This window comes from Camellia sinensis, unplaced genomic scaffold (genome assembly GCF_055761805.1).
Source record: "Camellia sinensis isolate YWXY unplaced genomic scaffold, ASM5576180v1 Unanchor13, whole genome shotgun sequence".
Classification (NCBI taxonomy): domain Eukaryota; kingdom Viridiplantae; phylum Streptophyta; class Magnoliopsida; order Ericales; family Theaceae; genus Camellia; species Camellia sinensis.
This window is the reverse complement of record NW_028129009.1, coordinates 1,965,560-2,026,507: the sequence shown is the minus strand read 5'-3', so window position 1 is coordinate 2,026,507 and position 60,948 is coordinate 1,965,560. Positions and strand designations below refer to the sequence as shown.

Genomic DNA, 60,948 nt, shown 5'->3' with positions numbered 1-60,948 from the left:
GTGGTGCTTTGAGACTTTGTATAGATTACCGGAAATTGAATCGGGCTACAGTTAAGAATAAGTACCCTATGCCCCGTATAGATGATCTGTTCGATCAGTTGAAAGGTTCCCGTTGTTTCTCGAAGATAGACTTGAGATCAGGTTATCATCAGTTGAGAGTCAGGGAGGAGGATATTCCAAAGACGGCATTCCGTACGCGGTATGGCCACTATGAGTTTTTGGTGATGCCATTTGGGCTCACCAATGCACCGGCAGTATTTATGGATTTGATGAACCGGATATTCTGGGAATTTCTAGATCGTTTTGTAGTCGTCTTCGTGGACGACATCCTTATCTATTCACCTTCAGAGGAAGAGCACGAGGAACACTTGAGGGTGGTGCTTGATTTACTTAGAGCCCATCAGCTTTATGCTAAGTTTGGGAAGTGTGAGTTCTGGCTAGAGGAGGTGAAGTTCTTAGGCCATGTAGTTTCTAGGGAAGGGGTGTCTGTTGATACATCCAAGACAGAGGCAGTGCAAGATTGGGTACAGCCTAAGAGTGTGTTTGAGATCCGCAGTTTTCTGGGATTAGCTGGGTATTATCGCCGGTTTGTAAGAGATTTCTCCAGATTAGCTTCGCCTTTGACCAGATTGACTCGGAAGGGAGTCAAATTTGCTTGGAGTGAGACTTGTGAAAAGTCGTTCCAGGAGTTGAAAGTTAGACTGACCACTGCTCCAGTCTTGATTATTCCGGAGAGAGGGTTGGGTTATGCAGTCTATTGTGACGCCTCACGAGAGGGTCTTGGTTGTGTGTTGATGCAAGAGGGGAAAGTGGTTGCCTATGGCTCACGTCAGTTGAAAGTTCACGAGAAGAATTACCCTACGCATGATTTAGAGTTAGCAGCTGTGATATTTGCCTTGAAGATTTGGAGACATTATCTTTACGGTGAGAGGTTCGAGGTATTCTCGGATCATAAGAGTCTGAAATATCTGTTCACACAGAAAGACTTGAACCTGAGGCAGAGGAGGTGGATGGAATTTATTGAGGATTATGACTTTGAATTGCATTATCATCCGGGAAAGGCCAATGTGGTGGCCAACGCCCTTAGCAGGAAACCTGTTGGTGACATAGCTGGTATAGCCATCCGAGAGTGGGAGATGTTAGGTGCACTTGGAGAGTTTGATTTGCTTCTGGGCGAATCCGTTGAGGCTGCGGCCTTGTTTTCTGTTGTTGCGCAACCTACACTTGTGACTCGAGTGTTAGAGGCTCAGAGGGGCGACCTTGAGGTAGAATCCCTCCGTGAGAAGATTTCGGGTGGGAAGGTTGAGAAAGGTTTGACGGTGTATCCCGACCTGAGTGTGAGATACCGAGACCGTCTGTTTGTGCCGGAGTCTCATCGAGAGGAGGTACTCCGAGAGTTTCATCATTCACGCCTTGCGGTGCATCCGGGAGGTACTAAGATGTATCGGGATTTGGGTCGCCAGTTTTGGTGGCGGGGTATGAAGAGAGATGTGGCAGCTTTCGTATCGAAGTGCCTTACTTGTCAGCAAGTGAAGGCCGAACATCAGAGGCCAGCGGGTTTGTTGCAACCCTTGCCTATTGCCGAGTGGAAGTGGGAGCATGTCACTATGGACTTCGTTGTAGGTCTTCCGAGGACTCAGCGGGGCAGTGATGCTATTTGGGTGGTTGTAGACCGGTTGACTAAGTCGGCGCACTTCATTCCTATGCGCGTTAGAGATTCAGTAGATCATCTTGCCGACTTGTATATTCGGGACATAGTGAGGTTGCACGGGGTTCCAGTGACGATCGTCTCCGATAGGGACCCTCGTTTTACTGCCAGATTATGGCAGAGCTTGCAGAGTGCCTTAGGCACTAAGTTGACCTTTAGCACAGCTTATCATCCTCAGACTGACGGGCAGTCCGAGCGTACTATTCAGATACTTGAGGATATGCTTCGGGGTTGTGTTCTTGACTTTGGTGGGTCGTGGGAGAGGCACTTGCCTTTGGTGGAGTTTGCCTATAACAACAGCTTCCAGTCTAGTATCGGTATGGCACCATTTGAGGCCTTATACGGCCGACCGTGTAGGTCTCCTGTTTGTTGGGCCGAGGTAGGTGATGCACCTCTGTTGGGTCCGGAGTTAGTGAGGGAAACGACGGAGAAGGTTGAGCTTATCCGTAAGAGGCTTGTTACAGCCCAGAGTCGTCAGAAATCTTATACCGACCGTAGGAGGAGACCTTTAGTGTTTGAGGTGAGTGATCATGTCTTTTTGAAGATATCACCAAGACGGGGATTGATGAGGTTTGGGAAGAGCGGGAAGTTGTCCCCTCGATTCATTGGTCCTTTTGAGATCCTTGAGAGGATTAGCGAGACTGCTTATCGTTTAGCTTTGCCGCCGCAGTTGTCCGGAGTACATGACGTGTTTCATGTGAGTATGCTTCGGAAGTATGAGCCGGATCCATCACATGTATTGGATTGGACCGATTTAGTAGTTGATGAGGATGTCTCGTATGAGGAGAGACCGGTTCGGGTCTTGGATAAACGGGATCAAGTCTTGCGAGGCAAGACCATTCCTTTGGTGAAAGTTTTGTGGAAACATCACGGGGTGGAGGAAGCCACATGGGAACGTGAGTTGGAAGTCCGCGAGAAATATCCGGACATGTTTATTGATTTGTAATCTTGTAGTTAGATTTTGTAATATTATCAAACTTTAAAGCTTTTTATATATGTCTTAAGCTGTAAAACATTTAAAATGTTTTGGTTAATGGAAATATTTTGGAACTTGCCTCGAAATGGAAGTTTAATGGAACATTGTATATATTGAATATATTGAAAATTGTTGAAATTGAAAGAAAATTGCATAGTGTTAATGCAGGTTGAAATATATGGTTGTTGTGCATATTGTGGCATGCCTCTTAGTTAAGAGATGGAATGGCCGGTGTTGGGTCAAGTTGTTTATTATTGAGTTAACATATTGTTGGAATTTGAGAAAACTTGTTTTTAAAACCTTGTGCTTAATTTCGGGGACGAAATTCTTTTAAGGGGGGGAGGTTATAGCGACCCCGGTCTTTTCTCTTTAGATTATTGTATCCGGACTTAGGCTCCGTAGATCCTGTCATTATTTCTTGGTTGTTGTTATCCTTTAATCTCTTTGTATTTGAAGTATAGGTTGTGTTGGACGGGTCTGGTACAGGTTGGTTGAATTTTGATGCCAATTGGTGATGCCCAGATTTTGGCCTTCACGCTCGAGCGGAGGTTTTAACGCTCGAGCGGGCCCTTCGTTGTTGCTTCTCCGCTCGAGCGGGAGTTTTGACGCTCGAGCGGGATTTTCCATCTCCCAGTATTTTGCTCTGCAGTTCTTCCGCTCGAGCGGTAGTTTTTACGCTCGAGCGTGATCCCTTGTTTTTGCTCCTCCGCTCGAGCGGGGAGTTTGACGCTCGAGCGGGTGCAGCGCCTGCAAAACTTCTGAAAGGGTGCAATCGACGCTCGAGCGGCTTTCTTCACGCTCGAGCATGATTCTGTGTCTTACGCTCGAGCGGGGCTTTCTACGCTCGAGCGTAGAGTCGACTACATCAGTCCGTGATTTCACTTTTCTGATCACTTTTTGACCTACTTTTCATCTCTTAACTTTTAAAAACCGCCCCTTGAGAGTTTCTCTCTCTACTCTTACCTTCTCTCCAAGATTTGATCTATTTCCGGTGGTCTTCTACCCTAGTTCCTTTGGAAGAAAGGTAGAGCTTCGCGAGATCTTTCTTTTAATCTGAAAAAGAGAGGATTTGGAGCACTTTGGATTTTGGGTCATCATCTCCATCTTCTCTACTTTAGTTGTGATCTTCAAGGTAGGGATTTCCTACTCCATTCTATAAGTTTTGTTCTAAGTTTTGGTATTTTGATATGTTGGGGATACTTTGATAGTTTTGGGAGAAACCCTAGTTGTGTTAATTAATTAATTTGTATAATTAATTTAAGGGAATTGGGGAATTTGGTTAAATTCATGAAATTGGGAAAGTTATTGGTTAAATGGTGTAGTTGGATAATGTAAATCATCCGCCTATTGAATTGATGGTATATTTATTTCCAAATCTAGAAATAACTGTTGTGGGCTATCGGTGGAGGATAGTCATGCTTGTTGTAGACACTGCATGTGGATTAGGGATAACTGAAATTAATCATTGATTAAGTCATCAATATTGACTGCTGAAATAATACAGACATTATGTGTATTGATTGTGTGTTGTATATGTTATGTGTATGCATACATTGTTTTGTGTGGGAGGAGATAGGGGATGTACTCCACGGTTTGGGGGAAGATAGGGGATGGACCTCTAAACCGGATTTTTGTTTGGGAGGAGATAGGGGATGGACTCCATTAGCACCATTTTTATGTGTGCTTATTATATTGAAGTGTTTTTACATGATTATTGATACAGCACTAAAATGTGTATCAAATGGGAAGTATGAAGTGTTTTGATATGAGCATGAGTCTCGTTTGTTTTGTTGATATTGGAAATAATGTGAATATGATATACAATTCACTGTTGTAAGTTGGCCAGATTCTGAGCCATGTTGATAATAATGGAAAGTGAAATGTGTCTTAGACATTAGTGTCATGAGACTGTTTAATGATAAAATTGATTATCTTAGTTAACCATCTATTGAATGCTATAGCTTTATTCAATGCTTATATTTGGTTTAGCATTTTTCTACTGGGCTGTGGCTCACCCTTTATGGGAACATCATTTTCAGGTTCAGGTGATAAGCAACCTCCCCGGACTTAACCTGGAAGGATTTGATGTTTGGGATTTTGAAGACTTGTCTTTAGTTATATGTTTTATTTTGTTATTTTTGAGATTTCATGTAAACATTCAAGCCTAGGGCTTAACTTGTAAATGAGTTAGTACTCATCTTTTTTGTGTCCAAGTGTTAGCTTGGAAAGATGTAAGCCCTTAGGGCATTTATTTTGATGTTGCAGGATGTTACATGTGATGTCTTTCAATAAGAATACTCTGATGAATAACTCAAATGATTCATTTTCTTTTATAAATGCATGTTAATGTTATGGTTATTATGGGTTTATTTTGAGGGCGTTACATAGCTTATCACCTGAACCTGAAAATGATGTTCCCATAAAGGGTGAGCCACAGCCCAGTAGAAAAATACTAAACCAAATATAAGCATTGAATAAAGCTGTAGCATTCAATAGATGGTTAACCAAGATAATCAATTTTATCATTAAACAGTCTCATGACACTAATGTCTAAGACACATTTCACTTTCCATTATTATCAACATGGCTCAGAACCTGGCCAAACTTACAACAGTGAATTATATATCATATTCACATTACTTCCAATATCAACAAAACAAATGAGACTCATGCTCATATCAAAACACTTCATACTTCCCATTTGATACACATTTTAGTGCTGTATCAATAATCATGTAAAAACACTTCAATTTAATAAGCACACATAAAAATGGTGCTAATGGAGTCCATCCCCTATCTCCTCCCAAACAAAATCCGGTTTAGAGGTCCATCCCCTATCTTCCCCTAAACCGTGGAGTACATCCACTATCTCCTCCCACACAAAACAATATATATGCAAATGCAATGCTCAATCAATACACGTATTTTCTGTATTAATGCAATAGTCAAAATTAATGACTTAACCAATGTGATTAGTTTCAGTTATTCCTAATCCACATGCAATGTCTACAACAAACACGACTATCCTCCACCGATAGCCCAAAACAGTTATTTCTAGACTGGAAATAAATATATCAACAATTCAATAGGCGAGTGATTTTAATTATCCAACTACACCATTTAATCAATGAATTCCTCAATTTCATGCATTTAACCAATTTTCCCAATTTCCTTAAATTAATTATACAAATTAATTTATTAATACATCTAGGGTTTTTCCCAAAATTACTAAAGTACTCCCAACATATCAAAATGCCAAAACTTTGGACAAAACTTATAGGATGGAGTAGGAAATCCCTACCTTGAAGCGAAGAACTCGAATAGAGAAGATGACGAAAACCAAAGTGCTCCAAATCCAAGATTGTTCAGATTAAACGGAAGCCCTCGACCCACTCTATCTTTTTAACAAAGGGCTTAGGGTAGAAATACACTCTAAGTAGATCAAACCTAAGAGAGAAGGTGTGTAGGGAGAGGGAGAAGACGGTTCTAGGGTTTTAAAAACAAAAAGGAGATGAAAAATGATCCTGAAAGTCGGATCTCGGATTTTTATACCAGTCGCCCCGCTCGAGCGTGGAAACCCCCGCTCGAGCGCCACTCACAGACTCCCGCTCGAGCGGCGAATGCACTCTCCCAGAAGTTTTTGCAGACAGGTCCCCGCTCGAGCGCCCAACTCCCCGCTCGAGCGTCACTTACGACTTCCCGCCCGAGCGTCCAATCCTCCGCTCGAGCGTCCAACACTACACAGGACATACTGGATGGGTGTATTCTCCGCTCGAGCGTCCAAACCCCCGCTCGAGCGGACAAGCCAAAATCTGGGCAACTAGACTTGGTTCCTAAGCTCAACCAACCTGCTCCAAATCTTCCCAACACAACCCAAGACTCAAAATAAGAAAATAATGAATGACAACAACAATTATACAATGACGGAATCTACAGAACCTAAGTCCGGATACAAAAATCAAATGGGAAAAGACCGGGGTCGCTATACGCCTTCTCTCTGAAGTAAGTAATTAGGGTTTAAAGAAAATGGAGTGGAATTTGGAGACATGTTTTCAGACATGTTTTCTTTGCAGACATGTTTTCTTTGATTTTGGTTTTGAATAGAAATTTCGCCTTCTCTCTGTGTTGTCATTAGGTGAATCTTTTTGATTTTGGTTTTGAATAGAAATTTCCTTTGGTTCTGTCATGAAAGCAAAGAAAGAGTTGATTTGATCAAAATCTTTTATTTTATCCAAAAAAAAGTTGATTCGGATCAATGATCACTGGGAAGGTCTCAAATTTTGGAATTTCAGACAAATTGGACCAGGGCAATGATTGTGGATTGAGGAGGGGAAGTTTAGTTTATTTTAGGGTTTAGTTAGATTGACTCTCTAATTGTAGGTAACACAGTTTTGGGTTTTTGCTGTTATTGAGTGTTTGATCTTCATTGGGGAATGTTCTAAGGTAATAGTTTATTAAGTTATTTATGTTTTTGAATGATGTGGATAATACACAAGTCTAAAAAAGATTACGTAAAGAATAAAAATTAACAAAGAACTCAATTTTCAAATTTGCTCATAATATATAGCTTAGAATTGTTTATGTTCGTTTTTTTATGGCCCAAAAGAATATTTAGAAAATGGGGAGAAAGGCTCAAAAATAAATTTTGTAAGGAAAAAGTGCAATCCGCAAACTGCTCGCGAACTGTAACGCCCTCAAAATTAACCCATTATATATCATTGACATGCATTATTTAAAGAAGACAATTTATTAATTCATTCATCAGAGTATTACTAAATAAAGCATTACATGTAACATCGAATAAAATGCCCTACAGGCTTACATCTTTCCAAGCCAACACTTGGATTCAAAAATATGAGTTCTAATCTCAATACAAGAAAAGCCCTAGGCTTGAATGTTTACATGTACTAATAAATAACAACTATTAACTAAAGGTAGTCTTCTTCAATCCAGATGCCAAACCCTCCCAAGCTAAGTCCTTGGAGGTAGTTTATCGCCTGAACCTGAAAATGATGTTCCCATAAAGGGTGAGCCACAGCCCAGTAGAAATATACTAAACCACATATAAGCAATGAATAAAGCAATAGCATTCAACAGATGGTCAACCAAAATAATCAATTACTTCATTTTACAGTCTCATGACACTATTGCCAAAGATACGTTTTACTTTCCAATTTTATCAACATGGCTCAGAACCTGGCCAAACTTACAACAGTGAATCACATATATCATATTCACATCCTTCCAATATCAACAACAAATGAGACTCAAGCTCAAATCAAACACTTCATACTTCCAGATTGATACACATTTTAGTGCTGTATCAATAAAACACTTCTATATAAATAAGTACACATAAAAGTGATGCTAATGGAGTCCATCCCCTATCTCCTCCCAAACAAAATCCGGTTTAGAGGTCCATCCCCTATCTTCCCCTAAACCGTGGAGTACATCCCCTATCTCCTCCCACACACAAAACAATGTATGCAAATGCAATGCTCAATCAATACACGTATTTTCTGTATCAATGCAATAGTCAAATTTAATGACTTAACCAATGTGATTAGTTTCAGTTATTCCTAACCCACATGCAATGTCTACAACAATCACGACTATCCTCCACCGATACCCCAAAACAGTTATTTCTAGAGTAGAAATAAATATTTCAACATTTCAATAGGCGAGTGGTTTAAATTATCCAACTACACCATTTAATCAATAATTTCCCCAATTTCATGAATTTAACCAAATTCCCCAATACCTTAAATTAATTATACAAATTAATTAATTAACACAACTAGGGTTTTTCCCAAAATTATCAAAGTAACCCCAACTTATCAAAATACCAAAACTTAGAACAAAACTTATAAAGTGGAGTAGGAAATCCCTACCTCAAAGACAACAACTCAAATGGTGAAGACAGAGATGAGTGCCCAAATACCAATGTGCTCCAAATCGCCAAATGTTCAGATTAAATGAAAGCCCTCAACTCACTCTATCTTTTTAATGAAGGATCTAGGGTAGAAACACACCCTAAGTGGATCAAATCTAAGAGAGAAGGTGAATAGGGAGAGAGAGAAGTCGGACCTAGGGTTTGGAATCAAAAAGAATATGAAAAAGACTGATCAAAACCCGCTGTTGCGTATATAAACTGGACAGGCTCGCTCGAGCGAAGACTTGGTCGCTCGAGCGACCAGACACAGAGAAACTACGCTCGAGCCAAGGAAGCCTTGCTCGAGCCAACAACCCAAAAGCTCGCTCGAGCGAAAGAAAGCTCGATCGAGCGAAGAACTCAAACCCTCAGGTCTGTAACCAGACACACGCTCGAGCGAAGGAACTATTGCTCGAGCGAAGAACGAACTAACTCGCTCGAGCCAAGAATGCAAAGCTACAGGTCCAAACCAGACGCAAACTCTCACTCGAGCTACCAAACCCCGGCTCGAGCGAAGAACCAAAAACAACAGCTCGCTCGAGCGACAAACTCCTCGCTCGAGCGAAGATCCAAAATACTGGACAGCAACACTTGATTTCTAAACCCAACCAACCTGAAACAAACCTGCCCAACACATCCTATAATTCCAAATGAGAAAATAAGGGACAACAACAACCATTATACAATGACAGAATCTACGGAACCTATGTCCGGACACAATAGTCAAATGGGAAAAGACCGGGGTCGCTATACGAACCGTACTTGCACAAACCGTAAACTATACTATGAGCGATTGTAGGTTCACTTTTCCCAAACCGCAGGCCATTGGACTCATGGGTCCAACCAGCAGTTCGAACCGCTCAAAACCAATCCGTGAGCACCCAGTGTTTTATGAGAAAATTTGATGGTATCATATATTTGATAATTTTTGATGGTATCATAATTTATATTTCACATTTCACATTTCACATTTCACTTTTGATGGTATCATAAATTTGATAATTTCACATTCCAGTATTTCACTTCCGAAACACTCTGAACTATCAGCAGCAGCAGGAGAATGGTGGTTTTTCTTAGAGGTGTGGGAGTGACTGTTTAGAGAGATGGGAAATTGGGTTTAAAGATTCATTACATCTCCTTTCCCTTTATCCATTAAAAAATAACACCTTTTTATACCCACCTTCAAATTCAAATACCCACCTTCAAAACCCACCTTCAAATTCAAACCTTCGATTCCCTCTCCCTTCAGATCCGTAGCATTCCACTCCAATCCCACCCCAAATTCTGAATTCTTGCCGAAGAAAACCCCTGTTTCGCCTCTCTCTCTCTCTCTCTCTCTCGCATTCGGTGTTTCTCTGCTTCTGTTACTTTCTCGGAGTCGTGTGAACAGGCATGTTCTGTTTCTCTGCTTCTGTTTCGCGACCTTTTCTTGAATTTCTAAATTCTAGGGCTTATTTGGTTTCTGTTTTAGTCAACCAACACTCACCCCCTCAAGAATTCAAGTTTCTTTTTCAGTATGTGTACTTTTCTGATAATTGAAAGGTAAATTGGGTTTTTTTAGGATAACGAGTATGATTTTATTTTATTTTATTTTTTAGTTTGTAAAACTTTTCTTTTTTTTTCTTTTTTTTTTAATTTGCTGCTCATTTATTGCTGTCAAAATTTTGAACTTTGTGGCTCATCGCATTCAACATTCCCTTCAAAATTTTGTGTCAGACCCCTTGAAGAATCAACATTAATACAGAACTCTCTCTCTTTCTCTCTCTCTCTCTCTCTCATACCCTCAATCTTTATTGTTTTCATCTTCAGTAATATCATAGCTTCATTCAATTGAAATGTGTGAAGAGAATAGTCCAAGTACAAATTAGAACAAGAGACACTCTAGGTTATACAACATTTTTGCTTCTGGGTACTGAATAGTGAAGACCGAATTTGCTTTGATGGGTGTTCTTCTAATGAATTTGTTTTTTTTTTTTTTTTTTTTTTTTTTTTTTTTTTAATATCAGCTGCTTATGACAAGGAAGGTTTCGACTAAATTTAGACGTTTTAGGCATTTTAATCGGATGTGTTTTGCTTATTTTTGAAGTAACTGGGTTTGATTTCTATTTGTTGCTCGAAATTGTGAAGTGGGAAATTTAGGGGAAATTTATGTTCTTCTCGGATTCTCTTACCTTTTCGGGAAGAAAGCGGGGATGAAGAGCTTTCTGTTCTTCCTAGGCACACCAAAGTTATTGTAACAGGAAACAACAGAACAACAGAACAAGGTGTCGTCAAGAAGGCTGTTGGTCTTGGTGGTTGGCATTGGCTGGTAATTTTCTTTTTTACCTTTACACCACTTTATCCTCTACTCATTTGACTTTAATCATATCATTGCTATTTTAAATTCTTTTGCCAAGTCACATTATTGTTATCTTTCTAGCTTTTTCAATTTCTAAGGCCTGTGGTGCTCTCTTGCCAGGTGCGATTCCTGAGTTTGAGCTCCTATTTCCCTTCTATTGAATGTAAAGAAATAGAAGTGAAAATCATCCAAATTTAAAATTTTGTTTTCTCACTAAACATCTGTATTGTCAAACATATATCTATATAATAAGGGAATAGGGTTTTTGGTGTTCTGTTTGTGCATTCTTATCCCAATTTTTATTTATTTATTTTTTTATGTAGCTTATGGGTTTGGATTTAATTTTAAAAAACATTTTGGGTCTGAAATGTATCATGATTGGCAATGAGCTTTTACTTTGTTCACTTATTCTTTATTTTTATTTTTATTTTTCCACAAATTTAATATCCCAATACAACATCAAGGAACCGGCAAGGACTGCTAAATATGTAGCTGAAGTGTTATTTGGGGTTAGACCCAAATGTTTCTCTGCTAAATGGAACCATTAAGAGCACTACAATTTATATATAGAAAAATTAATGTGGTTTAAATTCATTATGGTTGTAGTCTTCACATTACCTAGAATCAATTTGCATATTGATTTTGTATGCATGTTTTTCTGATTTTTATGCGTACATGGAATTACTGTCGTATTTAATTTAGTCTTGGGATCTTTCCAATTATATAACTCTCCATAAGAAAATGATGTTTTATTTTAGATATTTAAATTTATTATTAGCAACACATTTAATTATCTATTTCTTGGCGAATTTTAATTGAAAGAACAAGAATTTTGTTTACGAAAGATAGAGGGTAACTCTTCTAGATTAATGTTAAAGACTTGCACTTTGGAATTTACAATTCATTTGCAATGACATCGCAATGGAGTTGAGTTACATGATTGAATTTGTAATAAATCAAAAGTTAACATGTAATTTGTCATATCATTACATATAAAATTAGAAGAGATTGTTTTTTATTGGTGTGAATTCTTTTTCCAATTATTATTTTGTTTGTTTGTTTGTTTTTTTTTTTTTTTTTTTTTGGGACGTATACATTGACCACTTCCCATCATTTCTCCCCTTATTTTATTAAGGGTAGCTCTAATTTAATGGATAAATAAAAAATATTGGAAATAGCATATTAGTTGCTTTTTAAGAACAATAATTAAGAAATTGAGGTGATTCACTTACAAAGTGGTTTATCAAATAATGTCAGCTACTTCATACGTTAAAAAATACTAAGAAAAATAATATATAGATCAAGAATTCAAACACAAAACAAATGTTAATAAAGTAATGTATGTTTTAAATTCACTTCACATGTGAATTCGACTGTAACCGAGTTAAACCACACACTATTTTTTTTTAATTTTTTAATTTAATATTCTAATTTTTTTAAATTCACTTCACGGGTACACGACTGTAACTGAGTTAAATTCACTCCCCTTATTTTATTTTATTTTTTTTTGATATACTATTTAAGGCTATATTTGTTTGGGTATACTACATAATTTCTCTTAAGTAGTTTTATGAAAAATCATCTAACCTTTGTAGGTCGATTGATTGATCCTGAACATTTTTGGCTATTTGATCACAACTTTGAGACACTTTTCATAAAACATTTTTATGATCGTTAACATTTTTGCAACACATAGACTGTAATATAAGAATTTTATTAGATTGTGCCTTCAGGCACGGGCAATCTCTGTTATTTTTTAAAAAGGTGTTATTTTTAAAATGAAACTGGTATTTGATGAATCTTTTTTCTCTTTGTTTCACTTTTTCAGGTTGGTGATGATATACGGATGATGATCCAAGTTAGGTTTTTTTTCCAATCAATTTGTTTCGTATGAATAAAAATTTCAGCATCGACAACCACCCTCCATTCGAACTCACACTCGCAAGGTTCGATTTCTGCCTCTCCCCTTTCATAGATCAGTTTATTACTTCTTTTAATTAATTTCAATAAATTTCTTGATTTCTAATTTCGTAGATCAGTTTATTGCATTCCAGTAGATCAATTTATGGCTATGTCTGGTTTGTCTATATGGTTGCAACACCACCACCGCTGCTCATCATCACCACTGCCGCTGTTGATGCAAAACCCACTTCATGCTCAAACAGAATGTGTTCAAGGAAAGCTTCAAGTAAAATTCTTCAATACTTTGAAATAGACCACAGCTCTATTCATACTTTTTTTTATTTTTTTATTTCTCAATCAATAAGTAACTAATTATAAATACGAAAAATATTTATATTATCAAACAAATCACTAACTCATACTTTTGTACAGTATTATTACTATTTTTTTAAATAAGTTTTAAACATCCAATACAGACTCAACACAATGTATGCTACAACACTATGGATTGGGAATCAGATCACAGTGAACATTTTGAGTTGTGTATTGTATGTGTCTGTTTGAACCTACATGGAAGGAAGCACATGCGAATTTGGGACAGTGACTGCATACCCTTTCTCTTTCTTTTGATTTTTTAAGTATCTACTGTATTGTTCTGCATGCTAATTTTGTAATTAAGTTCTGATGTCAAACTTAAACATTTCAATTGACTTAAACCCACTTCATATTGTATTGTTTTGCATGCTACATCCTTTCAATTTTCTCCCACAAAAGCACCCTGTCACAATTTTATATATATATTTTAATCTTAATATATGTATTCCTTGCCTTCTATAGCTCCTACAGTATTACCTACACTTCCTTCACTGGGACAAACTTCATATATTATACCAAGGGATTGTTGATAGTGTATTATTTGCTTCTTTTGAAGTGGCATATATTCTTCAACCTTGAATAGATTTAATTTTTTGAATTGGATATTTTGATGGCTATACTAGAAATGTATCAATGTGCTCTATCTTCATTTATTTATTTTTTTTGAATTAATGATTGAAGACTGAATAGTGATCTTTGAAACATAAACTTGATACGGAGACCTGGCCATAATGCAAATGAAGATGTTCACTCAGTGAGGAAATCTACAGCAGGTCCGCATTTGAATATGAGAAATATGGGATTTGTTACGCTACACTAGATGTAAATTATAGTATTTATGGTGCATATATGGTGGTGAAAATCCATTAGAAAAGGAGATTGTAAACTTAAGACTAGGGAAAGCTTCGAGTAACTCACTTAGAGATCAATTAAAATTTGTTATTTAAAATATTAACATATAGTTCTGGGAAAGCTACTGAAGATTAAAGTTGGTTTTGTTGGTTGTTGTTTATGTTGGTTGTTGATTTACTTGATAGATAGTATAAATTTGTTTTGTTTTTTTGTTTTTGTTTTGTGGCATAAATTTATGTTTGGACTTTCTAAATAATAAATGGTGAACTTCAAAATACTTATGATTATAACGAATTTTGATTTTGGTTTTAATTTGAATTGGATACTTTGATGATGGTTATACTAGAAATGTATCAATGTGCTCAATCTTCGTTTATTTATTTTTCTTAATTAATGATTGAAGACTGGATAGTCATCTTTTAAACATAAACTTGACATGCAGATCTGGCCATAGAGCAAATGAAGATGTTCACTTGATAGTGAGGAAATCTCCAGTCCTCGATTTCTGCCTCTCGAACTCGGCTCGCAAGGTAGTCCTCGGTTTCTACTTATCCCCTTCTCTCTCTGTTGGGCTGTGTGTTTTTTTTATTATTGCGATTTCTGATACTGTTTGGTTAATTTGAGGTTTTTTTTTTTTTGAGTTCATCGTGTCCTGCCTCTCTCTCTCTCTTTCTGATGGGCTGTGTCTATTTTTTAATTGTATCTACATATGAATAATTGCGATTTCTGATGTTGTTTGGTTAATTTTAGTGGTTTTTTTGAGTTCATTGTGAAATTCGATTATATTTGATTTGATGTTATTGTTGTTGTTTATATTCATGTTATTGTGTGTACAAATTTTTCCCCGGAAAAAAGTACCCATAAAGTGCCTTCAATTTATAAATGTGGTTTCACACAATCACAGCACCTTCGATCTTCCTTACCATTGCCAGACTTGGCTTGGAGAATGAGATTCAATTATTATGGTGTTACCCTCCCTCTGAAATTTCGACAATTTTTATTTTATTTTTAACAGGAAATTTCAACATTGTCGAGGAAGCATCATTGTATCAGTGAAGTTTCGGTTCAGTTCTTATCCTCGAGACAGTAAGTCTTCGCTCTCAGTTTTCGGATTTGATACATTGATTTCAGTAAATTTCTTGATTTCTAATTTATCTTATTTGAAATATTGCATTCCAGTATAAAAATTGTTAATTTCTGTGTTTGATATTAAAGATTTAGATTTTGTAACAATTTTATCTGATGTAAAAATGTGGAACAGCACAATTTCATTAAGGAAACAAGTCACCAATTCCTTTGTTGTTTTTCAGCTATGTTAACTCACAATTTCATTATTCTTTTTTGTTTTCCTCAAAGATGTTTGGTTCATAGAATTGTTCAGCATTTGAGGATAGCAGAGTATTTAACAATTCTTCCAAATTTGAGTTTGAATTCCCAAACGAGGCACAACTCTTGATAAAACAATGTAACCAAGAACAATAAAATGGCTGCATCATCCACAAAATAAAAATTCAATGATATGATCAATTTTTTTTAATATGATATCACCGTGATATTAATTTTTTTTTTTTAACGTCCAATGCCCATTTACAAATGAGTAATAGTGTGATAAGTAAATTTGTTTATCTTATCATCATCCTTACATTAGTGGAATGGATCCCAATCATTAATTCAATTTGTTTTTATGGGATGATTGATAGTGGTATCATGGCTCAACACAATCCATATGTTGCACATATTGTTTTATAGTTTGGCAACTTAATTTCAATAGGACTTCTAATATAATATATCCTTTTAGTCATGGGGGAACCAAAATTTAAAGCTTAAATAAAAAAATAAAAAAAAAACTATCCATGCATTCTTCTTTAATTGAATTGTCATTTGTGCTTCTATTTTATTGCACTTTTCATCAGGTTTATTTAAGAAAATTAATTCCATGATTGTATCCATAAATCCTATATCACATCTCTCTTGCTTGCTTTGTATCACATCTCTCTTGCTTGCTTTGTATTTTAAAGTGCGTAGGTTTCTTGATTTCAAATTTAAAACTCTCTCTCTCTCTTTTCTCTCTCTCAGCTTTTGTTGTTTCCTTCTTTCCCCCATCAGAGCTCACTCCGGTAAGTTATTTCTCTCAGACTTTGTTGTTTCACTCCTCTCCTTCTTTCTCTTTCAGCTTTTGTTGCCCTCCGTGAAATTTATAATTTTAAAGTTGCCCTTTTGTTCTCTATTCTGTTTAAAATTAAAGTTGCCCTTTTGTTCAAACATGTCTACAACTCCAGATATTGATTATTCTTTGTTTTTCCTTTTTCCCTCCCGTTTCTGCCTCTGCTACATTAATTTTGTTTCCTACCTCTTTGATTTACACATTATGATGAGAAGGTAGACCAATGTAGCTCTTTTTTATTTTTTAGATAACTAAATGAAGAATTATGTTCGAAATCAAAATTACAGCGCTGATAGGAAGTTGACTGACTGGAATACAGGGAGAAACTAAGCCTGGGCGCAAAACACTTCTCCTGATGATGGTTTATCAGACAGACTTATGCCACTGGGACACCCAAGTATGTGTTCCATCAGTGCAATGGTGTTTTAAAGTGCGTAAGTTTCTTCATTTTTCATTCAAAAATTTTAAATATGATTCAAACTCCAAGGTTTATTTGGTAGCACATTGTTGTTCATTGTTGGTTTTCAAATAATTTCTTCTTCCATGTGTTTGTTTTTTTTATTTTTTATTTTTATTTATTGAGTTGGCCTTCCATGTGTTTTGTATTAGCCACAACTGGTTGCATATGTAATGCTTGATAAAAAGGTTCAGTTAGAAGGATCATTTGCTTACATATGTATTAGCATGTGCAACGTCTCCTATTTGGAACTCTAGAACCTTTGTACACTTGAGAAAAGTCTAATATCTATATTCAAACATATTATTGTGATTTGTGAATAAGGTACTGCAAGTCCAAGGAAAAATCAAACACTGAATTTTCATTATTGATGAGTTCGTTTTTTTAACTTTTACATTTGATTCATTGTTTCCAGATTTATTAATGTTCATTTAGGTAATTTTTTGTGTAGTTAGTTCAGTTTATAGTTGTAGCAAATTTTGAAAATATTTCTCTTATATTTGGTTAGAATGGTTTAGATAATTCCAACTAAAAAGTGAAGCGTTGAGATTTTTTTCACTCTCTCACTATTTCCATTTCTCTCTTCTTTCTCACCATACCTCTTCTATCTTCTATTGACTCTTTCTCTTCTTTCCCTACACCTACAACACTGCTGTTCACCCCTAAGCCATCACCGACTCTGTTCGCCTCACATGTGCCTCCTCCGCATCCCCTTCATTCCCTGCTAATGATGTCGCCACCAGTGGCAATGGATGCCTCCCAAACCTTCTTTTTTTTTTTTTTTTAATCTTTTTCCCATTTGTATCCTTTTTCCCATTTGTTTTCTTTACACCATGCTTTTAGGTACGGGCATACACTAAATTTTCTTTACACCGTGCCTCCCAAACAATGTATGATGCTAAATTTTCTTTAGGGAATTGACCCACAATGCCTAAAATATTGTTCTGTTGCTATACATGGTGTAATTGGTATTGTTTATGCATTTGTATTTGTTGTATAGGTACTTTAACTCATTGCAGAGTGAATGCTTTTCTGCCTGTTTCCAATCTGATGTAAATATGGTCATTTCAGCACCAACGGGAAGTGGAAAAACAATATTTTTTGAGCTTTGCATTTTGAGATTGCTCTCAAGGTTCATCTCTACAGAGGGCAGATTTATTCACTTAAAGCGAATGCTTAAAACAGTAGGCTTTCTACAATTTTGTATATGAAAATTTTTTAAATGTTTATTTAAACACTGAAAAGTGTAGAAGATTATTGATTTCACACCTACAGATGTTCTTTATTTCATTAACTTTGTATTGTTGGTTGGTTTTGGGAATAAACTCTTCATGTTGTGGAAGGAATTTTGTTATTATTTGATTTATATACAGATATATAATATATTTTTGGGGTCTATTATACCTTATTGTCTGACTGATGAGGTCTATTATAATTGTTAAATCCATAATTGCTTCAACAGTTGAAATCTTTTCCTGTATGCGTTCACATTTATCAGTGATTAGAAAAGGGATGTACCTTACAAAACATTTACAGTAGTATTTAGTCCTTACATAGGTGTTTCCATGATTTTATATATCTGTTGTGTTACATAAGGTTTGAACAAAATATATATGGTCTCTCTGCACCATTAGTAAGTTGTTGTACTTGATTTTTTCTTATTTCCATGTGGCGTAGATTGTGCTGAGAATACATTTTTTAAAATCTCATGTGACCATGTTGGCAAGTTAAATTTTTTTTTTCCCCCTATATTTTTTCTCATGTAGTTTTGGGTTTATAATTTGCAAAGAACTATTACAATGTTAAGTTGTGGCAATAGCACTAGCAAGTGTGCATTGCTTGGTGTTTAAAATTAATTTTTTTTAAATTACAAAGTATTGGTTGGTGTGTTTCAATTTTAATTTTTTTATAGATTATAGAGCACTGGCTGGCATGCATTGTTTGATATTCAATTTTAATTTGATTTTTTTTTTTTTTGTAATTGTCAAGCATTGGTTGTGCATTGTTTGGTGTAATTTTTTTTGGATTATTGTGTTAACAAATGTACAATATCTTTGGTTTGTGCGTTTCATTTTGTATCTATAAATTTTTTTTTTTTTTTTTTGACTTGCTTGGTAAGGATGCTTTTATTTTTAATTTTTGTGTTGATATGAAGTTTATGCTTTAGAGTCATAAAGTTTGTTAATAAAATCAAAATGTTTATGATTGAATTACTTGCCGTACTTTAAATAGTTGATTAGGAAATGTTTATTTTCAAGTTTTTTTTTAAAAAAAAGAACTTTTCAAAATTAACCAGACCTTGATTTATATTTTGACTTCAATTTTTTAGCAACAAATAGAATAAATTATATTTTAACCCAACAATTTTATATTCAATTACATTTTGATTTTATCATTATTTGCACCGTGCCTTTAGGCACGGGCATACACTAGTATATATATAAATTATAAATGCGTTTGTTTTTAATAAAATATTTTTAAAAAATTAAAAACATAAATTAAAATATATATTCGTTCAGGACTAAAATATTTATATTTATTTTTTATTATTTATGATAATAGGATGATACACATTATAATTGAAAAAAAAAACAAAAAAAAAAATTTATTAGTCAAATTTTTAAATTTCTGTTTAAAAATCAACGTAAACTCATTTTTTAATTTTACGTTTTTTCTTTAAATTTATAAACTAAGACAACTAAAACCAAAAAAAAATATCAAATAAGTTTTTGTGACAGTTTTTAAAATTTTTGTAAATATAAACTAAAAACGAAATTGTTATCAAACAAGCCCTAAGCGTCCGTGCATTTTTTTTTAATTAAATTTAAGTAAAAATTTGAGCGTTAAAGGTTTTTAAAGTTTTATCAAATTATCAGTCGATTGGGCGAACAATTGGGCGGATGTCTAATCGGTCGATCAGTCAGTGTAATTTTTTTTATAAATTTTTGCCCCAAGGAACATTCGGTAATAAAAATACAACGGCAATTAACATTAATTTAATAAAAGGTACATCCGCCCTCAATTTGATGAAAGATTTGAAAAATCTTGAATTTGATGAAAGGTTTGGTGTCGGGTTGGAGCAACAAAAAAATATGTTTTTTCATTAAATTTAAAATTAAACGACCCATTTGATGAATTATTAGAGATGGCCTAATACTATAAACTCGTAAAATTATTATATCTTTTTCTAATTATTAAGGCATTTCTAATCGTGCATCTTTTTTTTTCACTATATTTGAATAAAAATTTGAGTAAAAGCTCCATTTGATATCCAGTACTCCAACAGAAGTTTTTAAAGATTCATCAAACCATCAATCAACCAGACGAATGTCCGTTCGATCGACCGGCCAGTATAAATTTTTCACAAATTTTTACCTTGAGGTGGTCATCTGGGAGACATTCCGGTAGTGAAAATCCAACGACAATGAATAGTGATTTGATGAAAGGTACATCTATTCTCAATTTAATAAAAGATTTAAGAAATACTGAATTTGATGAAAAGTTTGGTGTTGGATTAAAGTAACAGAAGTAAATTATTTTACCAAATTTAAATTTGATGATCTATTTAATGAACAGTTTGAAATGGTATCACCTTGCTTGGTTTCTAGTTTTCCAAAACACTTTTCAGAAAATTCTACTTTCTTATTTTTCGTGTTTTTTTATTTTTACTGATTTTTTTAATATTTTAAGCAATTTTTTTACTTTTTAGACACACCTAACATAAATACACTTAAAAAGTAAAAAAATTGTAAAAAAAATCTTTTAAAAATTTACTACATACCAAAAATATAAAAAAATACAAGAATTCAGTACATTTTTTATATTTTTATGTATTTATTAATTTTTTAAAATATTTTTTCACAAATTTTTTACTTTTTAGATACATCTAAGTAAGATGCATCTAAAAATGTTTAAAATTTTAAAAATATTCACTAAAAACACAAAAATCAAAAAAGTCAATTTTCAAAAAATTTAATCTAGAAAACTCAAAGCAAACACAGTGATTAGTCCTTAGTCTAGTCTATAAACTAGATTGAAAAAACAATAAACATATATATTATTTTCTTTATTCAAATATATTTAATGACTAGTGTATGCCCGTGCCTAAAGGCACGGTGCAAATAATGATAAAATCAAAATGTAATTGAATATAAAATTGTTGGGTTAAAATATAATTTATTCTATTTGTTGCTAAAAAATTGAAGTCAAAATATAAATCAAGGTCTGGTTAATTTTGAAAAGTTCTTTTTTTTTAAAAAAAACTTGAAAATAAACATTTCCTAATCAACTATTTAAAGTACGGCAAGTAATTCAATCATAAACATTTTGATTTTATTAACAAACTTTATGACTCTAAAGCATAAACTTCATATCAACACAAAAATTAAAAATAAAAGCATCCTTACCAAGCAAGTCAAAAAAAAAAAAAAAATTTATAGATACAAAATGAAACGCACAAACCAAAGATATTGTACATTTGTTAACACAATAATCCAAAAAAAATTACACCAAACAATGCACAACCAATGCTTGACAATTACAAAAAAAAAAAAATCAAATTAAAATTGAATATCAAACAATGCATGCCAGCCAGTGCTCTATAATCTATAAAAAAATTAAAATTGAAACACACCAACCAATACTTTGTAATTTAAAAAAAATTAATTTTAAACACCAAGCAATGCACACTTGCTAGTGCTATTGCCACAACTTAACATTGTAATAGTTCTTTGCAAATTATAAACCCAAAACTACATGAGAAAAAATATAGGGGGAAAAAAAAAATTTAACTTGCCTACATGGTCACATGAGATTTTAAAAAATGTATTCTCAGCACAATCTACGCCACATGGAAATAAGAAAAAATCAAGTACAACAACTTACTAATGGTGCAGAGAGACCATATATATTTTGTTCAAACCTTATGTAACACAACAGATATATAAAATCATGGAAACACCTATGTAAGGACTAAATACTACTGTAAATGTTTTGTAAGGTACATCCCTTTTCTAATCACTGATAAATGTGAACGCATACAGGAAAAGATTTCAACTGTTGAAGCAATTATGGATTTAACAATTATAATAGACCTCATCAGTCAGACAATAAGGTATAATAGACCCTAAAAATATATTATATATCTGTATATAAATCAAATAATAACAAAATTCCTTCCACAACATGAAGAGTTTATTCCCAAAACCAACCAACAATACAAAGTTAATGAAATAAAGAACATCTGTAGGTGTGAAATCAATAATCTTCTACACTTTTCAGTGTTTAAATAAACATTTAAAAAATTTTCATATACAAAATTGTAGAAAGCCTACTGTTTTAAGCATTCGCTTTAAGTGAATAAATCTTCCCTCTGTAGAGATGAACCTTGAGAGCAATCTCAAAATGCAAAGCTCAAAAAATATTGTTTTTCCACTTCCCGTTGGTGCTGAAATGACCATATTTACATCAGATTGGAAACAGGCAGAAAAGCATTCACTCTGCAATGAGTTAAAGTACCTATACAACAAATACAAATGCATAAACAATACCAATTACACCATGTATAGCAACAGAACAATATTTTAGGCATTGTGGGTCAATTCCCTAAAGAAAATTTAGCATCATACATTGTTTGGGAGGCACGGTGTAAAGAAAATTTAGTGTATGCCCGTACCTAAAAGCATGGTGTAAAGAAAACAAATGGGAAAAAGGATACAAATGGGAAAAAGATTAAAAAAAGAAGAAGAAGGTTTGGGAGGCATCCATTGCCACTGGTGGCGACATCATTAGCAGGGAATGAAGGGGATGCGGAGGAGGCACATGTGAGGCGAACAGAGTCGGTGATGGCTCAGGGGTGAACAGCAGTGTTGTAGGTGTAGGGAAAGAAGAGAAAGAGTCAATAGAAGATAGAAGAGGTATGGTGAGAAAGAAGAGAGAAATGGAAATAGTGAGAGAGTGAAAAAAATCTCAACGCTTCACTTTTTAGTTGGAATTATCTAAACCATTCTAACCAAATATAAGAGAAATATTTTCAAAATTTGCTACAACTATAAACTGAACTAACTACACAAAAAATTACCTAAATGAACATCAATAAATCTGGAAACAATGAATCAAATGTAAAAGTTAAAAAAACGAACTCATCAATAATGAAAATTCAGTGTTTGATTTTTCCTTGGACTTGTAGTACCTTATTCACAAATCACAATAATATGTTTGAATATAGATATTAGACTTTTCTCAAGTGTACAAAGGTTCTAGAGTTCCAAATAGGAGACGTTGCACATGCTAATACATATGTAAGCAAATGATCCTTCTAACTGAACCTTTTTATCAAGCATTACATATGCAACCAGTTGTGGCTAATACAAAACACATGGAAGGCCAACTCAATAAATAAAAATAAAAAATAAAAAAAACAAACACATGGAAGAAGAAATTATTTGAAAACCAACAATGAACAACAATGTGCTACCAAATAAACCTTGGAGTTTGAATCATATTTAAAATTTTTGAATGAAAAATGAAGAAACTTACGCACTTTAAAACACCATTGCACTGATGGAACACATACTTGGGTGTCCCAGTGGCATAAGTCTGTCTGATAAACCATCATCAGGAGAAGTGTTTTGCGCCCAGGCTTAGTTTCTCCCTGTATTCCAGTCAGTCAACTTCCTATCAGCGCTGTAATTTTGATTTTGAACATAATTCTTCATTTAGTTATCTAAAAAATAAAAAAGAGCTACATTGGTCTACCTTCTCATCATAATGTGTAAATCAAAGAGGTAGGAAACAAAATTAATGTAGCAGAGGCAGAAACGGGAGGGAAAAAGGAAAAACAAAGAATAATCAATATCTGGAGTTGTAGACATGTTTGAACAAAAGGGCAACTTTAATTTTAAACAGAATAGAGAACAAAAGGGCAACTTTAAAATTATAAATTTCACGGAGGGCAACAAAAGCTGAAAGAGAAAGAAGGAGAGGAGTGAAACAACAAAGTCTGAGAGAAATAACTTACCGGAGTGAGCTCTGATGGGGGAAAGAAGGAAACAACAAAAGCTGAGAGAGAGAAAAGAGAGAGAGAGAGTTTTAAATTTGAAATCAAGAAACCTACGCACTTTAAAATACAAAGCAAGCAAGAGAGATGTGATACAAAGCAAGCAAGAGAGATGTGATATAGGATTTATGGATACAATCATGGAATTAATTTTCTTAAATAAACCTGATGAAAAGTGCAATAAAATAGAAGCACAAATGACAATTCAATTAAAGAAGAATGCATGGATAGTTTTTTTTTTATTTTTTTATTTAAGCTTTAAATTTTGGTTCCCCCATGACTAAAAGGATATATTATATTAGAAGTCCTATTGAAATTAAGTTGCCAAACTATAAAACAATATGTGCAACATATGGATTGTGTTGAGCCATGATACCACTATCAATCATCCCATAAAAACAAATTGAATTAATGATTGGGATCCATTCCACTAATGTAAGGATGATGATAAGATAAACAAATTTACTTATCACACTATTACTCGTTTGTAAATGGGCATTGGACGTTAAAAAAAAAAAAATTAATATCACGGTGATATCATATTAAAAAAAATTGATCATATCATTGAATTTTTATTTTGTGGATGATGCAGCCATTTTATTGTTCTTGGTTACATTGTTTTATCAAGAGTTGTGCCTCGTTTGGGAATTCAAACTCAAATTTGGAAGAATTGTTAAATACTCTGCTATCCTCAAATGCTGAACAATTCTATGAACCAAACATCTTTGAGGAAAACAAAAAAGAATAATGAAATTGTGAGTTAACATAGCTGAAAAACAACAAAGGAATTGGTGACTTGTTTCCTTAATGAAATTGTGCTGTTCCACATTTTTACATCAGACAAAATTGTTACAAAATCTAAATCTTTAATATCAAACACAGAAATTAACAATTTTTATACTGGAATGCAATATTTCAAATAAGATAAATTAGAAATCAAGAAATTTACTGAAATCAATGTATCAAATCCGAAAACTGAGAGCGAAGACTTACTGTCTCGAGGATAAGAACTGAACCGAAACTTCACTGATACAATGATGCTTCCTCGACAATGTTGAAATTTCCTGTTAAAAATAAAATAAAAATTGTCGAAATTTCAGAGGGAGGGTAACACCATAATAATTGAATCTCATTCTCCAAGCCAAGTCTGGCAATGGTAAGGAAGATCGAAGGTGCTGTGATTGTGTGAAACCACATTTATAAATTGAAGGCACTTTATGGGTACTTTTTTCCGGGGAAAAATTTGTACACACAATAACATGAATATAAACAACAACAATAACATCAAATCAAATATAATCGAATTTCACAATGAACTCAAAAAAACCACTAAAATTAACCAAACAACATCAGAAATCGCAATTATTCATATGTAGATACAATTAAAAAATAGACACAGCCCGTCAGAAAGAGAGAGAGAGAGGCAGGACACGATGAACTCAAAAAAAAAAAAACCTCAAATTAACCAAACAGTATCAGAAATCGCAATAATAAAAAAAACACACAGCCCAACAGAGAGAGAAGGGGATAAGTAGAAACCGAGGACTACCTTGCGAGCCGAGTTCGAGAGGCAGAAATCGAGGACTGGAGATTTCCTCACTATCAAGTGAACATCTTCATTTGCTCTATGGCCAGATCTGCATGTCAAGTTTATGTTTAAAAGATGACTATCCAGTCTTCAATCATTAATTAAGAAAAATAAATAAACGAAGATTGAGCACATTGATACATTTCTAGTATAACCATCATCAAAGTATCCAATTCAAATTAAAACCAAAATCAAAATTCGTTATAATCATAAGTATTTTGAAGTTCACCATTTATTATTTAGAAAGTCCAAACATAAATTTATGCCACAAAACAAAAACAAAAAAACAAAACAAATTTATACTATCTATCAAGTAAATCAACAACCAACATAAACAACAACCAACAAAACCAACTTTAATCTTCAGTAGCTTTCCCAGAACTATATGTTAATATTTTAAATAACAAATTTTAATTGATCTCTAAGTGAGTTACTCGAAGCTTTCCCTAGTCTTAAGTTTACAATCTCCTTTTCTAATGGATTTTCACCACCATATATGCACCATAAATACTATAATTTACATCTAGTGTAGCGTAACAAATCCCATATTTCTCATATTCAAATGCGGACCTGCTGTAGATTTCCTCACTGAGTGAACATCTTCATTTGCATTATGGCCAGGTCTCCGTATCAAGTTTATGTTTCAAAGATCACTATTCAGTCTTCAATCATTAATTCAAAAAAAATAAATAAATGAAGATAGAGCACATTGATACATTTCTAGTATAGCCATCAAAATATCCAATTCAAAAAATTAAATCTATTCAAGGTTGAAGAATATATGCCACTTCAAAAGAAGCAAATAATACACTATCAACAATCCCTTGGTATAATATATGAAGTTTGTCCCAGTGAAGGAAGTGTAGGTAATACTGTAGGAGCTATAGAAGGCAAGGAATACATATATTAAGATTAAAATATATATATAAAATTGTGACAGGGTGCTTTTGTGGGAGAAAATTGAAAGGATGTAGCATGCAAAACAATACAATATGAAGTGGGTTTAAGTCAATTGAAATGTTTAAGTTTGACATCAGAACTTAATTACAAAATTAGCATGCAGAACAATACAGTAGATACTTAAAAAATCAAAAGAAAGAGAAAGGGTATGCAGTCACTGTCCCAAATTCGCATGTGCTTCCTTCCATGTTGGTTCAAACAGACACATACAATACACAACTCAAAATGTTCACTGTGATCTGATTCCCAATCCATAGTGTTGTAGCATACATTGTGTTGAGTCTGTATTGGATGTTTAAAACTTATTTAAAAAAATAGTAATAATACTGTACAAAAGTATGAGTTAGTGATTTGTTTGATAATATAAATATTTTTCGTATTTATAATTAGTTACTTATTGATTGAGAAATAAAAAAATAAAAAAAGTATGAATAGAGCTGTGGTCTATTTCAAAGTATTGAAGAATTTTACTTGAAGCTTTCCTTGAACACATTCTGTTTGAGCATGAAGTGGGTTTTGCATCAACAGCGGCAGTGGTGATGATGAGCAGCGGTGGTGGTGTTGCAACCATATAGACAAACCAGACATAGCCATAAATTGATCTACTGGAATGCAATAAACTGATCTACGAAATTAGAAATCAAGAAATTTATTGAAATTAATTAAAAGAAGTAATAAACTGATCTATGAAAGGGGAGAGGCAGAAATCGAACCTTGCGAGTGTGAGTTCGAAGGGAGGGTGGTTGTCGATGCTGAAATTTTTATTCATACGAAACAAATTGATTGGAAAAAAAACCTAACTTGGATCATCATCCGTATATCATCACCAACCTGAAAAAGTGAAACAAAGAGAAAAAAGATTCATCAAATACCAGTTTCATTTTAAAAATAACACCTTTTTAAAAAATAACAGAGATTGCCCGTGCCTGAAGGCACAATCTAATAAAATTCTTATATTACAGTCTATGTGTTGCAAAAATGTTAACGATCATAAAAATGTTTTATGAAAAGTGTCTCAAAGTTGTGATCAAATAGCCAAAAATGTTCAGGATCAATCAATCGACCTACAAAGGTTAGATGATTTTTCATAAAACTACTTAAGAGAAATTATGTAGTATACCCAAACAAATATAGCCTTAAATAGTATATCAAAAAAAAATAAAATAAAATAAGGGGAGTGAATTTAACTCGGTTACAGTCGTGTACCCGTGAAGTGAATTTAAAAAAATTAGAATATTAAATTAAAAAATTAAAAAAAAATAGTGTGTGGTTTAACTCGGTTACAGTCGAATTCACATGTGAAGTGAATTTAAAACATACATTACTTTATTAACATTTGTTTTGTGTTTGAATTCTTGATCTATATATTATTTTTCTTAGTATTTTTTAACGTATGAAGTAGCTGACATTATTTGATGAACCACTTTGTAAGTGAATCACCTCAATTTCTTAATTATTGTTCTTAAAAAGCAACTAATATGCTATTTCCAATATTTTTTATTTATCCATTAAATTAGAGCTACCCTTAATAAAATAAGGGGAGAAATGATGGGAAGTGGTCAATGTATACGTCCCAAAAAAAAAAAAAAAAAAAAAACAAACAAACAAACAAAATAATAATTGGAAAAAGAATTCACACCAATAAAAAACAATCTCTTCTAATTTTATATGTAATGATATGACAAATTACATATTAACTTTTGATTTATTACAAATTCAATCATGTAACTCAACTCCATTGCGATGTCATTGCAAATGAATTGTAAATTCCAAAGTGCAAGTCTTTAACATTAATCTAGAAGAGTTACCCTCTATCTTTCGTAAACAAAATTCTTGTTCTTTCAATTAAAATTCGCCAAGAAATAGATAATTAAATGTGTTGCTAATAATAAATTTAAATATCTAAAATAAAACATCATTTTCTTATGGAGAGTTATATAATTGGAAAGATCCCAAGACTAAATTAAATACGACAGTAATTCCATGTACGCATAAAAATCAGAAAAACATGCATACAAAATCAATATGCAAATTGATTCTAGGTAATGTGAAGACTACAACCATAATGAATTTAAACCACATTAATTTTTCTATATATAAATTGTAGTGCTCTTAATGGTTCCATTTAGCAGAGAAACATTTGGGTCTAACCCCAAATAACACTTCAGCTACATATTTAGCAGTCCTTGCCGGTTCCTTGATGTTGTATTGGGATATTAAATTTGTGGAAAAATAAAAATAAAAATAAAGAATAAGTGAACAAAGTAAAAGCTCATTGCCAATCATGATACATTTCAGACCCAAAATGTTTTTTAAAATTAAATCCAAACCCATAAGCTACATAAAAAAATAAATAAATAAAAATTGGGATAAGAATGCACAAACAGAACACCAAAAACCCTATTCCCTTATTATATAGATATATGTTTGACAATACAGATGTTTAGTGAGAAAACAAAATTTTAAATTTGGATGATTTTCACTTCTATTTCTTTACATTCAATAGAAGGGAAATAGGAGCTCAAACTCAGGAATCGCACCTGGCAAGAGAGCACCACAGGCCTTAGAAATTGAAAAAGCTAGAAAGATAACAATAATGTGACTTGGCAAAAGAATTTAAAATAGCAATGATATGATTAAAGTCAAATGAGTAGAGGATAAAGTGGTGTAAAGGTAAAAAAGAAAATTACCAGCCAATGCCAACCACCAAGACCAACAGCCTTCTTGACGACACCTTATTCTGTTGTTCTGTTGTTTCCTGTTACAATAACTTTGGTGTGCCTAGGAAGAACAGAAAGCTCTTCATCCCCGCTTTCTTCCCGAAAAGGTAAGAGAATCCGAGAAGAACATAAATTTCCCCTAAATTTCCCACTTCACAATTTCGAGCAACAAATAGAAATCAAACCCAGTTACTTCAAAAATAAGCAAAACACATCCGATTAAAATGCCTAAAACGTCTAAATTTAGTCGAAACCTTCCTTGTCATAAGCAGCTGATATTAAAAAAAAAAAAAAAAAAAAAAAAAAAAAACAAATTCATTAGAAGAACACCCATCAAAGCAAATTCGGTCTTCACTATTCAGTACCCAGAAGCAAAAATGTTGTATAACCTAGAGTGTCTCTTGTTCTAATTTGTACTTGGACTATTCTCTTCACACATTTCAATTGAATGAAGCTATGATATTACTGAAGATGAAAACAATAAAGATTGAGGGTATGAGAGAGAGAGAGAGAGAGAGAGAGAGAGAGAGAGAGAGAGTTCTGTATTAATGTTGATTCTTCAAGGGGTCTGACACAAAATTTTGAAGGGAATGTTGAGTGCGATGAGCCACAAAGTTCAAAATTTTGACAGCAATAAATGAGCAGCAAATTAAAAAAAAAAGAAAAAAAAGAAAAGTTTTACAAACTAAAAAATAAAATAAAATAAAATCATACTCGCTATCCTAAAAAAACCCAATTTACCTTTCAATTATCAGAAAAGTACACATACTGAAAAAGAAACTTGAATTCTTGAGGGGGTGAGTGTTGGTTGACTAAAACAGAAACCAAATAAGCCCTAGAATTTAGAAATTCAAGAAAAGGTCGCGAAACAGAAGCAGAGAAACAGAACATACCTGTTCACACGACTCCGAGAAAGTAACAGAAGCAGAGAAACACCGAATGCGAGAGAGAGAGAGAGAGAGGCGAAACAGGGGTTTTCTTCGGCAAGAATTCGGAATTTGGGGTGGGATTGGAGTGGAATGCTACGGATCTGAAGGGAGAGGGAATCGAAGGTTTGAATTTGAAGGTGGGTTTTGAAGGTGGGTATTTGAATTTGAAGGTGGGTATAAAAAGGTGTTATTTTTTAATGGATAAAGGGAAAGGAGATGTAATGAATCTTTAAACCCAATTTCCCATCTCTCTAAACACTTACACCCACACCCCTAAGAAAAACCACCATTCTCCTGCTGCTACTGATAGTTCAGAGTGTTTCGGAAGTGAAATACTGGAATGTGAAATTATCAAATTTATGATACCATCAAAAGTGAAATGTGAAATATGAAATATAAATTATGATACCATCAAAAATTATCAAATATATGATACCATCAAATTTTCTCATAAAACACTGGGTGCTCACGGATTGGTTTTGAGCGGTTCGAACTGCTGGTTGGACCCATGAGTCCAATGGCATGCGGTTTGGGAAAAGTGAACCTACAATCGCTCATAGTATAGTTTACGGTTTGTGCAAGTACGGTTCGCGAGCAGTTTGCGGATTGCACTTTTTCCTTACAAAATTTATTTTTGAGCCTTTCCCCCCATTTTCTAAATATTCTTTTGGGCCATAAAAAAACGAACATAAACAATTCTAAGCTATATATTATGAGCAAATTTGAAAAATGAGTTCTTTGTTAATTTTTATTCTTTACGTAATCTTTTTTAGACTTGTGTATTATCCACATCATTCAAAAACATAAATAAATTAATAAACTATTACCTTAGAACATTCCCCAATGAAGATCAAACACTCAATAACAGCAAAAACCCAAAATTGTGTTACCTACAATTAGAGAGTCAATCTAACTAAACCCTAAAATAAACTAAACTTCCCCTCCTCAATCCACAATCATTGCCCTGGTCCAATTTGTCTGAAATTCCAAAATTTGAGACCTTCCCAGTGATCATTGATCCGAATCAACTTTTTTTTGGATAAAATAAAAGATTTTGATCAAATCAACTCTTTCTTTGCTTTCATGACAGAACCAAAGGAAATTTCTATTCAAAACCAAAATCAAAAAGATTCACCTAATGACAACACAGAGAGAAGGCAAAATTTCTATTCAAAACCAAAATCAAAGAAAACATGTCTGCAAAGAAAACATGTCTGAAAACATGTCTCCAAATTCCACTCCATTTTCTTTAAACCCTAATTACTTACTTCAGAGAGAAGGCGATTCTTGGGAAGAAGTTTGGGCACTTCAGGAGGTAGAACCACAGAACCACAGAACCACAGAACCACAGAAGCAGAAACCACAGAACCACAGAACCACAGAAGCACTTCAGGAGGAAGAAGTCTGCAAAATCAACAAATCAATAACCAAAGAAGTCGAAATTTCCAATTTTTTTTTTCCATCAATCCGATGTGGCAGCGCCGACGCCGGCGAGGCGAGAACTACTGAATCAATCCGATGGGCCATGTGATTGGAACGCCAGATCTCGATCTATCAGCAGCAGCCCTAGATCGAACACATCTCAGCCATTGATGACCTCCTTCAGCAATGCTATCTGATCTCAGATCGGTTGTGAAGCACAGTAGGGAGAGGGAGAGGGAGAGGGAGAGAGAGAAAGAGGGAGAGGGAGTTGAGGATAACGTTTGGGTAGAGGCAGGCGTGTTTGGTAGGCGTGGGAGAGAGAGCAGAGCGTGTTTGGGCGGGAATCAAATACATCCCAACCGTTGATATATATTTGGGATTGATCTTAGCCCTTGGATCAAAATATATCTCACATACATTTTGATACATTTTTCAAAAAGCTTTGTGCCTTATTATATAGATAGTAATAATTTTAAGAGTACTTCACATAATTTTAAATTTATACTATTATTTAATTTTGATTAATTTTTTTAAATATTAAATATTTTATTTTTTCTATTCTTTATTTTTAGTTAATTTTTTTATATTTTAAATAATTTTGAATTTCTTTATTTTTATTTTCATATATTTTTTATTTAGTGACTTTTTAAAAAGTTTTTCTTACAATTTTATAATTTTCATGCATATCTAGATTAATTGCATTTAAAAAGTAAGACATTTGCATACAAATATTAAAGAAATCACTAAAACAAATCATTTAAATATCTAGATTAATTGTATTTTAAATGATTTGTAATTTTAAGATATAAAAACTATCTTTTGAAGATTGGAAACAAAACCATATAATATGAAGAATAGCTTCTGTAATTTTTAATGACAATTGAGATGGGGAATTTCCACCAAACATAATGGGCCGAGCTACCTCTTACTGAAGGGAATTGTGTCGAACAAAAAGGATCGAGCTAAGACTGTTAGTCCATGATTGGCCGAGCAAAGCCAATAAAGATTAGTCGAACTGAAGGAGACACGCGTAAGTCCTTGCCAAGCTGTGAGGTTAGACCGAGTTGTATGGCCGTGTAAAGTTTGACCTGACTACAAATGAAAGTAGCCTGACCGAGCTAAACGTGCCCGGTCAAGTTGTGAAAACCTTGTAAGGGCTGACTGGCCAAGTTTAGCTCGAACTGATAGAACCAATATGAGGTAGGCCGAGTTGTGCAGGTTCAGTCACAGCTAAAGATAGCTCGATTGAGTGCCTCTCTTGGTCTAGTACCACGTGGAGGACAAATTGTGCGCTGCCCAAGTTATTGTTGTTTGTCAGGTTGTCTACTTCTGATAAGTGTACGCGTGTAAGGGAATTAAAGGGCAAAATGTCTTTACCCCAAGACAATGGGAATAACGTGCACCATATGGAGAAGTGGGAAAAGTTATTTATTTAAGACTTACGAGTTCATTCTTGAAGGTAAACAATCTTAATTCAGAAAACTCTCTTATTCTCTTATATTCTCTGAGGGTGCTAACTAGACCGTTGGAGGGATTTTTCGACAAGACACCCACCGGTTAGCTTACCTTTATTGTGTTTACAGGAAAAATGACGTTGTTTGGAGTAAGACGAATACGAAGGCAAAGAGTATGAAAGTGAAGAATATTTGCTCCCCGTACAATTGACACCATCTGTGCGAAACTTGACACTCAAAACCTAGTCCTCTAAGCTTTTTTGACCGACTTCAATAGTAAACAACGATGAGATTCCACTATTCGTCGTCGACGGCATCATTCTAGAGTCAGTTCGGAGGCGTGGTGACCTGTCCACCATTCCGAACATGGCTAGTCTAGAAACCTTCACAAGGGGGCTACCCAAAAATGGGTGAGACAAACGCGCGAGGAGCTCTGAGCACTAGCAAAGCCTTGAAGGGCACTGGCGACATAAAGGGTTGCACTATAGCGATCCCGGGTTTACCCTTGTTGTATAGTGATCCGGACATGTGTCCGTGGATGTTGGTAGTTGTTTATTATCTTGTTTACATCCTTTCTTACTTTGTATTTGAGTTATAGGATGTGTTGAGCGGGTTGGTTACAGGTTGGTTGAGTTTAGAAACCAAAACTAGTTGTCCAGATTTTTGGCCTGTTCGCTCGAGCGGAGGTGTTGGCGCTCGAGCGGGGAATACATCCATCCAGTATCTTGTTGTGCAGTGTTGTGAGCTCGAGCGTAGGGATTGGGAGCTCGAGCGGAGGCCTGGCTCTGCAAAAGTGCTGGGCGAGTGCATTCTGCGCTCGAGCGGGAGGTTGGCCGCTCGAGCGGAAGTCTGTGAGTGGCCGCTCGAGCGGGGTGTTTTACGCTCGAGCGGAAGACTGGGTTTAAATCCCGAAATTGTGACTTTTCAAATCACTTTTTCACTTTCTCTTCTCTCTCTTACTTTTCCCAAATCACCATTGTTGAGCCTCTCACTCTAGACTCTACCTTCTCTCTAGGTTTTGATCTAGTAGGAGTGATTTACTCACCATTGGCCTTTACAAAAAAAGTTGTTGATCGTCGAGGGCTTCATTTTAATCTGAAAATCTCGGGTTTTGGAGCACGTTGGGTTTTGTTGTCTTCTCCTTTGGGACTCCGAATTTGAGGTAGGGATAACCTACTCCTCTCTATGGGTTTTGTCTTTAAATTTTGGTATTTTGAGATGTTGGGCTTGGTTTGGTAATTTGTGAAAGTTTGGGGCTTTTGTGTAATTTTACAAAAGTTGGGGTTTTATTCATAATAAACCTAGATGCATGTTTGGCATAGAAAAATAGAATGATTGTTGAATCATTGATGAAAATGGGACCTAAGGGTTGAAATGGTAATTATGGAAAATGGCCTAATTACATTGTTTAATTAATTGGGATAATTAATTGGTGAGAAATGAGGAAATGAAATGTTGATTGAATATCCATTTGTGCATTTATTTTCTGTTTTAGAAATAACTGCTTTGGGCTATCGGTGGAGGATAGTCGAGATTGTTGTAGACAATGCATGATGATTAGGTAAACGGAAACTAATCAATGGAATGTGTCATGGAACTTGACGGTTGATAGAATACATTAATTGTGTGTATTGTGTGATTGTATATAGAACCAATGTGTTTATATACGTTATGTGTAGAGGAGGAGATAGGGGATGTACTCCGCGGTTTAGGGGAAGATAGGGGATGTACCTCTAAACCGGATAGGTATTGGGAGGAGATAGGGGATGAACTCCGTAGACAGAGCTCATATGCTTGTCTAGAGAAGTGAAGATAGAGCTCATATGCTTATCTTTGTGAAGTGTGGATACAGCTTGTATGCTTATCTGTGGATATTGTTGATATACATATCTGTTGTAGAATGTGGATACAGCTTGTATGCTTATCTGTGGATATTGTTGATATACATATCTGTTGAGAATGTGGATATAGCTTTTATGCTTATCTGAATGTGAGATATAGTTTTTATACATATCTGTGGAAATGATGATAGAGCTAGCATGCTTATCTGTTGAAAAAGGGAAAATGAAAAGTAATTGGGACTTGTAAGTCGTTGACATAAATATGTAATTTATGTGATTGTATCAGTGTTGACCAACTATCAATTGCTAATGTTTTAGTCATTGTCCATGGTTGGTTTAGTGTATTTCTACTGGGCTGTGGCTCACCCTATATGGGAATATCATTTTCAGGTGCAGGAAGCATGCCACCTCCAAGGACATAGCTGGGAGGCTAGTGGCGGGCATAGTTTTGTCGTTTTACTTTTGATGTATTACATGTAATTTCAAGCCAAGGGCTTAATGTGTAAACGAGTTAGAACTCTTTGTTGTAACCAAGTGTTAACTTGGAAAGCTGTAAGCCCGTAGGGCATTTTGTTATGAGGTTAACATGTAATACTTATGTCTTGGAATTCTAATGAATGAAAGGAATGCAGTTAGTTTAAATGTAAATGCATGTCTTATCTGATGGGTTTATTGTTATTATTTTGAGGGCGTTACATGCACATTCAACATCTAGAGCATAAGTTGAGAGATCAAGATGTTGTCATCCGCAAGATGGTAACGAAGATGGAGGCCATAAAGCGCCAATTGAAGGGAAAGGGCGCTACTGGGGTGAGAAACAACAATGAGAGCGCCCAATCCCACCACTCTGGTAGTCAAAGTCGACGAACCACTCTTTCACTCTCCATCTTAAGGAGTTTTAGAGCCAACAATCCCGTCACACCAGTAGAAATGTCTCGTACTCGAGATAACAGTTACCATCACTCGCGTCCACCGACGACGTCTATATGCTCGTACTCCGTTTGATTGGAGGATTCGAGAGACGTCTTAGAGGAACAAGCACGCCGGAGGAAAGCCATGGGAGCGCCGGTGCTAAGATCGACTCCCAAAGTTTATGCAATTGAATAGGTAACCATATCACTACCACGTTCAATGGTGAATGCGCCGGGGGTTGGAGACTCGGCAAGATTAAACAACACTCTCTTTTCCCTAGAGACCGAGAACGCGCCTTTCCCCGCAGACTTCCATTAACTTAAGTTCAACCTCTACGAAGGGTGGATAGACCCTTACTTACATGTAAACCATTTTCGCCATGTCATTTGTCACGACCCAAACCCACCCCCATAGGTTTAGCATCGTAACCGGCCAGTAATCCTTGGATTACCAAAGGCCTCTAAATAGAATAACTTATAATTAGGGGTCGCGGAAGCAATTATAGAAACATCCATAATCCAATGAGCTATGGAGACATATATGGGACAAAAATTTTAAACTTATATACACATATGCATGACATCGTAATGTCGTAGGCTTACGTCACATTCGTTACAGATATAGCCAAAAAGGGACTTAGCCCAATATACAGATGACTGAAATCCTGTTCATAATTCAAAGGAAAACGAAGCCCTTTTATATTTACAAAAACATGATCACATGACGTATGGAACCTCCTCATGAGACACAAGGGCTGGCTGACAAAAACTCTCCAGGCGGTCATCACTGAGCCTGGTCACGCACCTGATCACCTACATAAATATATAATACAGTGAGTTGGAGTCCAGTAAATAATAATAGAATGAAGGGTTTAATGAATGTTGTTCATAACAGTTATAGAAAACAGAATTCAGTAGTTATCAGAAATGGATTCATAATCATGTTCAGAAATCATAGTTCATAACAGATACAGATTTAGAATCATATTCATAATCAGAATTTGCAGTTAATCATATGTGGTACACTCATTAGCACTAGCAGAAACAGTTGACCCATTAAGGGACCGCTATAAAGGCATACAGTTGACTCACGTGCACGAAGACAGTACAATTGGCTCAGGAAACGTACAGTTGGCCCATAAATGGGACGTATACAGAAGGATCCATAATAGTTGGCTCATGAGACGTGCAGTTGGCCCATAATTGGGACATAACAGAATAGATAACAGATGTCATCTAAAACTAAGAATGCCATGAATACATTTTAGAAACATTGGACAACCATTCATTCATACAGAAAATAATATTTTAGAAACAAATCATCTTATATGATTCAGAAAATACTTATAATTGAACATAGCTTTACAAAGTTACTACTCACAAATGGCTCTAAAGCAGATGGATAAAACAGATAACTGAATAGCCTATGGCACGTGACCTACACAACACATAATAGATACACATTTGAAACATACGCTCAAGATATACTTAACTCATTACATTTCATTCTTAGCGTGTTCCCAGCCTTTATCCTCATTATTGAGTCTTAATCTTGGCTTAGGAATGCCTAGGATGCAATGAGGATGCAAAAATGCATTTGAAAATACTTGGTAAAAAATGCTAGAAACAGGAGTCCCGCTCGAGCAATCTGTAAACTTTGCAAAAGTACTGGTTGCTCGATTTTTCCGCTCGACGCTCGCTCGAGCGTGAGACTCAAGTCCTCACTCAAGCACAACTCTTGCCGCTCGAGCTGTCTGCAAAACATGAAACTTCTAGGAGCTTGCATTTCACGTTCGAGTGAACTTCTGGTCGCTCGAGCGGAAGTGTAAGATCACAGAGTGGTTGCTCGAACGGAGAAGCAGAATCTGGAAATTCTAGATTGCACTCCCTAACTCAAAACTCGAATTCAACCCTTCAAAACACAACTCTTGAGCCCTAAAACTTGAGGAAACAAGTCTAAACTTGGAAAACATAAAGAACTAAAGATCATTTCATGAAATCAAGGCTCATAAGAGTGTCAATTATACAAATTCAAGCTTGAATTGTGAAATTATATCATGAATATGACATGCATGGAGTGATTTAAGCTCCAAGTTTCCAAATCATGAGCAAATGAGATGTTTAGATCAAAAACTTGTTGAATTCTTTAAACAAAACCAAGATATGGACATGCATGTGGAAATTCTTGAAAATCAACTTACAAAATTATGAGAATTATGTATTCATGCATGAGATGCTCTTCTTTCCCACTTTCTTAGTGTAAATCATGCAACCCATGGCCCAATTTCTTGAATTCATGTACCAACCAAGTAAATTGCAAGACTAGAGGCTTGATTGTTTACCTTAGATGCTTAATGGTGTTCTAGAGGTTCAATTGCTTGAGTTTTCAAATTCCACCTTCAACCCTGCATAAGTTCTCTTCCAATTCTTGAGTTCAAACACTATCTCTAGGCTCCACTCTCACGCTCCCACGTTTTTGCTCTCAAAGAGATGAAATGAGAGTGTAAAAATACACTCTAGAGCCCACTCATGCCTTATATAGGCTCAATTATGAAGACTTAATTAATGGTTAATCAATTGACATTATTTACTCTAATTAATCGTTCCGAATCGAATTTCAATTAAACCTACCACAATGTTCTAAAAATTCCAAATAACACATATACCAAGTCAATTTCGTGATCAGATGCTGATACGGCCTTCAATTCACATAATAGAACAAAACTAGAGACAAATATTCTTACACAGAACAGATGGAAACTGATATAACACATAGCACATGTAATGAATGCAAAATTTCATCTTAATTACTTATTAAGCATTCGTAATCATGGATTATACGTTAATCAGAGGTCAGGGTTATTACATCATGGCTATCTACATGCGTAACAACGCCTTGATATGCATTTTATTCTCATCAAATTTGGGTGAGCTGGATATAACATGGTTCAAAGGATTGTCGGACGGGAGCATTGATGGTTGGCAACAGTTGGTCAAAGCGTTTATTACCAGATTTGGAACAAATACAATCGCGCCAAAGGAGGTCGACCATCTCCTAGGGAAAAGTATGGGACTAGGAGAAACATTGAAGGCGTTCAATGTTAGTTATTGGAAGGCATTCAATGAGATCCATGATTTCCCAACCAACCTGGCTATCGCTCAGTACAAACGAGGTCTATTAGTCAGACATAGACTGAATGACTCACTTACAATGACCCAGCCCGCAACGCTGAAACTATTAAGGCAAAAGATCAACGAGCATATAAGGGTTAAAGATGACATGGCCGTAGCTACCGCGAAGACAAATCTAGTAGTAACTATCACGATCCAAACCTGCTCCTATAGGTTTAACATCATAACCGGCCAGTAATCCTAAGATTACCAAAGGCCTCTAAGACAGATTAGCAAAATAAGGGGATAACGAAAGCAAATACATAAATATAATTGTCCAATGAGTTGTGCTGACTTATATGAGATAGAAATTTTAAACTTAAATATATAATAAACATCATATACACATTATTCTTACGCTAACCATATACAGATAAACAAAAGGGACTTAGCCCTATCACAGAGTTACACAGAGACTCGTCCAATAATCAAAAAAAATAAAAGCCTAAAACTTGTTCACAACACAATGGTTACGGAACTCATCCACAAAAGACTCTCAGGAACCTCCACGTAAGGCACTTAGGTTGGCTGACAAAACAGAAGTCTAGACAGGTGCCATTACGTTCAGTCTTGCACTCGCTCATCTACATATACACAAATAGTGAGCTAAAGCCTAGTGAATAACATTAATGTAAAGAGGTTAGTGAACGAAATCTAAACATTTCATAATCATAAAACAGATCATAACATAATCATTCTCATATCTGAACAAAATAATGGTACATCCAACAGAACATAACATATCGTCTTTCGACTAGAGCAATTAGTCCCTGACACCAATTATAAAACATAACACCACTTTGTCAAGTGGCTAGCGACATCTCGTAATCACATACATGTCATAGACCCGCATTAACATGCTGTCCCCCATGACTTGAGACTTCCTTTGGATGACATAGTAGATTCAAATAGGACGTTCGTTCATGTTAACAAAATAACTTTTCAGAAATCATAACTTATCAAATCACATTTCGAACATAATTCATATGAACATATCTTTACAATAACGTTACTTACAGTGGACTTCAGAAATGGTTGATCGGTCTTCAAATCTTGACCTACAATTACAAATGTACATAGCATAAAACGGACCCCTTGGTCTACAAAACTTCTGAGAGCTCGCATTTTAGGTTTGAGCCAACTTCTCAGTCACTCGAGCCAAGACTGAAAATAAAGGGTGGTCACTTGAGCAGTCTTTTGGGTCGCTCGAGCCAACCATCAAACTCTGCAAAAGTACTAAGAGCTCGCAAAGTACGCTCGAGCTAAGCTTTGGTCGTTCGAGCGATGAGACATAATTATGGAATTTTCATATTTGCATTCAAAGCTCAAAACTCAATTTCAATAAACCAAAAATCATTCTTTTAGGCCAAAAATTGAAAAAACATTTAGACACTTGTAGAACATCATGAATTGAAGGTCATTTCGTAAAATTAAAGCCCAAAAGCATGTTAATTCTTCAAAACCAAACTTTAAAATACATGCATGAAATGATCATGAAATCTAAACTTCCAAGACATGGACAAATGAGATGTTTAAGAAAGAAATCATGGTGAGCTCTCAAGTCTAAGCAAATATATACACTTGCATGTGTGAATTCTTAGAAATTAAACTCAAAACTTGTATGTATGTGGAAATCTTTTCCAAAATTCTTTTCTAAACTTCAAGACATAGAAATTACTTTCAAAACTTCATGACTCATGCATGCACGCAACTTATAGCTTCTAATTTCATCTCTAATGACATGAATGATGTTCAAAAATGAGAGTTCATGACAAATTCATGCATGTATGTATGGAATTGACCTTAATTATCACAATCCTAGCTTAATTAGCAAAATACATGCAAATGGTTAAGTATCATCCATGAATACAACTCTAAAACACATCATCTTCAAGAATTGAAAGGTAAATGCTCACCTAGAGGCTTTAAACACACTAGTTCTTGTACAATCTGGATGAATTCAAGCTATGTCTTCAAGTTCACCTTCAAATACACACTTTCTCACTCTACAATTGAGCTCACTCTCTCTCTCTAAACTTGATTTTCAGATTTTTACACTTAGATAGTGAAGTTCAGCTCACAAATGAGCCTAAGGCTCTCTTATATAGCTATGCGTGGCATAATACAACAATTAGAACATTTAATCAATTAATCACAACTTAATTAATCAAACTGAATCAATTTTTAATTAAACTTGCCAAAGTGTTCTAAAAATTTCAAATAATATATTGATGTAACCAATTTCGATTTGGGATGCCAATAAGACTTTCAATTTCCAGATCAAAACAGAATTTCAGACAGATATTTCTATGAGTAACAGATAAAAAGTCAAATAACATACAAAACACACAATGAACATATAATTTTATTTTAACTTCTTAATTAACATTCTTAATTATTGATTAAGAGCATATTAAGGATTGGGTTTATTACATTAACGGACAAAAAGGTTGGAGGGAAAGTTCATGCCGTCGGATAAGAAGTTAACCGTCAAAAGAACGGCAGAAAGAAAGCTGAGAAAAAAGGATATAAAATTTGCAGGGTATAAATGGCTGATCTATTCCAGAATGTGGAACACTGCCAATTTAAAGTTTTATTTTTAGTTGTACTCTTGTAACTCTTTCCACTATTGATGTAATGAAACAAGTAGACAATTTTCTTAAAAATTGTTGTATCTTTACTTTGCCGAGCAGATTTAGAGTGGCTCAAGGGGTAACTGACGATCATTTTCACGGAGAAATCAAAATTCACTGCTGGGCTGATTTTGCTCGGCAAGATGAAAGTTGGTGTTTTGCTTAGCTTTGAAATTCTTTGTCGAAGCAAATTTTGCTCGGCAAAAGGTTTGTTGATAGATTTTATCAACTTTAGAATTCCTTGCCGAAGCAGGTATTGCTCGGTAAGAGGGTAGTTAATGGATTTTATCAACTTTAGAATTCTTTACCGAAGCAGATCTTGCTCGACAAGAAGTTTGTTGATAGATTTTATGAACTTTGGAATGCCTTGCTGAAGCGGGTATTGCTCGGCAAGAGGGTAGTTGATGGATTTTATCAATTTTGGATGTGACGGCCCAAAATTTGAGGACATCATAATAAGATTTAGAACTTAAAATCAATTTTCTTAAATAAGAACTCCTCATCAATGCTGCCACCAAGTTCACCAGCATCCATTAATTAACAACCCAGAAATTAAAAATTCTTAAATTACAACTCCAATAAAACTTAAAACTTAGTCTTAGTACATTAAAAAAATAACACAAATATAAAAAAGAAAACTAAAGAAAAACTAGAAAACTTAGAAAAATGTTTCATGGAACTTGGGCACTCTTCAAGCTAACCAAGGCTGAATGTCGCCTTGCAAGGCTTCGATGTTTCCTTCGATTTCTTCGGTACCTAGCATAAAATGCCAGGGCAACAGGAATGCCAATGAACGACAAACTCAATAAGATACTACAACCCTGAAAATACCCACCCCGATAATAATACTCACAGTTAATGAATAATATGCAGCAACAGAATAACAAGTAGTATTTAATAAGCATAACATGAATGCTATTAGTTGAAATAATAACAATAGATAATAAAAACAATAGCAAATGGAATCACTAATTCATCATAAGGAAAATGTCAACTTTTCTTTTAAATCCATATAGGCTTAGTTTATCAGGTAAGTTTAAGTAACTCCCCGCAGAGTACTATTTCCACTCAACCACTAAGCAATGGCCATAGGCAATTCTGACTCCCCCTTGGTCAAATATTCAAATGTTACTTGCTGTAACTACCAATAATGGGTTACATACCCAAGTCATGACATTACAGTCTGCCCTAAGGGAACGATCTATGTTGTGACACCCGTACCACCAACCTTATATGGCCTACACCGATAAGAGCCGAAATACCATCCCGTTACATGTGAGGGTTCGCAACTCACTTGCGCAAGATTCTAAACCGCGCTCACCCCATCAACTTTAAATTTTAATGTATCATCGGTTCAATTTCGTGTTTCTTTACTTCGCTGAATTCACATTTTGATGCATGTACGAGTTTTAGTTTGAAAACCACAGTGACATGATGTTTATATAGCACAACACAATCATGTATGGCAACCAAAATAAATATGATAGAATGTCTTAGGAATCATCACAAAATTTCTTAGGAATTCACACACTTCTTCTTTCAGCACTGTATAGTTAGATAAAAAAATATGAAACTCATACCAAACGAAGTTCAACCATTACAATATTTTAACCGGTGCTAGTTCATTGAGTTAGGAAAATATTTTAAGAAGAATACCAGGGCTAAAAATGATTTTAAAATTGATAAATAAAATTTGGAGAAAACTAGTTTTTCTGGGACGTAAGTTATAGTAACTTCTAGCACAGGTAATCTGTGTTTGAAAAATAGAAAGGGGCCTCAAACGGTGTCAAAAAGAGGTATGGTCAGAATGGATTGCTAGATATTTGAGTTTAGAATATTTTTCCAGAAGAGTTTGAAGACTGAAAACCAATGGAAGATGGTCAAATAATTTTCATAAGAAACCTGGGCAGATTCTGTCGCATTTTAGTAAAACTACAATTCTCCTTTTAGACTTATCCATTTTTTTTTTAAATCAATGGCAAATGAAAGATAACTCTTATATCTAACTATCCCAAGTAGCCGTGCAGAAAAACACCATTTTAGAGAAAATGGGACTCGTTTGAAGTCACTGTTTCTGCTGTGTTGTGAACAACACTTAGGACAAATATTTATTTCGGTAAGAAAATGGTGTCCAATGATTTTATAAAACTTTACACATGTATAGAACACCTATATATACTCCCAGTACCAACAGATTTTTGACACAAGTTATTTTCAATTTATTAAAGCATTTTACCTCCGATAAAATCTGAAAAAGTGAAGAAAATATAAGTTTTGAGTAAAAATGAACCCACCCTATCTCATTTTACCCCCATGCAAAATTATTTCAAACAATGGAGAATATTTGAGCATATAAGAAGATAAAATCAGTAGCTAAACCATCTAATCTATGCTTACAAGAAGGATAGAAATCATATAATCATAAGATTATCATTCTATCAAAATGTAAACATGCATTGAGCTATTCTTGCTATGTGTCTTGCATATTTTTAATATATAGATTCAGTTAAGAAAATATCTAAGGGAGTATAGAGGTTGAGTATTCCTACCTCAAGAGCTTTTACAAACTATTCTTAAAATTTGTTTTGAAATAGTGACCACCAAGCACCCTCTCCTCTTCCTTTCTTTTCTACTCTTTCTCTCTCTGTTTTTTTTCTTTGCTCAGCCGTGGAAATGAAAATGGGTGAATAGTGTTCTATATGTAGGAGTTTGAAGGCAATTATTTATTTATTTATATAAATATATATATATTTCTTTTGGTTTGGGGACTATTATCTACAAGGTAGGCTTAGTATGTAGATGTATGCATGCCTTAACATGCCTTGGCAGCAGCATTCGTGGGAGAAAAGGCAGCCAAGTGCTCTGCCCAAAATTTGAATTTGAATTTTTAATTTTTAATTTTTTTAATTTTTATAAAATCATTATTTATATATAACCTATTCACTAGATGTTCTGCTCCTTACTGTCCTCTGACTAGCTTAGTTATTATCTGCTTACTCATTTAGTTTCCACAACTGTACTTAGATACAAAAATTTAATCATAGAAAGATAAATAAATTTATTTAAATGAGTTTAATATTGGTATTCATTATGATGTTATTAACATTAAAATTTAATAATTTAATAATCACTATTAATTGACTTAATATTGTTATTAACAAACTAATTAGTTGTCTAAGAATTCAGGTTTTTACAACCTATCCCCCTTAAATAATTTCGTCATCAAAATTTTTAACGCGTATCTTTATCTTCAAACAACTTAGGGTAGTTGGCTCGCATTACATCCTCTCTTTCCCAAGTAGACTCCTCTACTCCTCGATGCTGCCACAACACTCACACCAAGTGGATGACTTTGCCTTACAGGTTCTTTTCTCGTCGATCCATAATCTTTATAGGTCTTTCCTCAAAACTTGCATCTTCATTGAGATCAATCTCTTCCTAGTTGATAACATGGGAAGGGTGTGGCTCATATTTTTGTAACATTGAGATATGAAAAACATTGTGCATCGCTGCAAGCTGTGGCAATAGTGCTAAACGGTATGTCACTTCTCCTACTTTGCTTAGAATTTTGAAGGGTCCCACTTAACGAGGTGTAAGTTTTTCTTTCTTCCTAAATCGTGTAGTACCTCGACGAGGTCAAACTTTGAGAAAAACATGATCCCCTATCTCAAATGTTAAGGGTCGTCTCCTTTGATCTGCATAGCTCTTTTGTCGACTTTAGGCTGTAATTAGCCGTTGTTTGATCAGTTTTATCTTCTCAGTGGTCTCCTGAACATAGTCTGGTCCTAACAAGGTTGATTCCCCTACTGCAGTCCAACAGACTGGTGATCGACAAGGTCATCTATAAAGTGCTTCATACGGTGCCATTCCAATATTGGCATGGAAACTATTGTTGTAAACGAACTCAATGAGAGGTAGGTGTTTCTCCAAACTTCCCTTAAAATCCATAATGCAAGCTCGAAGCATATCCTCTAAGGTTTGTATTGTCTTTTCAGATTGCCCATCTGTTTGTGGGTGAAATGCTGTGCTAAAGCATAGGTTTGTTCCCATTGCTTTTTGCAAGCTCTGCCAAAATTGCAAAGTGAATCGAGGATCACGATCAGATACGATGCTAGCTGGTATTCCATGTAATCTAATCACTTCTCTGATGAACAATCTGCTGAGTGAATCTAACGTATCTGATGACCCGATAAATAAGAATCAGGCTGTCTTAGTTAGCCGATCTACCACTACCCACACGTTGTCATGTCTCTGTGGTGATCGAGGCAAACCAGTCACGAAATCCATGGTTATGTGTTCTCATTTCCAGTCCGGGCTTGGTAAGGATTGAAGTGTTCCTGCCGGTCTTTGGTGTTCAGCCTTTACTTGTTGACATGTGAGGCACTGTAACACAAACTTTGTTACATCCCTTTTCATTTTTCCCTACTAATATTGGCATTTTAAGTCTTGGTACATCTTAGTACCTCTCGGATGTACTGCGAATTCTGAATGGTGGAATTCCTTAAGTACCTTTTCCCTTAGTGAGTCGTCGCTTGGCGCGAACATTCGACCTTGATATCTCAAACTTTCATATGTGTGAATTTCCCAACCAAGCATTGTTTCATTAGATTCCATTCGTGCCTTGGTGAATGCTACCTCCTGATCATACTTTTGTGATTCTAATATCTCGCTCAAAAGTTTAGGCGTAACAATTTGAGCGCCAAGGTAAGCTTTTTCATCTTGAGCCTCCATTTGTACCCCAAATTCATTGAGTGTTCCAACCGTACTCCATTCTCTAAGTGCTAAACTAGCAACAATCCCTCTATTCTTGCGACTTAGCGCATCTGCCACCACGTTAGCCTTACCGAGATGATAGGAAAGGGTAACTTGGTAATCCTTGAGATACTCCATCCAGCGTCTCTAATGTATGTTCAGGTCCTTTTGGGTGAACAAATACTTCAAGCTTTTGTGATCGGTGAATATCTCAAACTTTTCACCATACAGGTAGTGTCTCCAAATTTTGAGTGCATGAACTATAGCTGCTAACTCCAAGTCATTAGTGAGATAATTCTTCTCACGGTTCTTTAATTACCTTGATCCATATGCCACCACCTTGCCATTTTGCATCAATATGCACTCCAGACCTTCTTTGAAAGCATCACAATACACATTGTACCTAGGGGTGGGCATAGGGTTATCCGACCCGCCCTACCCTACCCGACTCGCAGACCTTTGGGCGGTTTCGCAAACACGTTAGGGTCGGATGCGGTTTGGATTATGGCTCAATTTCAGGTTGCGGGTTTGAATCAAACCCGCCCAACCCGCCTGCTTAAACAAAAAATTTTTTAAAAATTTCTATATGTAAAATCTGGACCGTTGATCTTCATCTATAGTATAACAAACAAAAGTTAAAAAAAAAATCAAACACATTACATTGGCGCAGTTGGAGAGAGCTCCTTTTCTCTCATCTCATATCAGTCTCTCTCTCTCTCTCGTTTTCATCACACAGATCGCAACTGTGCTTTCAACTTTGCTTTCTCATCACTGATCGACCTCTAGTTTGTCATCACACCAATCGACCTCTGGTTTCTCATCACACCGATCGATCTCTGCTTTTTTATCGCAACTCTGTGCGCAGCTTCACTTCGAATCTCACTCTCTCGTGCTTCGCAAGATCGACTCTGCTCTACAACTCACAGGTAAGACTCTGCTCTTCAGATCTGTCTGTCTCTCTCTCTCTCCGGTCTCTATTTTTTATTTTTATGCAATCAGATGTGTAAGCAATAGATATGTGTTAAATCTGTTAAATTTGTGTTCAATCTGTGTTAAATCAGATGTTTTTATGCAATTAGATGTGTATGCAATCAAATGTTTTTTTTTATTTGTTTATTTGTTAAATCTATGTTAATCTGTGTTAAGGCAGCATGTACTCTGAAACTGCTACCATATCCCACTATAAATTAAAGATGCTCTTTGTTAGGTTCCTGCTTGCAGAAGAAAGAAGAAGAACAATCTTAAGAAGTGAAAATAGAATACCCTGACATTTTTCTTCTTCTTCAAAATCCTTTTATCTCCAAACTGCAGAAAAAAGAAGAAGGTACAAGGCAGTAAAGCAAATCAGCCATGAAGCAAAAAAATTTAAGAACTTAGATCCCACACATCAAAAAACACACATAAAATGAAATTTTCATAAGCCAATATTAATTTTCGAAACATGAAACTACATTTGAAGATGTTTCAGGTACAATTACAAAAACAAATAAACATATTTCCACTAACCAGGCCATTATCACCAACTCCCAAAGACAAGACTTGTTGATCTTTTCCCAAAAGAAGAGAATAATAAAAATGGGCACCATATGAGACATGTATTATGTTATTATGTTATTCAATGTGTTATTCAATATGTGAGACATGTATGGGTGGTTACAGTGGTCGTTCCTTCATTGTTTACTAACCTCATTCTCCAAGTGAAATTTATGAAATTAAATTTTCATTTTTACAGATTATATGTCCTGTTCTTTTGTATTTCTTCTCTTTCATATATCTTTCCATTTTCTTATGTATATTTTTTGATCTTATAGAATTGTTGACTGGTGATTATATGTCTCCATTTAACTTAGCACATATTAATTGGTCCAATGGTCACACTAATATCCTATGTTTGGCTCACTTTTTGTTTTTATTTATTTTAAATTGTAATTGTGTTCTCAGCAAAATAATAAGCATGAATCAACCTTAGTTTTTTTATTTTATTTTATCTGTACTATAATGATATTCTGAAATATCACGTTTAGTTGCTTTGCCACTGAAGTAAAAAGAGAATTGTTGGGGAAGAAAAAAAGACAAAAAAAAGCTTAATGGATGTGTCATTAGGTGGTTGGTGATTTGTTTCAATGGTGATTGCATATTTTTCATTACGAAAAAAAACTTATTGGTATATTTTTCATTATTTTATTCTTTTATACTTTTTTTGTCAAAGGAATTATGAAGATTGAAGATTAATTTTTTTTATTTTTCAGTTTATTTTTGTGTAGGGTTCATCAACCAAATGCATGGAATTGAAATTTTTAGAACTTGGATGTGATTCATGATGATAGAGTTTTGAGATATTGCGTTGCAAGTGTTTTTATTTTATTTGACAACAATTTTATTTTATTTTATTTTTCTTGCATTTTGGATGAATATAATAGTTAATGAAGTTTGAATGATTTTATTTTAATTTTGGATGAATGTAATAGTTAAGCTTAGGATTTTGAATGATTTTATTTTAATTTTGTATTATTGGGTAGTAGTAGTAGTAGTAGATGAAGAATGTTGAGAAAGTAGTTGAAGAATGAGATTGATGATTTACCTTAGGATTGTAAATGATTTTACTTTAATTGTATTGTTGGGTAGTAGATTAATTTTGAATGATTTTAGGATTTTGAATGATTTTAGGATTTTATTATTTGTTTGTGTTAGGAATTGATTTTGAAGCATTTTAGAAAATTGGTTTTGAATGATTTGTAAGTTTTAATGATTTAATTATTAATGCTGAAGCATTTTAGAAAATTGGACGAAAATGAAATAAAATAAATATTTACAAAATGGGGAAAAAAAATTCAAAAACTAATTTTTAAAGGAAAAAATTCAAACCGCAAACTGCGCGCACATCCGCAAACCCTATCCGTACAAACCGCAAACCGCACTACAGGCGGTTGCGGTTTGACTTTTCTCCAAACTGTAGAGGTGCGGGTGTCACGACCCAAACCCGCCCTTATGGGTTTAGCACCGTAACCGGCCAGTAATCCAAGATTACCGAAGGCCTGCTTAACAGTCAAGCAATAATACAGAGTACAGGGGTATGGCGGAAGCCAAAACAATAAATAGACAATATCCAATGAGGTGTGACAGTCTGTATGCAAAAAGACTCTTCACATAGATTCACATTCTGAAACAAAACAGTATGTACGATATATACAATCTTTCAAGACAGGGACTTAATCCCTACTAGAACAGTACAGTACAGTAACATTCAGTCTATACAGATCATAAACAAAAAGGGGAAATCTAAAACTCCCCAAGCAGCCTCAGCATGAACAGATCAGGAACCTCGAAGTGAGGCACAAAGGTTGGCTTGACAAAACTGGAGTTTACCCTGACGTTTCTAGCAACGGTCCGGTGCCTGTAAACCTACATATATATATGAGCAGTGAGCTAAAGCCCAGTGAATAACATAATGCGTAAAGAGGTTAAGAATGAATGTCCTTTCAGTATTGAAAACAGTCAATTGATTCAGTGTATCAATCATTCAGTCATAACAGTCATATGTGGTACATCCGTTAGCAGAACAGTATAGTAAACAGTAGGTCTTGAAAGACCGAACAGTCAATGATGGCCATCAGTAATGGTTCCAAGCATGGGAACCGACAGAGATCTCTGTAACAGTAGCAGTAGTTGCTAAGGATGCCACAATACAGTTCAGAATAGAGGACAAACATTCATTCAGTTAACAGTAAACGGTTCAGAAAATAGTTCAATTAATCATTAAGAAAATATTCATTTTCGAACATATCTTTACAACATTGTTACTCACAGAGTTCTAGGTTACAGATAAGCTAGAGCGCGTCTCTGGATGCGAACCCTACATAGTTACAGAGTGAACACACACTAAGTTACACAGTTGGGAAAATAGTAACTGTACGGGAAAGAAATAAGCTTTCTCGTATAATCCTGTTGACCAAGTCTGCGCTCCTCCGTACGTTGTCGCTTTATCACCTGAAAACACAAACGTGAGCTAGCCGGCGGGTGTGTGCCAGAAACCTCTCCGATGCCTAAGTCAGAAAGCTTGACAAATAAACAAAAGCTCTGTGTATTCAGAAAGCAAAGTTGTGTGTTACCCCTCCAAAGGTGATGTTTGTGAGCTTTTGTAGGTTTCGTGTGGCACAATCCTAGTAGGACTTCTACTCCTCCATGCAGAGTCCTCCTAGGATTTATACTCCTGAAAGATAATGCTTATCCTTCAACACCCCCCTCACTGCTTAAACCAAGTGAGATGGTTTTATCATGGCCGAACTCCAATATGACCGAAGTAAATATGTCTATGTTCAGCCGCAGAGTAGGCCGAACTATCCTTAGCTCGGTTCTTCCTTTTACTCCTCTTTATCTCGGTGCTCCCATGTACAAACTATGGTATGTTTAAACCGAGCTACTGAGTAGCAAGGTTCTGACCTTTCTAAACATAATACGTTATGACCGGACTAACTCTGAGACCGGCCTAACTCCAAGTCGCTTCCGGACCGAAGTAACTTTACATTTCTTTTGGGCCGGAGTAATCTTTTACCTCTCTTGGGCCGGAGTAATTTTACAGCCTTTTTTACCCAGCCCTTCATACTTTGGGCCATAATGTCTATCTCATAGCTCGGCCCAATTTTCACCAAAATTACCCTCTCAATTGCCCCTTAATTCCATCTGCACAGCATGATTGGGATTACCTGTCTGTCAGCCAAGCTGAAGTTTTTAAGCCTTTCCAACCGTGCTAAAAAACCCTTTAGCCTTTCCAGCCGAGCTAAAACTCTTAAACCTTTCAGCCGAGCTAATTTTACACCGGGCTCTGCTTGTCCGATCAAAACGTCTCTTCAATCACAGCGACTGAATCGTTTCTCCTTCCCAAGACACGTGGCACGCTCTGATTGACTGAGGACGGCTGTCACGTCGTCTTCGTACTTCGTGAAATTTGAACAGTCCCGCCCTTTTTGCCTTTACCTAAAACGAGCCTCTTCATTTTTGCCATATTTTGTAACTTCTCCTTATCTGAGCTTCTACTGCCTCTCCACTCTTCTGAGCTCGTGTTCTTCCCAGCTGCTAGTCTCCTTCCAACTCTTGCCTCTTCATCAGGTTAGCATTGTACATCTCACTTTGTTTTCGTATTCTACTTTCTGTGTTTTGTTTTCTATGTGTTTGCAAAACATTTTTTTCATTTTGCTTTACTCTGTATTCTTATGGAAAAAACTTTAACCATAGAACATATGAGTTTATGAAATATTTTGTAGAAAACTAGTTTTTGATCCAAAATCATGATGCAACCGAACTAGGAAACTGTTTAAGCCATGTAAAAGTCTAGTCAGCTTACAGCCGGACTAATACTTCATGTTTACACCAGTAACTTTGAATAAGTCAAACCACTTCTTGATAGACCTTAGCCGAGGTAACCCACCGAACTAGGTTTGCTCTTAGCATACTGAGATACCTGAAGTCCAACCGATCTAGGCCTTTGGGGCTAAACCAGCTTTCTTAGTTTTTTAGATGGAACTCAGAAAGCTACCCTTAGACGATCAACCGGTCAAACAGAACCGTTTCCACAACCGAGATATCTAGACGCTAGCCAAGCCCGAACTAACAAAGCATTGCTCAAATCGAGCTACCAATCACCTTGCCGAAACCGAGAAAAGACCTGTAGCATCCACATAGCTGAAGTAGGGCTCCTATCTTCTGTACTTTTATTTTGTAGCACGGTCCAATGATCTGTGCTTAACACCTTTGTTGTTCACTTTGCAGACTTAGGTCGCCCAGGCACTCCTCTGCGCGCTCAACCGAGCTACTAAGCACAAGTTTTGTACCGATCTAATTTATTCGTAAATTATACAATAAATGGGTAAGTATAGGTATCTAGTAAACACTCCGGGCGGCCTAGCCGAATTCAGAAAAGATTACAATATACCCGATGACGTCCATTTGATTTTAGCCGAAAAAGACGTCATACCCTGGGGAAATGAAGGCTTTGTCCCCTTTACCCTTTTGTCCATAATTGAAACCGGACTACGATTTCCAGTCCAACCCTTAATTTGTGAGTTTCTTAGGCAAACCACACTATGCCCAACCTAACTATCCACCAACTCATACCGTATCATAATGGGAATAGCTGAACTAAACCGCCAAGCCGGTCTCAACCTCGGTCTGGCCGAAATCTTCCACCAATACTCCATTAGTTCAAAAGAAGATGGGTGGGTCTACTATTTAAGAATACGCCGTCGCCGAGAGAAGATAATAAAACATACACCGGATAAAGACTTAAATGATGACGACTTCTTCTAGGTGTCTGGGAACTTTGAGGATCATCAAGCCCAGATTCCTGGCCGACGTATAAACTGGAAAAAAGGAGAACCCGGTATATTTACTTCAGTTTTCTTGCTTGCTTTACTATATTTCGGTTGTTCAATATTTCAGCCGAACTAACAGTTGTCTTCTTTCGCAGATTCTGCACACCTCCATTCTTCATACAGCTACCCCAATCTAGCGACTTTGCGCGCCGCACTACGGTGTATCCAGAACGTAGTTGGGCTAAGCTACTAAAGTTCGAGCTGACCTACAGATACAGCGGCCGCCGAAAAGCAAGAGTGACCAACTTTCTGCTAGAGGAGGCCCCAGAACCGGACCCAACCTTGCCAGAAATCAGACTAATCCCACTAACTGCTGAAGAAGAAATGGCTAAAAGGAACAGAGTAAGGGCTCTTCTAACCGAAACTAACAGACCCGAGGTACCACAAACCGGTCAAACGACTGAGACCGTGGTAGCCCTTTCATCCCAGCAGCCATCCTCATCTCGGGCGAACAAGCGTGCCTGGACTAGCCAGACCGAGTAGCGACTTATCGACGAGGATGAGACCATTCTTCCACCCAGCCCTCAACCAAGCCCTCAACCGGAGTACTCTGACCGGGCTGACTCCTCCAAATGGGCTCCAAGTCTTACCTTCCAAAATCGAAATATTCAGGAAACTGACTCGGTTGTTGCTGAGAAGGATCACTTGATGGCTTTCAATCTAGCCAAGAGTGTTTGCCTTCCAAAAGACATGGAGCACCACAACAAACAACTAAACACCGAGCTGAAGGTCATCCGGTCATCAACAAAGTCAATGATCCTGGTAAGTGGCTCTCCCTTTTCTTTGTCTAACTTTTCCCAAATGTCAGTCCGGCTAAAAAGAGTCACTACTTTTGCAGGCCCTTTAGAAGAACAACATTGCACATAAGAAAGTGCTGGAGCTCAGGAAAACGGCGAGGTAGGCCATGGCTGATGCCGAGGCAAAGACAGCCGAGCTTGAGCGAGCTAAGAAGCAGATAGCCGAGCTACAGTCCGAGAACGGTCGCTTGACCGGACTTGTTAGCTCGGCTGAAGCCGAAAAACAAAAAATTGCAGCAACGGTGAAAGACAAATACTTGCGCGAGTTGGTCAAACTTGAGGGCAAAAAAGACGCCGAAATAATCGATCTGAAGAAGAAGGCCGGTGATGCCAACGCCCTAGGTTTCAAAGAGGCGGAGGGCCTCTACATTCCTTAGTGTGAGGGGCGAAGGACTTATTCTTCAAGTGTGGCTAGAGGAGTGCAGTGGAACAGCTCGGCTGTGGGCCTGAAACCGAGGTCTATAATGTTCCGCAGTACTTTATTCCGACCTCACTTGCGGAATATGCTGCTTCGGTCCAAGAACAATTTTTGCAGGATTCAGATGATGAAGATGATGAAAACGAACGAACTGTTACTTCGGTAGTCAACGAGCAAGTCAACGATCAATCAGCTCGGTTGGAGGCAACGGTTGAAGACCTGACTGTTGAGCCATCGACTGATATCGTTCTGACAGTTGCTGCTGAGACTGATCTTCCATCTACAACCGGTGTTCAAGTTGATATTGACGCCGAAATTGAAGACATTTTCACTTGATTTTGTACTTTTCTTCTTTGTTACTTTTTGTTTTTGTAACTGGGCTATGGCCCCTCCTTTGTATTTGCCTTTTGATGAATGAAAATTTGCTTGAACTCTTACTTCGGTTGATCTGTACGTTTGTACTTGTTATGATTTTTCCATGATCTTTTTTACTTTCAACTGTTATCTCGGTTTTAGCTGGTTAAACTAACTACGCTTACTAGCCAACCACTCTTTAGCCGACATAATTACTTCGGCTGAGGAGTACAAAGAGTTAAAAGCCAGCCAACCATTCTTCAGCCATACCCTTACTTCGGCTGAAGAGTACAGAGAGTTAAAAGCCAGCCAATCCACTCTTCAGCCATACCCTTACTCCGGCTGAAGAGTACAAAGAGTTGGTTTAATCCAGCCAACCACTCTTCAGCCATACCCTTACTTCGGCTGAAGAGTATAAAGAGTTGGCTTAATCCAGCCAACCACTCTTCAGCCATACCCTTACTTCGGCTGAAGAGTACAAAGAGTTGGTTTAATCCAGCCAACCACTCTTCAGCCATACCCTTACTCCGGCTGAAGAGTACAAAGAGTTGGTTTAATCCAGCCAACCACTCTTCAGCCATACCCTTACTTCGGTTAAAGAGTAAAAAGAGTTGGTTTAATCCAGCCAACCACTCTTCAGCCATACCCTTACTTCGGCTGAAGAGTACAAAGAGTAGGTTTAATCCAGCCAACCACTCTTCAGCCATACCCTTACTTCGGTTGAAGAGTATAAAGAGTTGGTTTAATCCAGCTAACCTCTAAGTTAGTTTTTTCAGCCAACTTAGAATAATGTTTGGTTATTCCGACCAAACGTCCTGCAGCCTAGATCCTTATCCTGGGCTTAGGAGGGGTGTTGGTTTATTCTAGCCAACCTCTAAGTTAGTTTTTTCAGCCAACTTAGAATAAAATGTTTGGTTATTCCGACCAAACGTCCTGCAGCCTGGATCCTTATCCTGGGCTTAGGAGGGGTGTTGGTTTATTCCAGCCAACCTCTAAGTTAGTTTTTCCAGCCAACTTAGAATAAAAATGTTTGCAATGTACCTAAACTTTACTAAAGTTATTTTTTACAGAGAACAACTCATGCTGAAAAGAATCGATTGTTTTATTGAGGAGAAAGAAATTACACATGTTTGAAAAGAAGAAAGCTAAAAATAAAATAACTTGAGATTGGCCGTGTTCCATGGCCTAGGGATTGTTTTGCCGTCCTTGTCTTCTAGGTGATATGCTCCTTGCCTGCTAACCCAATCACTTTGTAAGGACCTTCCCAATTTGGCCCCAACTTGCCATTTCCGGGCACCAAGGTGTTTTCCATTACTTTGCGCAGTACCCAATCTTCAACCTTGAATTGTCTTGGATGAACTGTTTTATTGTATTTCCTGGATAACTCTTGTTGATATGAGGCAATGTGAACCAAGGCTTTTTCTTTTCTTTCTTCCGCGAGGTCGAGTTCCATGGTTATGGCTTCGCCATTTAAGTCTGGATCAAAATTTTCGCTACGAATTGTGGGGAGACCAACTTCTAGTGGGATCACTGCTTCCATGCCATAAGCTAAGGAGAATGGTGTTTCTCCAGTTGATCGGCGTGGTGTAGTACGGTAAGCCTATAAAACATGAGGGAGTTCCTCCGCCCATTTGCCTTTGGCTTTTTCTAACCTTTTCTTCAATCCATCCAATACTACCTTGCTTGATGCTTCTGCCTGACCATTTGCTTGGGGATATGCTGGTGTAGAATTGTAGAATTCTATCTTGTACTCTTCACAGAAGCCTCTGAAGATTCTGCCGTCGAACTGAGTGCCGTTGTCTGAGATTAGGGCTTTTGGTATGCTAAACCGAGTGATGATATTCTGCCAAACGAACTTCTTCACATCTTTTTCTTTGATTGATGCCAATGCTTCTGCTTCCACCCACTTTGTGAAGTAGTCTGTTGCTGCGAGAAAGAACTTCCTGTTTCCGGGTGCTGTTGGAAGTGGTCCTATGATGTCCAAGCCCCACATTGCGAAAGGCCATGGGCTAGTTAATGGTAGGAGTTCTCTAGCTGGTTGATGTATTTGGTGTGTGAATTTTTGGCATTTCTCGCACTTCTTCACATATTTCTCCGAGTCTGCCTGCATGTATGGCCACCAGTATCCTTGTGAAATGGCCTTGTAAGCTAGCGATCTTCCACCTTAATGGCTTCCTCACACCCCTTCGTGTATTTCGAACAAGAATGCTTCCACTTTGCTGGGATGAACACACTTTAGGTAAGGTCCTGAGAATGACTTTTTGTATAATGCCAAAGATGGGGAGAGCCAAAATCGCTGCGACTTTGCTCTTATTCTGTTGGCTTCTTTTTTCTCTTCCGGCAAGATGCCGTCTTTTAAGAACAGGATGATGGGATCCATCCAAGAGGGGCCTAGTTCTGCGCAACATACCTCTTCTGCTTCGGGGTCTTCAATGCTTGGTCTAGGTAGGTAGTCGATCAGTAGTGGATGAGGGATGGTGGTGTCTGCCATTGAGGCGAAGCCTGCTAGTTCGTCTGCTCTGCTGTTTTCCTCCCTGCCAATTTGTTCTATCCTTACTACTTCGAATTTCTTGATCTCTGTTCTGACCAATTCTTGGTACTTGGCCATCCTGTCATCCTTTGCTTCATAGTCGCCAGAAATTTGGTTTACCACCAGCTGTGAGTCGCTGTAGACCATTAGTTCGGTGGCCTTCATATGGAATGCTGATTTGAGGCCTGCAAGAAGCGCTTCATACTCTGCATCGTTGTTCGATGCTGGGAAGCCAAGGTTGATTGCCTGCTCCACTACTAAGCCATCTGGAGAGATGAGGACTATGCCAAGTCCTGCTCCATGCCGGTTGGATGCTCCATCCACAAAGAGCTTCCACATCTCTCCAACGAACAACTTCCAGCAAGTGGAGGGGTCAGATGATGTCGTGGGGTCAAGAATGTTGCTGGTGTTTTCTCTAAGGTCCATGCTTGCTGTCTGCCCCTCGCCATCTGATTGTACTGTTGGTGAGTCTTGGTTTGTTTTTTCCTTGCTGTCTTTAGTCTGTACTGCCTTGGAGTCTGACTGAGTGCTTTCTGCTAGGGTTGCGCTATTCCGGCGTCAACTTCCATCCCTAGTTCGGTTGTGTCCGTTAGGTCGACTGGGCAGATATGATGACTTCCAGGAGTAAACTCTGCGACGAAGTTTGCCAAAGATTGGGCCTTTACTACGGTTCTGGATTGGAACTTGATGTCGAATTGTCCCAACTCTACTGCCCATTTCAAGATTCGCCCAGAAAAGTTCGCCCTCTCAAACAAAGCTTTTAGTGGAAAAGCTGTGAGGACGACTATGGTGTGGGCATAAAAGTAGTGTGCCAATTTCCTGGAGGCCATCATTAAGGCCAATGCTAATTTTTCCAAGGACAAGTACCTTGTTTCGGCTCCTAGCAATGTCTTGCTGACATAATAAATGGGCAGATGCTAGATTCCTTTCGCACGGACCAACACTGCGCTAATTGCGTGCTGAGAGACTGCCAGGTACAGGAAGAGTTCTTCTCCTGGTATTGGGGTGACCAGCAATGGTGGAGAAGACATGTATTCTTTCAAACTTTCCAGAGCTTGGTCGCATTCTTCATCCCATTCAAACTTGGCTTTTAGAGCTTGAAAGAATGGTCGTAGTCTGTCTGACGATCGGTTGATGAACCGATTGAGCACGGCTGCCATTCCGGTGAGATGCTACACTTCTTTTACTGAGTTTGGTCTCTCCAATTCCTGAATTGCTTTGATCTGGGAGGGGTCCGCTTCTATACCCCGGTTGGTCACAAGGAAGCCCAGGAATTTGCCAGATCCTACTCCGAATACACACTTGGATGCGTTGAGGCGCAACTTGTGCTTCTTCAGGATTTCAAACATCTCTTCTAAGTCGTTGAGATGGTCATTCTCATCCTTGCTCTTGACCACCATGTCGTCGATGTAAGCCTCCATTGTTCTGCCTAACAATGGTTCAAACATCTTGGTGACCATCCATTGGAATGTTGCCCCTGCGTTCTTTAAGCCAAAGGGCATGACCTTGTAACAGTATAGTCCTCTTGGAGTTGTAAAGGATGTGACCTCCTGGTCTGGTTCATGCATGGCGATTTGGTGGTAGCCTCTGTATGCATCCAGAAAGCTAAGTCGATTGTGCCCCGCCGTTAGGTCTACCAGTTGATCTATCCGTGGTAGAGGAAAGCTGTCTTTTGGGCACGCCTTGTTGACTGTTTTGTAGTCGACGCAGACATGCCACTTACCATTCTTTTTTGGCACTACGACTGTGTTGGAGATCCATCTTGGGTAGTGTACTTCTCTAATTGCTCCTGCCTCCAGCAAGTTACCTACTTCTTCTGCCACTATCTCGGCATGGTGGAGTGCCGATCTGCGTGTTCGTTGGATGATTGGTCTGGCAGATGGGTGGACGTTAAGTTGGTGACTGATGAAGTTTGGATCAATGCCTAGCATGTCATAGGGCGTCCAGGCGAACACTACAATGTTAGAGGTTAAGAATTCTAAGACCTCTAATCTCTCAGTGCTGGACAGCGACGAACCGAGCAAAAAGAACTTATCCGGGTTCTTTTCATCTATTCTTACTTCTACCAAGTCCTCCACAGCTTTCTGATCAGCCGCTTTGCTGACATCTGCGAATAGCTCATTGCTCTCGGGTTCTTCCACCGAATGAACATATCCTTTGGCAGCGCGGCTGCCGTTCACCGTGACGAAGCATTGTTTCGACATGATCTGATCTCCATAGACTTCTTCAATTACCCCAGTATCGTTGGGGAACCGCATTACTTGGTGGTAGGATGACGCTACTGATCGCATGGCATGCAGCCATGTTCTACCCAAGATGATGTTGTAAGTGGAGGGGACCTTCAATACCCAGAACTCCACTTGTTTCGTCACGCTTCCTGCTCTGACTGGAAGAATTATTTTACCGACGGGCCACTCTGGCATAGAGTTGAATCCAATTAGGGGAGATACGGCAGGCGCCAAGTCTTTGTCTTGCAGCTTCAATTGTTTAAATGTTTCGTAGTACATGATTTCACATGAACTACCCTGGTCAATCAGAATCCCCTTGACGTCAAAATCCTTGACTCGGAGAGTGATGACCAGGGCATCATTGTGAGGGCAGTAAATTCGTTCCAAGTCTTTATCCGAAAAAGACATGACGTTTGTTGCCTCTGTCTTCCCCTTCTTGATGGCAGGTTGGGCACTTAGCACCTCTCTAAAGTGCTCAGCCTTTTTGATTGATCCCCTGAGCTCACATACACGCTCAGGTTCAAAACTCCATGTATCACATTGATAATACCTTGAGGCGGGGCGTCGATTGGCATCCCATTGGGGTTATTATGGTCCTGGGGGGCTGGCTGCGTCCCTCCTTCAATGTATTTATCCAAGTGACCTGCTGCCACCAACTCCTCCAGGTGCTGTCTTAATGGTGTGCAATTCTCAGTGCGGTGCCCCTTTTCTTTATAGAAGGTGCATCGCGATCTTTCGTCGTAGTCTTTCTGTGCTTCCCCCAGCTTGGCTGGCCACTTGACGAAAGGCTCATCTCTTATTTCACTCAGAATCTGATATATCGGTTTCTTGAACACTGTGGTTATGGCAGTGCGGATTCTCAACCATCTTTTATCCGGGTCTTCTCCGTTATCTCGTCTGCCACGTCCGTTTCTGTTCGGTCGATCTACCGTATTAACCTTTGCTGAGGTCTTCTTTTCTGGTACTGTGGTTGCCCCAGATTTTGCTTTGGCACGTGCGCCATCCTCTTCTACCCTGATGTGCTGATGCATTCTTTCCATCAGGGCTTCCATGGTGAGGGGTGGCGTCATGGTGATCGAGTCCCTTAGTCTGTTCCCGACTGGAAGGCCTCTTTTATACTGTGCAATGGCGAGATTGGTGGGGCAGTCCCAATCTGATTGAATGTCTCCCAGTAGCGACTATTGTAGGATCTAAGGGTCTCTTTATCGCCCATGTCGATGGAGAGTAGCTGGTCGATTTCCACCAGGGTTTTAGTGTTTGTTCAGAACTTTGTTACGAACGCCTCTGCTAATTGCGCCCAAGAGGCTATGCTACCCTCTGGAAGTTTCTCGAACCAAGTCAAGCCTAGGTCGCCAAGGCTAGATGGGAAGAGTATGCACATTAAAGCCTCGTTTCGCCTGTATACAGCCATGACCTGGCGAAAGTGGCTCAAGTGTGAGTAGGGGTCCGTCTTCCCTTCATATGTAGTGAATTTGGGCTGAAGGAAGCCTGATGGTAGGGGCGCGTTTTCAATCGCTGGAACAAATGGCGAAGTCTGCAGCCTTGCTAATGCTTTGTCCGTTGGTTTATAGGCAGGGCGCGGTATTGGCATTCCAACCTCGACGCTTCCATGCGTCCGAGGAGCCAACCGCTGTAAGGCAGAAATTCTGTGTGGATCCCGTGCCCTAGCATCCTCTTTGCATCGTGCCTTTTCTTCGAGCACGGTTCGTAAGTCGGATGATCTGGGTAACTCCGTTTGTCTGGATCTGGTTTGATGCGAATGTAAGGGCCAATATGTGCTTCCTTCAGTGTATGACCTTTCAGATCTCGTCCTCTTAGACCTGGAGTGACGAGTTCTGGAAGACCTGGATCGTGTATCGCCTGTCCTGAGGCTTCTGCTTTCTCCTTGTGAGGGTGTGGTATTCCTACTATAATTTTCTGAGTGACGAGGGGGTGTCTTGTTTTTGCGCCCCTCTCTTGTCGCCACTTCTTTTCTCTTCATCTGGCGTTTCAAGGCCTCCATGTCCGCCGCCATCTTCCTTATTAATTCATCTTGCTCCTTCACGCAGTCCTCCAGAACTTGAGGATCAACCCTCCGCCTTTGCCTGTCAGGGCTTTGAGAATGAGATTGA

At 36.9% G+C, this 60,948-nt stretch overlaps 2 long non-coding RNA genes across 27 annotated transcripts; one reads left to right on the top strand and one right to left on the bottom strand.

Moving 5' to 3' along the window:
* The first annotated feature begins 10,478 nt into the window (after window positions 1-10,478).
* Window positions 10,479-17,862, top strand: LOC145814829 (uncharacterized). Of its 15 annotated transcripts, none has more exons than XR_014358100.1 (6): window positions 12,993-13,142; window positions 14,526-14,613; window positions 15,099-15,169; window positions 16,160-16,200; window positions 16,567-16,677; window positions 17,705-17,862. It is a non-coding gene; the product is annotated as an uncharacterized LOC145814829 (long non-coding RNA). The 15 variants fall into 15 exon arrangements; XR_014358096.1 differs by having other exon boundaries at window positions 16,535-16,677; XR_014358102.1 differs by having other exon boundaries at window positions 16,495-16,677.
* A 4,069-nt stretch (window positions 17,863-21,931) lies between these two features.
* Window positions 21,932-30,194, bottom strand: LOC114289662 (uncharacterized). 12 transcript variants are annotated; one of them, XR_014358078.1, is made up of 7 exons: window positions 29,923-30,194; window positions 29,000-29,180; window positions 25,311-25,398; window positions 24,755-24,825; window positions 23,723-23,763; window positions 23,246-23,388; window positions 21,932-22,221 (listed from the first exon to the last, which is right to left on the bottom strand). It is a non-coding gene; the product is annotated as an uncharacterized LOC114289662 (long non-coding RNA). The 12 variants fall into 12 exon arrangements; XR_014358074.1 differs by lacking the exons at window positions 29,000-29,180; window positions 29,923-30,194 and adding exons at window positions 25,920-25,972; window positions 26,781-26,948; XR_014358077.1 differs by lacking the exon at window positions 29,923-30,194 and having other exon boundaries at window positions 29,000-29,622.
* Window positions 30,195-60,948: the final 30,754 nt, after the last annotated feature.